The 72,089-nt window shown below is 39.9% G+C and overlaps 1 protein-coding gene across 4 annotated transcripts; it reads left to right on the top strand.

Annotated features, from left to right (window-relative positions):
- The first annotated feature begins 43,034 nt into the window (after nucleotides 1-43,034).
- Nucleotides 43,035-53,045, top strand: IRX4 (iroquois homeobox 4). Of its 4 annotated transcripts, none has more exons than XM_084508327.1 (7): nucleotides 43,035-43,439; nucleotides 43,926-44,033; nucleotides 48,715-48,873; nucleotides 49,788-50,039; nucleotides 50,419-50,525; nucleotides 51,466-51,788; nucleotides 51,973-53,045. In XM_084508327.1, exons 3-7 carry the CDS (start codon nucleotides 48,829-48,831, stop codon nucleotides 52,722-52,724), a joined length of 1,479 nt encoding a protein of 492 aa, XP_084364453.1. In that variant the 5' UTR covers nucleotides 43,035-43,439; nucleotides 43,926-44,033; nucleotides 48,715-48,828; the 3' UTR covers nucleotides 52,725-53,045. The 4 variants fall into 4 exon arrangements, with proteins under 4 accessions (XP_084364453.1, XP_084364454.1, XP_084364455.1 ...); XM_084508328.1 differs by lacking the exon at nucleotides 43,035-43,439 and adding an exon at nucleotides 43,450-43,839; XM_084508329.1 differs by lacking the exon at nucleotides 43,035-43,439 and having other exon boundaries at nucleotides 43,450-44,033; nucleotides 48,808-48,873.
- The last annotated feature ends 19,044 nt before the right edge of the window (nucleotides 53,046-72,089 follow it).

Below are 72,089 nucleotides of genomic sequence, written 5' to 3'. Positions count from 1 at the left end.
AAACAATATAAAATTTTATTCATACAAGAAAAGTCTTTTTATGTTCTAGTGCAGTACACTGCAGTTTCTCAATTTTCTTTTTAATTCCAAAAGTGCAGGTTTTATTTTTTTTATTTTTCTCTCAACCTGGCTCTCAGTAAGGCTACACTCTCTGTCTGCAGGGAGGGAGAATGAGGTTTTAGTGTGACAGATGAGTCTGGTTGATACTTTTGTGAAATAATAAAAATAAATATGTCAGCTTGTCATTAAAAGAAATAGGTTGTCATTCTTTGTTTATTAGTCCTGCCTACAACCCAGGGTTGCCTACTGTGTATAAATAGGTTTGCTAGATAACTTGATTTCCTGTTTCTTTTTAAAAAATTTGGAACAATAGGCTCATATATAACACTTGTTAGGTTGATTTTGTGTGTGTGTGTTGTTTTCCTTAAAAACATAAATATAATAAAGGGGAATCTATTCTAGTTCTGACTTATCCTATTATTGTCTATGCTAATAGTAAGAAGAGTGTATGGCAATAGATGAAGTATCTAATGAACTTCATAGAAGAACCAGAAAGAGTCTGAATGAGCACATACAAAACAAACAAACAAACAAAAACACATTAGCAAAACCAGAGAAGGGCTTGTGGTAACAAGAGCCACAGAACTGCTGGATACACTGTGGGCTCTATTGAAGCTGAATACAAATGTGTCTATTACAACATACACCTTACAGTGACACTGGTCCCTTTGTTCCTAAATACAGCCTCGTGTAAAGATGGAACACTATAATTAAAGGAAATAACCAAAGTAAATTACTATTTACAGCAAATTGAAGTAATTCAGTGCTTATTTTTCAAAATGTGTCTGGCTTGGGCAGCTTCATTTAATCCTGCTTTCAAATATTTCTGTCATAGGCACCTATAGGTTAGGTCTGCTAGTAAGAGGTGTTTTGAGGGCTGACTCCCTGGCTTTGCTCATGGCAGCCTGGGAATGTTATAAAAGATAGGGCATTCTAAGTTAAAATTCTCACTTTCTCCTGAACATGGCAAGATACCCTGCCCAATTTCCAGAGCCAAGACAAAAGGAGGAAAGACAACAAATCCCCATAATGAAAGCACTGAAAGGTGTTTATTTTTGGATACTGCGTTCCAACCCTGGGACTCTCTCCCTGATGAGATCACTGTGTGAAAAGGCACAGTGCAGCTTTCAGTCCACATCCGTACCTTCTGGTGTGTGAGAAGAAGGTACATTTTGATGCCTCAGTGACCAGATCTCCTTCCAAGTAGTTTGCTAAATTCCCACTGGCTAGGAACAGCAAAGCTGGAAGTGCACTAGATGGAAACCAGGGGCCACGATAATTGTACCAAGGCCTGCTGAGATTTTCCTAACTGCTTCCAGTAAAATAAAAAAGTCCCCTAGTAACAGTGGTAAGTCCCACAAGAAGGAACAGTACACTATGTTCACTCATATATGAATAACACTTATTTTATCACATGAAGTTATGGATCCAGGTGCCCTAATGGAAAGAGGGATTCAACAAATATATCACTGGGTTAAAAAAATTGCCATTTTTCCTCAGATATGACTTAACATGCAGTGCTCTCTTATTTTAGCAGAAGATGTTTTTTGTGAGTAATTAAAACCAGGAATATTTTTGATTTGATATCATAGCCTATATAAAGAAGATTCTACGAATTCTATCCTTTTTGTTTACATAATCTGGAAAGAAAAGGAAATCAGTTTAAAGGGCAAAGTGATTGACTGTTAAAGGTAGGATATTATATTGGTATGACAGAACATTCTAAGAAAACCTGAGGGACCAGATTCTGATCTTCCTTATGCTGTTCTAGACTTGTTTAATTACTACAAGCTCAGTTATAATGCTGAATATAAAGCGGTTAATCCTGCCAATTATAAGAAGGTTAAATCTTTCTGATCTTTTTTTACAACTTTCATTTTTAAAGGCTATGGAATATTCTACTAGTATGAAATGATATAAAATCCCATTGATCAGTATCTGACATCATACACATTTCTACTGCAGGAATCTGAAAGTCCAGGAGTACAGAAAAAGAATGCGGCTTGAACTGAAGAGAAAAGCTAGGAAAATGTCTCTGTAAGGACTCAAGGTAAAATGCTGTGTAACCAGGAAGTGCCATAAGAATGAATTGTCTTGATGCTTACAAAGTGCCACATTTTGAGACCACTGAATGTTAGAAAAAAAAAAAAAAAAAAAAAAAAAAACAGAACTGCAGCTACCAAGCTAGTCTGTGCTTACTTACAGTGTCACTCTAAGATGAAATGTTTAAGAAGTATCTTCAAAATGCCTTGTGACATTTCACACAGGCAGTGGGAAAAAGAAAGTGGAAAAGACAGAAAACTCACCATTCTTGAACCTGTTGTTCAAGCACCCTTGTGTCAGTGGAAGAAAAGAAAAACAGTGATGATATAGTTTCTGAGGCAATAAACCTGCACTTGGATCAGACCAAAGAATCATATATTCTAGCATCTCATTTCTGACAGTAGCTGCCTGAGCAATTTTGGCCATGTAAGAAAGGCCAAGGTACAGAATGGGGACATAAAGAGAAACCATGTTAAATCAGACTGCAGGTCCTACCAGTAACCCAATACGTGGCCTCTAGCATTGGTTAGTTATTGTCAGGGATGCAGTGAGGCTTCCCCTGAATACCCTCTGGCCACTGATGATTTTGCTTTTAGCCAGAAGCATCTTTTCATTCAACAGATGTCAAGCTGGTGGGGTTTTGTTTAACCTGAGTATGTCTGGTCATTTTCTGAACCCATCTAAAATGATTGTTTCTTCTTTAAAAACCTCCGAGCTTCTGTTAACCTTGATTTTTTATTTTTATTTTGTAAATCATTATTTTTAATCTTCATTTTTACATACAAAGCCTTTATTTTTTTTTTTTTTGTCTACTGCTGCTAAAAGTCAACTCCATAGGTGAAACTTACTCTTCTCTCTCCATTTACAAAAACTGTTCTCCTAAAATACATTAGCTTTCCCTAATTCAGAGTGAAATTCACTCTAAGGTGTGCAGTTTTGCCTACCCTCAGACATGGAAGGACCCTGCACTTTTGCACAGCTACAAGTAAACACGCTATTCACTACTGGAGAGAAAGGTGCCATGAAACCCACCTGAATCATAGTGTGACTGGAGTAGATCAATGGTGACATCGTAGTGGTAAGTGTAAGTGTAGAGAGATAATCCCATTGAGATTTTAAATCTGTTCAGTAGGAGCATGTGTCTTTAAAGTAATATCTAATATGGAAATCTGAAGTTTTGTCAGAGTTAGATGAGTGGCTGACAGAGATTATGAGCAAACTTGGCTAACAGCAGAACTGCTTTCTCATCCCTGAAAAGCACCAGATCAAGAGGAATAAAGTGGTGAGTGGATGAAGGGGAGGGACAATAGGTTGGTAGAGCTCAGAAATAAAAGGTCTTGCTAGCTGTGCAAAGAACAAATGTGATATGCAAAACTTCATCTACATGAAACATGAAACAACTTATTTTGACCTTGAATAGAGATGCTTTGAATTGAGTAGATATCTTGGAGGGAATGGTCAATTTAAAAACTAGGAAAAACAATCTTCTAATGCCTTTCTTGTCTGTAGGCTACATGGAAGAAATTAGAGATGCTAATCAAAATTCTAGAAAAAAAAAAAAAAAAGTTTTGGTAATCATTTATTTTTGGAATAATGTTCCTGGCACAGCGGGAAGTCATTGCATATAAGGCCTCCAGGATCCAAGATCACTAATTACTGGCACAGTCCTCCAGAATCTTTCAGCATTACTCTTCTTGAAGTCACTTAAAATACTGCATTTGAAATACAATACTAGCAAAGAAAAAGCTGTAAAGTATAATTATTTTAGGGATAATTATTTTTGACTCTATTTCATGATCCTAACCTTTCATTGATCTGGATCCTCTGCTCTTAGACTACTATATCTTTATATATTTATGCCTTTTTTATTATTCAAAGGCATATGGACCATGAAAGGAACTTTGGAAAAAATAAAAAGAAAAAACAAAAATAACACATAAATTGTTTCCTATGGCTACTAAGACAATATCAAATGATTATAAAGTTATAGTGCTGTTACAAAGCCAGTGAAAACTAATTTTAAACTTGTAAGGTATTGCTCATTAATGTAGCATATTTGAGTTTGTGCAATTAGAACCAACAGAATCAACCTTTAAAATTACTTGTTCTAAAGACTTTTCATTGAAAATATTTTCTATCTTTGTTTAAGAACTCTGGAATTACTGTAACTGATAAGGCCTGACTTCACACAAAGCATTTACTGATTGGAAAGTGGATGGAAATAATTTCCTTTCCGAGGGAACTCAGCACACAAGAGTAATAGTTTGATAAAAGTTTTCTGAATATTTCCAAAAAAAAAAAAAAAAAAACACATTTCACAATGAGTTATGTATGCAAAAATAAAAGGTGCGTCTGGAACATCCCAGTTCCCAGTTTCCTTTACTTTCTGAAAAGCTTTGTGTAGACTTTATTTTCCATTATTGCAAGAACTTTGCCATCTCTATCCAAATATGCAAGTATTCTGAAAGTCAGCATGCTAACAGGATAAAAACAATATTCTGCAAGAGAGGGCTAGAGTACTGTACTATAGAAGAAAGGATTACATTTTCTTATAGACTTTTCTCTGGATCTCTTAGAATAAGGTACAAATATCAGAAATGGGATATTAGAATAAAGAAATGCAGCTTAATATTTAACTGACTAAAATGAAATTTTACTTGTTAGTCCACTAAAACTGAAAAATATTCTAAACTGACTGCAGTCATTTTTTTTTTCATAGTTTTTCTTTTATTTTACTTCCATGGAAAATGGATTTATTTATTTGTTTTTGTTTTTGTTACAGAATTAAATGTTTCAATAGAGACTGTTTTCTGTCAGAAAATCATTTCAGTGGAAAACTTCACAACTCTATTTTGCTGTAGCAAAACTCAAAACTCAGAAGCATGCTCAAGAAACTTCAATATCTAATGTGCTGTGAGGCAGAATACTAGCTGACTACTACCTTGTGCTGAAAGCATTTTTACAAATTGTCATATGATAAACTGAAGTATCTGCTTTTGAGCTTTTGTTAGTTTTTGAGGAAAAACATTTATTTGTTTGTTTTGTTTTGTTTTGTTTTCAGTTGTAAATAAAAATCATTCAGACTGAAAGCACATTTTGGTATTTCAGTACTGAAAGTATATAATCAGTAATGTAAAACAGTGTTTAAAATGCTCTGATTTAAATAAAGCATGAATATTAATGTCACATTTTACTTTAAAAAGTAGAAGGGTGGTGAAGGACAGGGACAACAGCAATGAATCTCTATAAGAAAAAAATAATAATAGAGGAAAATAAGAAGTAGCAAGAATTGACTGCTAGCAAATAGGGTTGTAGTAAGAAGTCATCTTCAGCTGGACTTCTCCGTGACAGGCAAGATGATTGAAAGATGTGTCCAAAAGGCAGCAAAAGCCAGGTGGGAGCAAAAGAGAGGTGTTACAGTAATGACAAAAGGACAAAAAGTGAAAGTGGTGACTACTGGAGAGCCCAGAAGATGACAACGAGCAGAGATGGTACAGGAAGGTGTATGGCTGATGATAAATGAAACAAAAAGCAAACAAGAAAAAAGAGCGAGTGCACATACTGGATGGTCAAAAGCAAATTAATCAACTGTATTTAAAACGTCTAAAACTAATAGTCCAGAGAGCTGAGGAATGACAGCCCAACATGTAGCTACAAGAAGCATTTGATCAAGGAAAGGAGCGACCACTCAGGCATTGAGCAGCAGTGGAAAGGAGGAAGGCAGCAAGGAGCACTTCATGCCCCTGCCTGCCCCTGGCTGTCTGCCATCCCCTGCACCAGGAGGGGACTTTGTGTTATCCAGGGGCGTGTGAGTCAACATGAGCGAGCAGGGGAGGGAAGCAGGTGGGAAGTGACTCCACACTGCAATGGTTGTCACGTAAGATATGCTACCCCATCCCTTCTGGGGGGATTTATTTCTGAAAAGAAGCCAAGGAGCACATTGAGGCTCTCAGTGTAATGGTGCCCAACATTTTGCTTAGGGCTTGAACCTCAGCTATGGCTGAGCCTGAGAGGAGGAAAATGAAAGCATGACGAGAACATGAATTATTAATGTTTCTACATTATTGTACTCGAAAAGCAGGAGCCAGGGAACTGAATGGAAGAGAAAGGGCTTACTATGGGGAAAGTGAGAGGCTACATGCAACCCTCAGAGGGGTGAGTTGTGCAGGTAGCATTTTATTATTAATCTTACATCTCTTAAAAAAAAAAAAAAAAAAAAAAAAAAAAAAGAGCAGTAATCTTGTATCCTCATCAGGAGTAGAAATGTAGAAATAAAGCATTATGGAACTACAAATGGCATTAAGATAGCATAAGAAGCAAGACAGAGACTACTTGGGTCTCTAACATTTTGATATGTGAGAACTCATACCAGCAAAGAACTGGTTTGCCCAGCCTCCTTACACTTTTCTATTTGTGGTTTCATTTTTCTTTGTGTATACTTAATTATAATTTAAATGCCCAGCTATCTCCCTTGCCAGGTTACCAGTTATGCATAGCTAGTGATTTTGAACACAGTTCTGAAACATTTGCAATTCTATGTGCCTCCTTACATACCGATCTATCATCTACCATACTAAGTTAGTTGCATTAAATATCATAGTCTTTCTTCTTTTTCTGAGACTTGCAGACCATGAGTCTTCATATACAAACAAGCAAGCCTTCATATACAAACAAGAATTTTTGAAAAAACATTTGACAAGCCAGCATACTTGCCTGTCTGTCATGTGACATATTAAACATAGGTTGTGGAGAGGGAATGTGCCCTCATGTTCCTCCAGAGAATTTCCGTGGCAGTAGCTTCCTGTGCATCATCACACAGCAACTATTTCACATCAAGAGAAGAAAAAAAATGCAATCTGTAATATATGTTTTCCACAATAAATAGCAATACAATCAATAACTAGCAATATAAATGTTCCACTAGTGTCAAGGAACATTTCATGGTCTCAGCTCCATCAGCTGACATGACTAAGAAATACATGCCATGGTTTCCTTCACAAGACAAACAATATTGCAACTACAAATTCTCTGTGTTTCTTACTGGCTTGTAATCTTTATTTTCTTTCACATTTTATTTCCCAGGTAATAAACATAGACTTTGTGCAATCCTTCAGCACATCTACAAAATTTAACTGAATATTTTAATTTATATCTCTGCTGGACCACCCCAAGCTCACTAATAAAGCTTCAGGAATGCCGTTTAAAGGATATATTTAAATACATCTGTGAGCATTCTGTAAATCTAAGGCCTCTTTGGCTATCAGGGTCTAGCATTAAGAGCCTCAAGTAAGAGCTTTTAGATCTCTCATATTTAAAATCAAAGTTCTGTTGATTCAACCACATTACAGCTGATGCCAGTTATTCCTGCGTAAAATGGGATGGCCTCACAGGCAATCAGTGCCTAGACAACATGGATTACCATATAGAAGAGACCAGAATTAGTACAGGAAATGAACAAGGGGGCATGTGATCACCAGACAGGTTGGGTAATGTTTCTTTTAAAATATTCTGCCTATTGTTTCCATGTCAGTTCAAGCACAGGTTGTAGAGACAAAGGTCTGGAAGGTACCTCAAGAGGTCATCTTGTCCAGCCTTATTTCCTAAAACAAAATCAACTACATTTATGCATTCTTGACATTCTTTGCCATTTTCATCATCGGAGGTCTTTGCATATAATCTCCTCATCCAATTTATACCTCTGCCTTTACCACAAGGAAGATTATCTTAACATTCTCCTATACAGTTCTTTATGAGTTCTTTATGAAATAACCCATTATTTCCTGAGCAAACCACCATCAATTAAACATTAATAAATAAAAAATCAATGTTTCTTTTGTTTCTGCAGAAGGCTTTCAGATATTTAAAGCCTGCTACGTGGCACCCACCCCTCATCTTCTCTACTTATGAGAGACAGTCATTCTGAACTCCTAGGCTGGTAAATGCTGTAAATTGTGCATTTGGTTCATTCCTAGCTATCCACATTGTGGGCCTGGATAAAACATCAAGGACCACTGCCAGCCTGCATGCCTGTTCTCCTTTCCTAGGAACTGGGTGGATAAGGGTTGACAGAAGGGTAGTGAAGGATGTGAGCTGCCCACAGAGATGAGAAATGGCTAAGGTTGGCAACCAGACCCTAGAGGGAGGAAGCACTTTCTGACTCCTACTGTGTCCAGTTCTAACCTGCAAAAGCACAGTCCAAGGACAACATGGCACAAATTGCTCTGCCAAGGTCTTAATTTTAAGTGACAAATGTTACTGCTAGGCATTATTCAGTAAAAATAATGAAGAGTGTTTTAGTTTTTCAGAGCAGTGCTCACGCAACAAAAGTGTTAGCTCCACTGTTTCCTTAATCCACAACAGTGTCATAATCATTACAACTACACACAAACCAGCCTGCCTCACCAGCCTGGTTTAAAAAAAATAAAAATAAAATAAAATAAAAAATCTACATCAAATCTATTATCTTTTTTTTTCCCCGTTTTTGTTTGTTTGTTTGTTTGTTCGTTCATTTCTTTTGTTTTTCTTATTTCCGTCACCACAACAGATATAAGGAGCATAGAAGGGTTCCCAGAGTGAGGAAGGGACCTGCTCCTTGCCCTGCTGGTAGGATCTTGAATCAGCTTCAGGAGCAAGCTGTGACATGTGACATACTCTTCCCCTATTCAATGTAAAGAGCATAAATATCACATCTCACATCTCCTAGCATACAATTCTACATAACGTCCCTTCTCAAGTCAGGAACTTATTGTTGCGTGTCCTATCCAAGATCTTAAATGAACAGAACTCCTTTTGTTAGCCTGAATCTGGAGTCACAAAAGCAGTTGGAGTACAACTGGCCTCAAGTCCTCCCTGTTTATTATGCACTGCAAGCTTTTTAGTACATTTCATATGTTTGTAGGACAAGGTACCTACTTGGACAGTAGCTTGGGTTTATATGGCAAGTGTTTGGTACCGGGGAGCTGCAGAATCGGCCTCTGTGGGCAGAGCCCAGCAGCTGCCCCATGTCAGATCAGGGCCAACTCCAGCAGGTTCCAAAAGGGACCTGCTGCTAGCCAGAGTCAAGACAGTGACAGATGTTGGTTGAGCTTCTGGAAGAACAGATTTAAGGAAGGGGAAAAACTGCTGGGCAACAGCACCTGGGAGAGAGAGGACTGAGAAGCAGTCCTGCAGACCCTCAGGTAAGTGCAGTAGGAGGGCAGGAGGTGCTCCAGGCAGGCAGCAGCAGTTCCCCTGTGGCCTGTGGAAATGCCCCTGGTGGGGCAGGCTGTCCCCCTGCAGCCCATGGGTCCCACATGGAGCAGATCTCCATGCTGCAGCCGCCCCATGGGTGGAGGAGCCCCCGGTGGAGCAGGTGGATGTGGCCTGGAGGAGGCTGAGGCCCATGGAGAGCCCCCGCGGGAGCAGGCCCCGGGCCGGAGCTGCAGCCCGTGGAGAGGAGCCCCCGCAGGAGCAGGGGGTCTGGGGGGAGCTGCCGCCCAGCTGTGGGGGACCCGTGCTGGAGCAGTTTGCTCCTGGAGGATGGACGGATGGACCCCGTGGGATGGAGCCGTGTGGGAGCAGTTCCTGATGAGTTGCTGCCTGTGGGCAGCCCCTGCAGGCTCAGTTCGGGAAGGACGGCATCCCATGGGAGGGACCCCGAGTGGAGCAGGGCAGTGAGTGACCATGAGGGAGCGGTGGAGACAAAGCATCAGGGACTGACCGCAGCCCACCGTTAACTGCACTGCTCAAGAGGAGAACATAGAAGAGGGTGTATGGGGCAGAAGGTGCTTTTGGTTTGCTTTTTAGTTTCTCACTTCTCTAGTTTGCTAGTGATCAGCAAGAAGTTATATAAATCTCCCTATACTGAGTCCATCTTGCCCATGACAGTAATCAGTGAGCCATCTCCCTGTCCTTAACTCAACCCTTGAGCCCTTTCCATCATATTTTCTCCCTCTTTTCCTTTTGGGAGGGGGTGTGAGAAAATAGCTATGAGCTCAGCTGTCTAGCAGGGCAAATCCACCACATAGCCTTGTGCTGATAAGTAAAGAAGAAACTGAAATTTGATATACATAGAAAAGAAAAAAAAAAAGAAGAAGAAAAAAAAAAAAAAAAAAAGAAAAAAAAAAAAAAACTAGCTGATTATCTGGTAAAACTAAGACCAAACCCATACTAAGAGATTCAAGGATCCCCTGCCTGAATAACAAATGATGGGTGAGATCACCTGAGATAGTTGTAAGCATCTTTTAGTGCTGTGAGAGGAACGTATAAAAATATTTCCCAGGAGGATAAGCATTATGGAAAATGAATGGACTGAAAGGAAATCAGAGTTCTGTCATCTTTTCCAGGGTGCTTTAGATTCTGGGTCAAAAATATAAATAAAAATATGCAGATGTGAAAGCCAAAACAGGATACAAAGGACAAACATTATTGACAGTGTTTAGTGTAAATGTTGTTATTGTTACACAGCTTTTTCAATACAACCATGTGCAACTGATAGAAATCACATACATGTATGACTACCTGTTTCTGTAACTCATTTCACTCTTTTCTGTTTCATGAATGTCCAAATGTGGGTAGAAGTTAATTTCTTTAATAAGTGCTGTACTCTCACTAAATAAATAATAAACTAATAAATAAAACAAGTACAGCTACCTTTTTATGTGCTTGCAACTTTTGAGAACCCTCAGAGTCCACATGCAGAACAAGGCTCTGGAGGTATCCAAATGCATACACCAGTCATTAATTATATGCATGTTGTTGTTATTATAAGACAAGGTATGATACAGCAAAGATAAAGGTCAGCTAAGAAATAGTGAAAAAGTCACCAAAAACTAGGCATTATTAAGCATGAGAAGACATCAAAAAATGCCTGAGAAAATCCCACAATATTACATGTACCTGTACATACACATATAGCATTACAACAATAAACAGTAATTTTTGATAACAAACAAGTCCAACATATTTGTGTAGAGTCTAGTTTTACCCACAGCATTCTGAAAACTTTCCAAAACTCCTAAGCCCTTTATCATCATTTAAAATACAATAGAAAAAGATGTAGCAATTGAGACAAAATACTGCCCTCACTTAGGAGGGAGAGAATGATTTCAAAAGAAATAGAAGTAAAAAAAAAAAAAAAAAAAAAAAAAAAAAAAAAATCTTTAAAGCTCTCAGATAATCAAAGAAAAATTCTGTCTTCCAAGCAGGTTCCTCAGTACCTGCTCAGAAACAGTTATTGTTTTGTTTTATTTTGTTTTGTTTTTGCCAAAGGTGATTTTGAAACAAACTGGCAAAGGGTTCTGGAAATAACTCAAGGTTGAATTTCTCTTGATGCTTGCTTGCAAGGTCAATTTTGGCTGCTCCATAGCTCTGATTGGCATATCCTTCCTCCTGGGAACTTATGCTTACTATGTGCTTGTGCTCTTTTATTTTAATTCAATAAAAACTCCATTTAAAATAGCTGTCTAGATCTATCCACATATAAATGAATCTGACTCAGCTCTTATGTTTACAGTAATGCTTAAGAAAGCTAAAAGACTTAGTACAAAACTGTCTTACATTTGCTGTTGTCAATGTAGGAAAAGCATCAAAAGTACACACTACTGTACCATAATGATGTGTAACTTAGTGGAGGGGAACTCAAAATGTTACCCAAAAGCCCCACCAGCATTGCTCACACACAGCCCCAGGGAATAAAAATTTAAGAATAAGGAAATATTTGCCCCTGCAGAACTTCATGAGAAACTGCTATGCTCAATGATGTCTCACCATTGACAGCTACCTGTGTTACCTGTCAGCTAGCTAGATTTTAATCTATTTAACATGTTTTATTGACATGGCATAGCAATAGAGTATTTGTGTGTGTGTTGTTTTTGGTTTTGTTTTTGTTTTGTTTTGTTTGTGTGTGTTGTTTTTTTTGTTATTGTTGGTTGGTTTTGTTTTTTTGTTGCTGTTTGGTTGGTTGTTTTTTTTTAGAACTGCATGTTGTATACACTCAAATACATTTCAAATGACTAAGCATGTCACATCTACTAATTCATCATATCAACCAAATTTATCATTATCAAAGAGTAAAAACAAGCTTGTTTAACAGAGATCTATTTTTTATATTGGTCAGTATTAATTTTAGTTGGAAATTTTTGTTTCCTTATGAACAAGTTCCTCCACTAGGTGTTCTTTTAATGTACCATGGCAAGAAATACAACTTATCATTTCCCAGTCATTTTCACAAGCATTCTCAGAGTTTCAGTGTAACATGAGTGGCACGTTTTTGTCCTGGATTTTCCCTTAATTTTCTAAGATTTACTGAAAACAAATACGGTTGAGAGCATAGAATTTCTTTGCTCATTCTTTCAGGATACTTGCAAGCAGATCTTGGGCATCTGATGATTTTGGGGATTATTTTATTATTTTTGTCATTGGTAGGGAAATTTTAGCCTTCTTGTTTGTAGATTGCAACTTTTACCACAGTACATTGGTATTTATACTCTGGCCTACCTAAACATCTAGGCCAGTTCTGTTAGCAAAATCGATTTAGTCTAGCAAATTATGAGGGATATTTTTATTTTTTTAATGACAGAAGTATTTCTATATGTAAGGTCGTCTGCCCTGGAATCTGATGAAGGAAAAAATAAAATATACCCTCCCAGTACACGCTCCATAGATCTAATACACCAAGGAACAAAGCAGAACAGGTGATTACAGGATGTGTTCTCTTTAACTCTGGGAAAATGAAGCAGTGCAACATTATTTAATCTGTTCCTGCCATAAACTATTATATGTATATATGTAAATATGTATATATATATTAAGGGTATGTAAGGGTGTATGTGTATATATATATATACAGGAACAGATATATATAAGGTGTATATATATATATACATATAAGGTGTTATATATAAGGTGTATATATATATATATATATATACACACACACACACATATATATTGAGGGCATATATATATATCCATATATATATATATATCCATAGGAAAAATTAAAGCTAAAAAAGAAATGATGATTTACTTTCAGATTATTTCTCTTTCCTGCATTCTACATCAACTTTACATAGTTCCTGAATTGAAAAGGTCTCTAGTCACATAAGTTTAACTACAACATCATGGCCAGACTGCTAAAACTTTTGAAAGAAAAGAGTTCATAGAATCATAGAATCATAGAATATCCTGAGTTGGAAGGGACCCTGAAGGATCATCAAGTCCAACTCTTGACACCGCACAGGTCTACCCAAAAGTTCAGACCATGTGACTAAGTGCACAGTCCAATCTCTTCTTAAATTCAGACAGGCTCGGTGCAGTGACCACTTCCCTGGGGAGCCTGTTCCAGTGTGCAACCACCCTCTCTGTGAAGAACCCCCTCCAGTACAGTTAAATATGTGCTCAACTGTTTGCAAGATCAATACCACTGTTGTCAGTTACTGACATTATTTTCATTGAGAAAACAAAACAGGAAGGATAATATATATGTTTATTTTATAAGATAAGTTGAAAATGTAGTTTACTGAAGTATTTTTAAACTCTAGGTTAGTTGTCATATTCTGCTGCTCTGGTTTTAATGACCTGAATCTCTCTTTTATTCAGTTTTGACTGTTTTCTAAATGAAAACAGTTTCAACATGGATAGCAAAGATTATCTGAGAACACTGAATTAAACATTTCATTTTTTATATAAATATTTTTTTGTTAATAAAAAGTATTCCTTGCATTAGACTTGAAAACTCTTGTACCTTTGATTTCTTCAGAAGGACTATATTTTGGAAAGCACTTGCTCTCTGTTTGTACAGTGCTCAACTCTCTATAGCAACAACTAGGATGAGGGCATTGAAATAGAACCATGATGTATTTTGGGTATAAGTAATAAATTATTATTAACGAGCCATTATAGTAGCTGATATTTTCCACTTAAAATTCTTGCAATACATTATGCATTGTATTTTTGTATTCTAAAACCAGATTCATAGCTAGCCTTTTAGTTAATAAAAAAGAGCTGTCAGAGACTATATTTGGCAACCAACAGTACAGTAAATTTTTGTCTGACTTATTAAGGTGTCAAAAGAAATCTTTTCAAAAGAAACCAAGAAGCTTTCAAAGGCTTGTGTTTCAGTTGGTGCAATTTTGACCATTAAGCGAGCTTCAAAATATGAAGACTGAATATGCAAAATGAATTGCCAATTAATTTCAAAGTTTCATCAGTTTTAGGGAAAATGTATTATTAGCATTAAAAAAAAAAAAAAAAAAAAAAAAAAAAATTAATACCAATACACATTTTCAAGAACTAAAACAAGTGTCAGATTTTACAATACTTTTTCCTATAAAGTACTTTCAGAAAGACACAATGGCCAATTCACTGGCATTTTTTTCTCCCTATGCATAACAAAAGTCGAAACAAATGATGTGAAATTAGTCTAGATACTCTAATAGTTATAAGAGTGTTTTTATTACTGAGTAGGTAGACCTGCATGCATGAAAAGTGGTGAGTCCAGAGACAGAGCTGCACACCTTTTGACAAAGAGCTAATCTGCTGTTTTTGTTATTGTCTTTGAGGTTGCAAAATCACTATTTCATGAATTTCCTATGAATATAATAAGTATTATTATCAGGAAAATTACTTATGTTCTGATACTAAATTTTAAATTGTGTATGTCTTAAAAGCAAATAAAATAAAGCTCTTTTTCTCCTAAGGGGAAAAAAAAAAAAAAGGCTAGAAACATTGTAAACCTTATTGCATTTCCTTGGATTTAATTTTTTCTGATTTCATGGGGGGAAGGAGAGAAGAATCCCACTAGCACTGGTAATTGCATAAATGTTACAGAAAAAAAAAAAAAAGAATGGATGAATAAAATAATTCAAACAGTGTCGTTTACTACCTGGACCAGATTAGTGTGCTGCAGACTTAATTTGCATGAGATAGCATTAAACATAGAGGAAAATGTAACTAATGCCCAGAACAGCTTATAGATACATAGCTCAACTATCAGTAAAAGAGTGTGAATAAGTGAAAATAAGGAAATTATTATTTAAGGTCTTCATATTAAAAAAAAAAAAAAAAAAGTAATTTTGAAGGTGTTACTTTTCATCTTCACTTAATTTCCTTTCCTCCTGTCTTGCATTACTTTTGTAGTGTTGAAGTTTGCCTCCTCCAGCAGATGATCTAAGCAGCTTGTAGACACACATTTTGATCCATTATAAAGCTTCATGCACTTTATTAGAAATTAAAGTGATATTATGAATAATCTCAAAAGCAGTGAAATCTCAACACTTCTAACAGATCAGCCAAGGTGTCCTTCTGATGCACTTATAAGATTACTTATTCATCATGCCTCTATTGAATACAATAAAAAATAAGATGCATTATGTTAGAAAGCATTTTATTGTCTTCTCCTATATCTCATTTTATGCCTAAACCACGAAATGGACTTCTTTCTAATGACATAGCCGTGTTATTATCAAAGTGCACATTGTACTGCCCAAGATGAAAGCAGTATGTTTGGAAATCCAATTACAAATTCTTTCAATCAAAAATACTGTGAATGCATTTGAATATTTTTGACCTAAAAGAATTAAAACTACAGGTATGCTGTGTATTTAACATGTAGCTGCTTTTTCAATTTTTCATTTATTTCTAGGTTCACCTGAAAAAGAAAAAAAAAATAAAAAAGAAAAAAAAACAGCTAAGTCAAATTCAAGTAACTTTGGCAGTTCTGAACATAACATTACTTTTCCACAACAGGAAAAACTATTCACATTTTTCATATGGTGCCCATGAATAAAACACTTGAGACATTAACTGTTCAGCCCAGAATTTGAAATTTATCTGTCACTGTCAGGAATAGCAATTCTGTATTGCACAAATCAAAGGAGAGAAAGAAGAAAAGAAGGAAGGAATGAAGGAAGTTTGCTTTTCTTCAAATGCCAACATACTAAATTAAAGCTGGAAAGAACACCTATTTTAAGAAAAAAATGTGTAAAAATAACAAGTTGAATTACTTAAGTTTCAGCTTCAAGTGACTGCCATATCAGCATTTTCAGTCTTAGAGAAAAAAGTACAGCTTTCAACCTGCCAGCCTTGCCAAATTCAAACTCAATAGATACACAGGCCACACTCTTCTTTTCTGACTGGTAGCAATGTTCCTTCGAGCCAACTTAGCTCCTCTATTACATTTCTTCAGCTTCCTACATTGTTTTCTATTTAGACCCATACAAAAGGAAAGAAACCTTTTGTCTTGGTTTTGAAGATTGTAGCAGACTGTCCAGTCACTTTTCCCTTCATATTCCTTTCACACTCAAACTGAGTATAAAAAAGGCTTTTTAAGGTCATGCATGATTCACATGATCTACTTTAGATGAAATTTTTAACAGAGCATGATCTGATCTGATCTCCTGGAGATGCACATTTCTCTCCTTTATTAGGAGAGAAACATGAGGAATCTTTCAATGACTCGCCAGCAATGCCTCCCCAGGCTCCTCAGAAAAACTGTTTGCCATTATTACATGGCCGTTTCAGCTGAAGTCCCTTCATGGGGCAAGCACATGAGGAGGATGTAGTAGAAGCAATGAGGAAGGAAAATACAAGCTTCTCTTTCACAAGCACAAGGTTGGCTTTCTGGAAAATAAATATAAAGTAAAATAAAATAAAATAAAATAAAATAAAATAAAATAAAATAAAATAAAATAAAATAAAATAAAATAAAATAAAATAAAGTAAAGTAAAGTAAAGTAAAGTAAAGTAAAGTAAAGTAAAGTAAAGTAAAGTAAAGTAAAGTAAAGTAAAATAAAGGAGAGATCTAGATCACAGGGTCCTATATCCTCTGAAAGTGGACACTACTTTGGGTGGTCTAAAAACCATCTAAAGATGGATGGTCTTTTTTCTACCTTACAAACAAAATATAATATAAAGTAACAAATTATAACATAACATAAATAAATAAATAAATAAATAAATAAATAAATAAATAAATAAATAAATAAATAGGGCCTCTTTTAAAAATCATAAATACTTACATTTAGGACAGGTTTCCAAACTGCAAATCTTTTGTGAAATATCTGTCACTTTTGGTGGCACTGTGTAAACCACAAAGAAGCCAGAAGGCCCTCCCATGTTTTCTGCCTTCAGCATCCACCTCCTTAGATATTTCCTCTTCACTTCAGGGGAATTGTTTTTAACTGCTCCCATTTAGATTTTTTCCACTTTTAGGATCCAGTACTACATTTCCTTGCCTGATCTGAAAGGAAAATAATGAAATAACCAGGGTATAAGAGTCCTCTAATTACTCCCAGTGTGGTTTACCTCAGTTTCCTCAACAAATCTACACCTCACAGTTTCTCCAGTTTTTCATAATCATTCTTGATAGCAGTTAATCCAAATAACAGTCTGCTATGAATTTTGTCATCCTACTATTTGCCAACCTCTCTGGTATATTAACAAATTTGTTACAACACTGACCATTGTACTCAATGCTTGGCAATTCCTTGTTAACCTTTTGCCATCATGAAAATGTGCTATTTTTACTAGTCAGCCTAACTGATGTCCAACACTAGTAATGTTGTTTTCATAGAAGTAGTTTGTCTCTTTACCAACACACAAGGAGCCTCTCAAATTTTAAGGGAAAAATAACTGCTGCTGTGAAAACCAAACAAATCAAAAAAAAAAAAAAAAAAAAAAAAAAAGAGGTTGGGGTGGGGAGGGCATGCAATGCATGCAAGGTAAATTAATACTTGCACTTTACACTCTCCAAGAGCACTATCTCTAATCTTTCCATCTCCTTTTCCACCCCCAATGGAGCCTACCAGGAAGTCAACCTCACCAACCTCTGATTAATGCAAAAAGAGTTATTACATTGCATACATCTCAAAGATTTTTCTCTCAATGTCTGCTTTCTTTAGAATGTAAAAACCAGTTACATGGTTGAGGGAAAATACTGTTTGGATGGACCACTCATCTCCTGAACTTCTCTACTTCAACATTCTCTCAAAAGCTGCTGCACCTGGCACAACTGTGGGGCTAAGGCTGGTCATCAAGGAGCGGGATGGGAGTCACATGTGTAATACAATATCAAGGTTCTCTGATGTAGCATACACAGCAACAACACATTCTTCATTTTGTCCAGTTCTATCTCAGACAATAGCTGAGGAAAAGACTTGACAAATATAATTGGATGCTCAGGAGCAATCTTGTATTCTTCTTGAACAGTCCGTGAAGACCATCCAAAAATCAAACTCTGCTGAGGGCAATGATACGTGTGAGTTATAAAAATTACATTCCAGTGCCTTTTGTAAATTATTTTTATTTTAGTATTTCACACACAAAACATTCCTCATATGCTGCTTGATTGTAATACCATTCTTGCATGAGCTGTATTTTTGAGTCAACAGGTTTAAGTATTTCTACTATTTTTCAGTATCTGAGCAACATAACCAGTAAAGCATCATTGGCTCCACTAGAGAGAGCTCTTGTGCTAACATAATTATATTAATAAACATAATTACTTATTTGAAATCAGTGAAACTATCTATGGAGGAAGATGTTTTACGCACAAGAAGGGGTAGCAGAATATGGAGCGGGATGACCAATGTTTCTATGACTTAACTAATACATGCTGCAAGATGTTCCCTTTGTGCTCACTTTTGGAAAGTGTTTACACAGAATGTTTTCTATTTGCATGAAGACCTTTTCAAATTACCCTAGCTGTGGAAAGAAAAAATAAAATAATAAAGAGAAAGAACAGTAAAATCACAGACTGTAGCCTGAAACCAAATTATGCCCTAGTAATGAACATTTGCAGCTTTCTAGACTCAAAGGCCAGTGCTCAGCATAAATTCAGCTATTTCAAGCTAAAGTAAATATAATCCTACTGTAATTCCAGTGAGAATAAGCAACTATATGAGGGTATAATTCAGTTCAATGTGCTAAGGTGGGTTCTCTAGAGTACTTGATGCACATAGAGCTATGGCAGACAGGAGCTGGAGCCCTGTGCTGGGGGTATTTCAAGGGAAAACACACAAAATATTACCAGCAAAGGAGTAGGAAGAGATTAAAAAAGTTTTGACCTAATCCCAATGGAGTTCAGATTTTAGCTCTAATCATACATCTGTCTTAATCCTATAAAGTGGCTTAACAGAGAAGAAAGGAAAGAGAACCACTGAAGCATGCACAAAAGGTACAGGGAGGACTATTGATTGAAGGGACAAAGCTTTCTTTTCTACTCTGTTTACCACTGCAATTGTTGTATCTAGTTTTATGTTTTCTAATTTCAGTTTCTTTGTTTAAAATGTGAAGATTGGTATTGCTGTTTTTTTGGATATTTTGGAAAGAAGAAAAAATCAAACATATCCTTACTTACCTGAAGGATCCTGAATTCAGTAATACTTTGGTAGAGTACTAGATTTAAGATCTAAGACTGCACATACATGGTCTAAAAAGAAAAGAAAAAAGAAAAAAAAAAGCATGCTTTCTTGCATAAAGTACACCAAAATTCCATCTAAGTGTCTCCAATAAATCTGTAACTTTGTGATCAATACCTGGGCAGTGTTCTATCAACAGAAGCATTAAATTTCCAATGCACTTTATTTCTCCCTCCTTGCTGTCTTCATCATTGCTTCCCCAGCTCTTACTTGCTGAATATCTCTGAGATGAAAGGCAGTTTAACCCATCCCAACCCATTCCATTCAAGCTGTTAGTTGTTCAGCTCCTACTAACCTAAACGAAGACTTTAGGGAGTCATCATATCACAAGCCTGTCTTCAAACTTAGATACACCAGTGCTTTGGGTATCTTATTTCCAATCGAATCTACTGTGTTCCCCTAATAGGTACAATCACTGTAAAACAAGCTCTCTTACATTTTAACTGAGTCATTAGAGATTTCTTCAGTGCATCGACACAAAATACAAATTTATTTGGCAGATTGCATCTGCTCCTATTTCCTCTTTTAAGAAACGTTAGCAACCCAAATCACATATATCAGTCCAGTACTTTTAAAGTTATCTTTTTACAATTTGGTATGCAAAATTATAACATTTTTCTTGGCTCTGCATACATAGAGTAACGCAATAATCAATTACATACATCGAATCGTTCAGTAAAAAAATCAGCAGTCACTAACATCTTTAGTTTGCACTGTGAGGACTTTTCATCAAGTATCTGCTGATATTCAACATTCATTTATATTCCTGAAGTATATATCCAAGGGTCTTTCATTTAGGTACCTGTTATTCTGATGAGTACTTCTAACCTACAGATCAGAAAAGAAAATCCATGCTCCTTTTTTATCTGTTTCTACTATGCACTAAGCTGCATAATCTTGTTGCCATGTGAAACTAGCAGTAAAGATCTTTATGCAAAACAACCCCTGACACATACTGTGCATGAGTTACATTAAGACAGCTACCTAATCACAGAAATGCAGGTCAGATATCTGCAGCTGTTATACATAGCTAAGATGTGTGGATAATTTCTCTCTCCTTCACAGGGTTTCTTTGCTGATGGTTGTTACGCAGATAAAATTTGCAACTTAGTTATTTAGTATAGGAGTTTTTCACCTGAATATCTTTAAGTTCCAAGCAAGTTACATTAAACAGTACAGTCAAATGCAACTTGATGGAGAACTTCAGGTAGATTGTTATCCACCAGAATCAAGTGTGTGAAGTACAGGTTTATAATTCATCCTTCATTTTCCAGTCCTAAGTAATTGTTCTGGGTAATTGCAGACTTAAAGAAATTCAACCTGGGCAGTCATTCAGTACTTGGAAATGTGAAATACTGCCAAAGAAGGCAACCCAATTAGAAAACACACTCAAAGGCAGCTATCCTTTATTTTATACAGACTAAAATCCTTATTTTGTGTGTGTTAACACACAAAACTTAACTCTCCTTAGAGCTCCCTCAAAGTTCACTGCAAGAATCAAAATGATGGTACAGAACAACCAGTCAACTCTCTTCCAAAGAGACCATATAGCAGTTAACATTGTTCCAAAACCACTGAAGAAAAATGCTGATACCATATTTGATAAACGTGACAGTACTCGACCTGTTCCAGAAGTTTGTAACACTGTCATCCTTTATTGAAGATAACGGCAGGAGCAACGCACAATACAGAATATTAACAACATGTCAATTCTTTCTGTTTCAGACAATAAAACATTGTTTTCAGGCTTGAGTTTTTTGTTTTGTTTTTACATTGTGAATTACAGTTGATCTTGGTTTTGTCATCTTTTTAAACAGCAGTTTTATGAACAGCTGCTAAGGCTGAGAAGCAAGCCAGGCTTTTTCTGATAATGCTGTTTTAGAGTGGCTGTTCCTGAGTTAGGGAAAAGGATTTAGTCCTAACACAGAATAGTTAATTGATTTCATTGTGTGTAAGGTAAATTGTAAAATAAATCAAATCACATTTCAGTGAAACGTATTTGGACTTTTGAAATAAACAAATGAGTTACGGTTTCACTGCTGGGTTTTTATTTTGTTTTATTTAGTCATTTGTTTTTGTTTGTTTGTTTGTTTTCAAAGCAGGTTTCAAAATCTTAGTAAAACTTACTTTTCCCATGAAAACTACTGGCAATGTAAGATCATTTGACATAAGCTTAGCACTTAATGAGCTCTGAGACGCACACATTTTGATATTGAAAATATCAGAATATTTTAAAGTTAAAATTGTGTGCTATGTATTTATAATGTGAACTAGATACAAAACAGAAAATGTATTGGAAAGATTTGCTGAACCATTTCTGTATTTAAATGTTCATCAAACTGTTAAAAATAATCTTCATTTCTTTTGAGTGTGAGTACTCTGAGCATGCCATGTCATCTCTAATGGAAAAGTCAGGTCTTTTACTCAGGTATGATGCACTTGCTACTGAAAAAAACATGATGATTTGTCTCTTTTTATTACATATTATTCAGATAAGGCTAAATAATTAAGTTATTTAGAATCTAGAAACTTGTGACATTATGAAAGTAAACAGACATGGTAATAGGAAAGGATCTGGAATGTTTTTGCTTAGATTTTTATTATCAGTGAAAATTTCTCAAAAGAAGTTATAAAGACAAATAATTTTCAAAACCGTTAAGATTTCATTTAATTAAACACTGATATTCTATCATGATGTTCTAAGAGCATTATAACAGAAAAGCCAGTATAATCACAGATCAGAATTAATTTCCAGTTCCTTTATTTCTGAGGTTACTTCATTCTGTTGTTTATAGTTTATAGATGACTTTATTATTTAACCACAGCCATTACCTTATCATAGAGATAACAGATAAAGTAAAGTAAAGTAAAGTAAAGTAAAGTAAAGTAAAGTAAAGTAAAGTAAAGTAAAGTAAAGTAAAGTAAAGTAAAATAAAATAAAATAAAATAAAATAAAATAAAATAAAATAAAATAAAATAAAATAAAATAAAATACAGAACTAGGGAAGGATTTGACTCTGGATCCTGTAGCGTAACTTCCAGTGTTTATGGTAAGTGTTTACATGAGTCAGGGGACTGGAAGATGCTCAATTCCCTCTGAAGTCAATGGAGATTCAGCCCACACAGACAACCATATCTGGAGCCACAAGGCAGGTTCCTACTGATTCATTCTGCCTGGCCACCAGCTGCTGCTCCAGAGGGTAATGAGTCTTCCCTACAACCTGTGCTAGATCTGCCAGATCTTTTGGATAAAGATAATGCCCACAGCAACTCTTATGACACTTGATGCCTACAGTTAGGCAACTGAATCAAGTCTGAGAGCCCCACTGCCTCTGACAGGAGTTTAGATATTAGCTCATATGTGAGCATCTTGGCTATCAATAGATACTTTTTTTGTTACCTAAATCTAAACATGAATCCCAGCCACAGCCTGGTCCAGCACATCTGCTTTCTTTAAGAGGAATCTAACTGTTAAGGACTCTCCTAACTTAAATTCTTAATTGTAACTGGCCCAGCAGAAGCCATTTGCTAAAATGCCTCACAACCTAAAGTCTTGACACTACAATATTTCTTTACACATTAATTTTATTCTCACTTTCTTTTTACTATTCTCTGTTGAACCTTCTTAAACCAACATGAATTTCCTGAAATTAAAAAACCTTCAGCCACTGTATACTGCTAACATAATGTACTCTTTCTTATCACCTTTCCTCTGCAGTCACTTCTTGATGAAGCAATGCATGTCTCACTTTTGTACTTCTTCCCCATAAACCAATTTTGTCTCCCATTTTTTCCATCTAGATTATTTTTGCTGTTTGCTAAATTTCTCCCAGGGTCTTTTTAGTAATATGAAATTCGGAACTGAAACAATATCAGCTGCTACCAACAAAGCTGTGTAAATTGTTGTTTATACCTGGGAAGACTTCCAGGGCAGAAAACAAAATGCAGGAATTAGAAGTGACAAAAAGCTGGTAGTAACTGATGTGCCAACTATATTACAACCATCTGTGCTCTGAATCTTTGTCTTTCCAAACTGGTAGTGTCTGTAAGAAAGACAATTTAATTCCTAAGAGGAATAAATTGCCTTAAAAGTAACTTGTATCTACTGTCTGTGGGAAATCCACTAATTAATCTTTATTCTATTCAGAGAGAATTTTCCCATTTTCCCTCAGTTTCACTTACTCCCATAAACTGGAATTATCTGGAGTGGCAAAAAAGACTATATTCATTCACTACCTCGTGATCTACCAAAGGGTCCAAGTAAAATTTCTAAATCTTGTAAAGAATTTATAAATCAAAGCTTCATGTTCAAAAATTGGTATGACTACCATTATTTGGACACAGAAACAGGTAAACAGATGCCTAGTGAATTTTTAAAACTTGCCTAATTTCTTTGGGAACAAAGTCTCCAGCTTTTGAAAATCCCAGTAAGCACTAATAGCCCCATGAGATAATGTACAATACCACCATTTGAATCAAAATGTTGCTATTTCCAAAATAGGCATTCTCTGCTATTTGGTTATGTAAAAGAAGCTACTGTAACTGGACTCTTTTTCTAGCTATATTTGGCTAAGATGTACCCATCTTAACTCTGAAGGGAAGATCAACATACTTCCTTGGTATTTCTAGATCTGAATATTGCAATGAAATCTATCTGAAGCCATATTTTTCTCAGACTGAAAACTAATATACATATCAGGCATTCTTTTGTTTTGGATGCACTCCCTGCTCCTGTCAATAGGCTATAAGATCTACTCCTAGGTGTATTTTTAAGACACTGCTTTTCATCTGCGCAGACCTAATTTGTCTTTTCTCTCTGAGACATAATATCTCAGACACCTGAAATACATTCCTGTATTTGGGGCCTGTGGACACCTTTGCTCTCAAACAGAAGAGCTACAATCATAATTTTCTCCTGACAGACAACTTTGGAGTTAATATCCTCCATTGGCCCAGAATAACTAGGGCCTATGACTTCCTTCTCTTTAAGGTGAACCTAGAGTAACAAATTACCTTTAAATCTGCCTAGCAATAAGTTCTGATTTCAGAAATACCAGCTGATGTTTCTTTGTATATGCAATGACACAGGAAACAGGTTACCACTTTGGCTCTGTCACTATTTTGTACTGTTCTCCTCATGTAAACAATAGAGCTACTATTGGAGCTATTTTTAAAAAGAAAAATGATTAATGAATACATCTATTAATTATTTGGAAAAAGGTGACATATGTCCAAGGTGACATATTCACAGATGTCAAAATAATTTAGGTTACTAAAAACCTGACAAATTTGTGTGGAATTCCAGAGGCACTTAAAAATATATACAACTGCACAGTCTGGCTGCAGTTAAAACTCCATGTTAACAAAGGCATGCTAATGTACAGTGGAAGGTAAAACATTCAGCATGATCTGAGCTGCTGGTACACCTTCATGAGCTCTAAGTGAACTGTAATCATTTGGGATTCAAGCATAGGAGACAATGAGCTATTGTTGGTTACTGACATATTAACATATTTTTTAAGTATTTGTGGATCTGGGAAACTAAATTTTAAAATACATTTAAATTTTTGGATTAAAATAATACCTTAAAATGAAACAATGCTATAATCAATTTGATTAATTGACTTTGTGTTGTTCATAAACCATTTTATTTCCTGGCACATTTTTCTTCTATCATTTCTATAATTTATACACCTTTTTTAATGTCTGTTTTCAAATCTGTTTGTAAGATCTTCCAGGCAAGAGTTCTGTATTTGTGCAGCATGCAGCCCAAAGGAATCTTACACAGCCTAAAGGCTTGGGATACCAACAAACAACAAGTTAACACATTACTAAGGACCAGTTTTGTGCTTTCATTTGAAAGTTGTGCGAACGTAACATAAATGCAGATATAATAACAGATTTTTGTGAAAATAAAGCTTTTAAAGATCAGGATTATTTCTGTTGGAGAGGAAACATAAGCAATAAATAAAATAATGCATGCTAAGCAAGAACACGTAGTGAACCCCATTTCCTCACTGAAAAAAAAAAAAAAAAAAAAAAAAAAAAAAAGCCAATAAAATTAAAGGAAAATTAATAAACAGCCAGTAAAATTAAGGGGAAATTAATGACCTAGAAAAGGAATTTCATCCTTTCCTTGTGTGAAGGGAAGCAGAAGAACTCAATGTGATGGCATACAATTAAGCTCAACAGCTCAAAAATGAACAGGATGGAAGGGTGGCATTCAGTTGCCTCAGTATGGCACACAGAGGCATTTAACATGCTGTAAAGTATCCTAAGAGATCTGTGTGGCATATATGATGCAAAACCTACAGGAGATTTGCACTGTTTTGAAAGCAGGTGGAGACCAATTGAGACACTAATGACATCTCCATGGAATGAAACATCCTTAAGAATAGAAACTTTTATTTCTTCAGTGTACAAACCAACAAATGGCTGACAAAAAATAGAATAAATAATTACTTTCAAAGATTATTCTTACAGATATGCATGTGATTGGTAGATAGTGATCAGTGTTATAAACAGACTGCTCTTGTAATAGCACAGAACCCTTTTACACGATTTCTTGGGTTTTCCCTAGAACCCTATAGAGGTTGCTCTAAACTGACATTTATTGCTTACTTACAGCATGATATGATTGTGCCTGATTTGTTGACTGCAAGTTGGATAGTTATTTTTTCGAAAGGAAAGTTATCTTAATGTTGACATCAAGGATTTGGGAACAGATCTCTTTTCAATATGCTCAGCAGAGTGAAACATTATCCTACGTCACTACCAGGAAAATAATCTTAAGTTCTAGCTACAGCAGAGGCTTAAAAATTGAGTGAGAGATCTCTGTCACAGCTAGCAAAGTATTTCTCATGGTATTATTTGCTGTTTATAAAAAATTATGGACTTGAAGTCATAGATGGTGCATACATCTATTTCTTGGAGGATGGTGTCTCAAATTCTTAGTTCACAGGTGGGTTGAATATCAGAAGCACGTATCTTTCCCTGCAGACTTTACACAGTCAGAAGCCTGGTCAGAATTTATCATGACTATCAAGGTGCCCATAATAACAGGGAAACATGGAGTAAAGTACTGTAAATACAGCTTCTTCTGTGGTTGCATTATCAGACAGTAAAATATGAGGCAATTTTAAGCCTGAGGACTTTTCCCCTCAATTCACCATTCCAAGTGGCAAGAAGATAGTGGAAAATTATATAGCCAACCCAACCTGTATTTGTGAACTTAAAACCTCTTTTATTTTTTTACACCTGAGGTCTATCTTTAACCCAAATTTGACATTGTCTTCAAAGGAGAGGGAAAATTCTTTCAGAAACGGATCTAGGGGAAGTCACTGGGGAGTACTCTGACAGAAAGAGGAATGACATTTTCTGTCTTCTGGGTAGTGGCAGCTTCTGGCCTTTCTTTTAACATGACCTCAATCTGGCCTATCTTGTATTGACAGAAAATATATTATCATCCTGATTTTTCCTAATACAGTAGCCTCAATTCTTTTGTTATTAGACATTAAGTGTAGTTTTCTGATGAGTGCCAGAAACATGTGGCAAGCTCAGAACAAGTGAAAAATAATACTTCATACTGTGCATGTACAAACGTTGGAACTTCTTGCTGCAGAATGCTGCAAATGCTAAAATTCAAAGCAACTCAAAGAGGAATCATAAAGACTTATGCAGAAAGAAAAAGAAAAAAAAAATCAAAGGCTACTAAGTACAAAGATATTACCTTTATCATAGGTCCTGATCTGAGAATGGGTGGAACCTAGGAGAACATCATTTTATTCTTGCCTCATCACTATATTTTAGCATAAGGATCCTCTGTGAACCTCTCAGAAACAAGCTGTAGATGGACCTTTGATCTCTTGTTACAGAGGGTTTTTTTATATTTATTTAAAAAATAATATTTTTCAAAGCTTCTCAGAATTTAGAAAGTGAGAACAAGTTTCAGGCAAAAGAGTTGAAAGTATATTTTTCAAATAAAAGTGTTTCATAAAACCATTTTACCAGGTGTGTTCTCTGTTCCCTCTGTTTCGCTTTTGTGATCAACACTTGCCCTTTTTTCTTTCTTTGTCCATATCCTTTTACACTTTGATTTGTAATTGATCTCTTCCTGAAAACACATATTACTCACATTGTAAATCTTTCATTGTTTGTACAAGCCACGTGTGCAGTCAGGCCTTGACTCTCTGAAGTCCTGTAGGTATCTCAATTTGCATAGCAAATGATTGATGGCGACAAAATGTGATATCATATTGGCTTTCTTTTTCAAACTGTGAAGTGTTTATGCAAGAGCTTTGAGGAAAAATATTTGGGTTGAAAACAAAAAAATCAGTCTTTTAATAACTACCTCAGTGCTTCAGCACTGCTGTTATTATTTGGTAACAGAATCCCTGAATTTATGGAGAGGTGATAAGTACTGCTTACAACAAGAAAGTGCAGTGTCTTTGCCCAGCAAAGTCTTGTGAAAGGAGAATCCATCTTGATATCTTTATAGGAAGGGCAGATAAGGTCTTACAGATACTCTGTGAAGACTTCAAAAACTGGAAAGCCTGATGTTCTCAGAGTTTGGGCACAACCTCTCAAACAAATATATTTTTTTATTAAAAATTGCATCAATTTCTATAAAAGACTTGTACATGATTTAGACCCCAGGGAAGAAAACTATTTTTGCCTAGTTTTGTTGTTGTTGTTGTTGTTGTTTTGTTTTGTTCTTTTGAACTACAAACTTAAAACCTTGATTATGAAAGAGTTTCAAGAAATAATATATATATATAAAACTTGTTACATCACTGTATAAATCTAAATTGAACCTATATGCTGAATTCTGTGCACAAGTCTGACCTCAGAAGGATGGAAAATGTAAAGAGAGGAGTAAGAATCATTGCAAAGATTTTACATTAGATATAATGGAGAAGAGAGAACTGAAAGTATGACATATCCATAAAATAGTTGAGGGTCGTGGAGAAGGTAAAGAGCGTAAAACTGGTCACTGTCTCTCAGTAGAAAAACTGGGAGATGTCAGCTGAAGTGGGCAGCTCTCAACTTCAAAATTCTCTAAAGAAAATGAATCACAGATTATATTTGACCTCTGGATCTCCCTGCCATGGCTGCCATGAAAGCTAAGGGACTACTCCAAAAAAGGTACAACTTTCCAAGGATAAAATCAGAGAAAATATTAATCCAAACCAACATCAGATTTAAGGAAGCAGTGAGGACTGGGGGCCCCCTGAGAGCCCAGAGCTCCCCAGGTCCAGTAAGTCAGGGCCTCACCATCCAGGGACAGTCCCACCACCTCTAGCCAGGGGTACAGTAGCAGGAGACAACTGCAGCCCTGGGCATTGGGCATCTCCCTGGGAACAGGTCAAGAGCAAGAAGGACATCAGCTCACAGGTGAAGCTCAGGATCAGCCCCAGTGACTGTAACCAGGACCTTGTCATCCTGGACTTAGAAAGTCCTTGAACCACACATGATGGAGTTTGAAAGATTATTCTGGAGAAAAATCTCTGTGTCCTCCTCCTGTTCATACTCCCTCGGCAGTCAAAGTCTGCCACTGTCATAGTCAGGGACACTCCAGGACAGCCATCCTTACACTGTATTCTTACAAGAAAAAAAAGTCAGATATGGGACAGAAATTGAAAGCATGACTCATTCCTTTGATTGAGAACAGCATCAACAGAACTACACATCAGAGGGAGCGGCCAGAATCATCTAAACAAGACTGTTTTCCAGATGGAAAAGACTGCCTTTATCTGACACTGGTGCAGTGAAATGTTAATTTTGCATACTTTTAGTGCTGAAGTAGTCAGTTGGCTTAACCAGGGTGAGGTGATTAACTAGAGTGTGAAAAGGTACAAGAAAGGGAAGAGGGCTTCTTTAGTTGCGTAATGAAGTTATCCATCACATTGCCACATAGGACAGCTCTTTTACACTTCAGTATAAAAATCGGCTGGCGGTAGAGATATGATTTTACCTGAAGGTAAACAAATTAGTAACTCACTGAGATGACTGTAAGTCCTTTTCTGTGGGAAGAATTATTTATTGCTAATTCAGTCTGTCATAATCTCCTACACCTCCTTTCCAAAGTCCATCTGTAAACAGCTACTGCTTACTTCTCACATTGGTTAAATAACAGTGCCATGGTCTGGAGGGAGTACAAATGATTCTCAAGTATCAAGGTCTATCCTGAACAATTCTACAACCACCTTCTTCAGACTAGAATGTCCAAACCCAAAAGAAGGGAGTGTGGATGTAGATTAGGAAACAGAAGGTAATTACCACAAGAAGACGATTAACAAGCACCTTTGCTTTCAAAAATTTCTTACTTTTTTATCTCAGAAAAAAATAAAATGTCTCCTCCACCCCAAAGCAGACATCAGAATAAACTAAAAAATAAAAAATAACAACAACAAAAAACTTCCTCACATTAAGCTAGTATATCAATAATTAGCAAGGGAGGCATATCTAAAGCCACTATCTCCATTACGTAATTAGAAAATGAATTACCTGTACTGTTCAAACATTTGCTTGAGTACAAAGCCTGAAATAAAATGTGTATATTTATACATATTTTAGCAGCCACTTCTTGAAAGGCTTCACAAAACTTATCCCTGAGAGAGAGAAGAAATTCCCCCCAAATATTCTGAAGCAACCATGAAGAAATAATTCTTTTTCTCCAGAACTGCTCCTAGGGAAAGTGAATCAAGGGCAATTCCTAAGAATATTTCTCCCAACTTTTTCATAACCTAAAAGGAAGAAATCTTCATTTAAAAGGAGAATGGTGTGCTCTGAATCTAACCTAATCCTGACACCTTCAGTCTGAATAAACACATGTTGTCAGAACACATCTTGGAACTTCTCCATAGAAGAAAAACTTCATTCTTTGTTATTGAGGGTTTGCTGGTCTAAAGTGCATCAACACTTTTGCATCATCTGCTATGAAGCAAAACAGAGGCAACACCTCTGTGTTTCCAAGTTGATAATTACACTGTTTAAATTGGGTAAACATGCTAATGCTTAAAAAAAAAAAAAAAAAAAAAAAAAAAAAAAGCACTTTGAGAAGCTCAGTGAGGAGGCCCAAATGCTAGGAAACAGTTTCCAGAGTAATCTTTTCAAATTATGGTAAGGACAAGGACCAAGCAATTAATGAGTTTTCCAGAGAAAGATATTTTCTGAACAGGAAGGGGGTGGTAAACAAGAGGTTAGTTTGATGGTTCTTCAGGACTATACGAAATCTAAAGACCCTGATGAAAAGGAATCCTTTACTACAAAGTCTAATCTGATTGTCAAAGTAGGCACGTATACAGACAAATACCCTTTAACATTTAACAAATATCCTAATATATTTCATCCACAGGGCATGAAATGTATTGTTACATATTATTCCTATCAAAATGGAAAGGGCAGTTTTGAGAAGCGTTTATATCACGTGATGAACAGTGAATTAGTAACCACAATTCTGTGGTTAGCTTGCCAAAGTCTTTCTGCTTTTGGTAGTAACAAGGCTGGACAAGATAATAAGACATATTCCATTAATGAATTGAATACACTCTTGACCAGAAAGAACCAGGTATCTGGCTCACATTTCACCAAGATTTTTAAGAGTCAAACAATCTTGGTGCTGAAATGTGGACTTTCAAAAGTGGCACTTGAATAACATTCTAAAGCTGAAAATATAGATATCATGTAACATTAGGTATTCTTAATGAAATCTTATGAAGACCAATTATTCACATTTTGATTGATTTAAAGCAACCCAAGCCCTATTCTTCTTTCTTGCAATTTTAAAGTACGATATAATCTTGCTTTTTGCATAATCAGTTTAACATAGCTATGCTATGTTAAATATGCTAATATGCATACGCATAAATATGCTAAAGGTGAACTAGCATCATGAAAATTACCTGTGCTCTAACATAATAGATAAACTCAGAATATACTTGTTTATACAACAAGGAAATTAAAGAAACTTCCCTGGAAATCAGAATTTCTGTATCTAGAGAAACTGGAATATCTAAAATGGTATTGCTGTGTCTAGACAAAATAAGGTCTAATATTCAGGGACTGCATAACCAACTGACTTATGACAATGTCTTTGTCAGCTGGTGAAGGTAAGCCTCTATCTATCATATTTATACAAAACCTGAGTTAGCAAATACAAGTGGAAGTTAAAGTAGTCAGAAGTCTCCACTACCTGGTCTATTTACCAGGTTTGTATGGCTTATAAAAACAACCTAAAATGCAGTAAACATTCAAGAGATTTTCTTAACTTCTCTTCTAGGAGTTTTTTGTTATCTCTAAAGTGGGCAAATAGATCTCCCTAAAGTATTGAATTCAGATTAACAACAAAGATTTAGACAGTTTAAATGTAAAAACATCAAGCATTAAGAGACAAGAATCCAATTTCCACTTTTTGGTCATCTAGTTAAGTACATATCGTTGACCTCATCTGATTTATTTCCACTCCCAGGACCTCCCAGTTACTACTCCCAGTAGTAACCAGTACCAGTGTCATCCATTATTAGCTTAAAGGTTTTAAAGGGAAGTGTTTTTCGTTTTGTTTCCTATCTTGCTTCTTTAAAGGAGAAATTTTCACCACAAGCTGATCTAATTTAATGCATCAAGAAACATGTTGCAAGAGCCTTTTACTTCTAAACCTAGCATCTTAGTCACAAGTTAGAAACAATTCTTACTTTATTTCTGTAACAACTGTTAAATGTCTAAATGAAATTTCCTTCCTAAACGTGACTTTATGCATCCCTTTCTGCAAACATTGGCATGAGGAAATGATTTCCATCCCTTGATATATAAAAGAGTTAAAAGCTTTCTCCAAAAAGTGATCTAGCCAAAGAGATGCTGAGCATCAGCTATTACTGGCCAGAGCAGAAGCTGGTGATGCTCAGAAACTCTGACAAATTTATTTAGGTTCTTAAATACATATTTTGACTCCTGGTTTGTCTCAACAGCTAAAGAAAGAATTAAGACTGACAGACTCCCAAAGAGATATTGCTGCCAGAAGGACAATTTCCTCTAAACTGGTTAACAGAAGTCCAGATAAATCTGTCTTTAATGAAAGTTTTAAAAACAAGACCATGACTGGCGTGTTGGGGTAAATAGCCTTGATAATCTTGGCAGTCAAAAGAGAAGAAAGAAACACCAAATCTGGAAGAAATCTGGGAATGGCTATTCTGAAACAGAACTACAGGCTATCTATCAAGTATTCTAGTTCCAAGATTGCCCAGTACCATCTGCTGCAGAGAAAGACTAAAAAGCCCTCTCTAAAGGCAGCTCAATTGGTTTAGCACTTGGTTTATACCCTAAGACATGGTGATTTATGGCTTTACAAATTTTGGAAGAAGATAAAGTGAGAGGAACGATTCTGGCCATTTTATTCTCTCATAAAATTACCATTATACTCTAGAATCCTGCTAAATTAAGCTCCTAAATTCTCTAGGCATCAAAGATGAACTGCTATTTACATGTTTAAAATTGGTTTGGGATAGGCAGCTTTACCGCATCATTTTACTCATTTTGTCCACAGCACACACTGTTTACAAAGTTAGAGCCTAGTAGAGGAAACAAAATCAAATTGCTTATGTACACAAACCACTTCCACGGGTTTATATTACCAGTATAAACATTTTGTCCAAAGGAAAGACAGATATGACAATTACATAAGACTGTCATTGGGATTCAGCTGCACTAGGTCATGCTTCTGCAACGCACATGCTAAAGTGGAAAAAGTTAGTATTTGGTGTGATTGACCTAGGCCTTCACCACTCTTGCTGTTTTTCACCATAAGCTTTTTTTTTTCTTTTTTTTTTTTTACCAGTCATCTCTTGAGAAACTCCAACCAAGTTTGATTTCAATCAGACTTCTGCATTGGGCTGTTTTAAGATTAGTTCCACTTAGCATTTGTTCTATAGTGTGATAACTACTTGGGAATGCTGTCATTTGCTTAAAGGTAAGTTCTTTGAATTTGATTTTGAAGATAAACAATATTCTTCTCATTCAACTTTCTAGAGCATTTCAAATTACCTTCTGGATATGAAGCAATGAACAATTACTATCCTTAGTGAAATTCAATAATTGCATGATTCACACATAACATAAGATTCAGTCCTCATTTGTATTGCTACAACTGACTTTAGTTCTCCTAGTTCTATCTATAAAATTTTTAATTGTAAATTATACTATTGAACAAGTTTACCTTGGCATACACATTTCCATGGGAATAAGAAAACTACAAAAGTAAAAGTGGCAATCAAAATGATGAAAAATGTTTTTGTCCTTATCTCATTTCTCAGTCAGAATGTCATGTGTGTTTTTGGTGTTGTTTGGTTGGTTGGTTTTTTTTGTTTGTTTGTTTGGTTGTTTTGTTTTGTTTTGTTTGTATGTCTGGTTTTTTTTGTTTGGTTGGTTGGTTTTTGTTGTTTTGTTTTGTTTTGTCTTTTTTTAATGCAACTAAGGCAAAACAAGGGTAAACTCATATAACCCTCACGGAAAGAGAGAAATAAAATGAAGAGGGAATAGGGACTGGGCTTCCAAACTGCAGTTTTAATTACTGCACTTTTATAAATTTATAAAGATCCTCTTCCCTGCCTGTCCCTTTTGGTAATTCTGAAGTGCCTTCACAAAGCTGGTCTGAGTGATTTTAAGCACTCTAAACTGCAGGTGAGCAGCGCTGGTTAGTTTAACAACCAAGCCACAACACTTTGTAATGGCAGGAAAAGAAAATAACAGAAAAATAAATAAATAAATAAATAAATAAACAGGTTAAAGAACCTTATAAATTTAAGAGTGATTACTGAAACACATATTAAGCTAGATTTCTTGAAAGCAAATATTTTGCATTAAGTAGGAGGGGGGAATGTTGTTTTTTTCTTCTCTCACAGGAAGGTCAACCATTAGAGTCAAATGAATCACAATTTGCCCCCCCCAAAAATCTATCTAGGATCACATACCACAACAAGGACTGGTATGACACGAGGTGAACAAGCTGCCCTCTGACTTGCTGTGACCCTCTCTGCTTTCAAGAGTGATTGCAGTACCCACAACTGCCTTTTTCAGCAGTATAAATCAAATAAAATATTTTAATTTGGAAAACTTCAGAGTTGTAAGTCTTACTTACATTTGTGGAGTCTTCTGTAGATGTCTATTGCTTTTGATTTTTCAGATCACCTTGGGTTTTCTGCTTCAAATCTTTAAGTTTCATGAAGAAGTAGACAGCCAACATCACTGCTTCCAACAAATGTCTTCCTTCCAAATGCTCAGAGAGACAAGAAAACACTGTTTGAGGCCCACTAGCTACCAGGGCCAGGAGATCTTTCTTTACATGTGTTAGGGGGCTAACTATCTTCTGGTAATAAAATTTGATGCACAGCTTTGAGACCACAGTTCCACAGAGAATCACAAAATATATTTGACAGCTCAAGGTTTTAATTATTGGTTAAAGCTGGAAGAGACAGTGGGAACAAAAAAAAAAAAAAAAAGTAAGTTTCCAGCTGAGCTTCTGCTATAGTGTCTGAAGAAGCTGAGGGGCTGCCTGCACTTTGGTAATGCTCAAAAGATCGAAAGAAACAGATTTTCTCACACTTGTCCCACTCAGACTTCATTATTTGGTTTACTATGTGCCCATGACCACCCAGCTTGGGTGAGAGCTGGAGAATTCTGGAAACAGCTGTTGTGCAAACCTTTCATCTCTATCAAGTCGTTTCAGCCGAAATTTTCTCTAAGTTATGACAGTCAGCCTCAGCTATCAGCTTCACCGACATTGCCGCTGGCTCCGTTGCATCCCTAGCCACTCTGGATTTGAGCATGGTGGTGACATTTTCTTGGTTCCTGGATAAACTGTCCTTGTTCTGTTCTGCTCCACAACCATCTGAAACACAGGCTGGCCTGGGAACCTTGTGAAAAGCTTGAAATATCAGACAGTACTTGCTCTCTGTAGCACGTGTAGATGCAAGGTTTTGCCCTTTATCTTTTACCTCACAAAATTGTCCCTGGATATGAGCAAAGATAAGAAATGGGATTATCTTCCCAAGGAAGTCCTTTCCTTCAAGATTAACAAGGGTTTGGTAAAAATCTCTGTGTCCATAGACACTGTCTTTGTCCTTAGGACTGATAGCTCTCCCTGGTATGAAATTGGATGCTGGAGAGAGGAGGAGGAGTGTTAACTGGAAAATATAGAGCAGATGAAACAGCTTCTGATGACAAACATGACTACATTTCATATCTTGATTGCTCTGACTTTTGCAAACCTAAAAATTTCACATAAATTTTACATTTTCCTTTGTTAATCATATTTAACCATGCCTGACATGTATTTTCAATGAAATGATTTGACTTTGCAGACAAGTTATCCCAGGTCTACACAGCTTTAATCTGAAGCCAATATTCTGGCTTGTTATATATTTCAGCTCTTCTATACTACTCCAGTTCAACCATTTCACTACAGGTAAAGAAATTAGAGAGAGAGAGAGAGAGAGAGAGAGAGAGAGACTTTTAATTCAAAGATTTATTGATTTTCTAAAAAATAAAAAAATAAAAATAAAAATAAAAATAAAAAAAAAATAAAAATAAAAATAAAAATAAAAATAAAAATAAAAAAAATAAAAATAAAAATAAAAATAAAAATAAAAATAAAAATAAAAATAAAAATAAAAATAAAAATAAAAATAAAAATAAAAATAAAAATAAAAATAAAAATAAAAATAAAAATAAAGGAGGGAAAAGGGGGGGAATACAGGAATGTCCTACGGTTTCTCAGAATTTATAGAGATACTATGTAATCATAAATCTATGAGTTCCTTTATTAGACACACAGCCCTTCTGAAATAAACAACCTAGCTAGTCAGGAAAAAAAAAAAATCTTTTGACTGCAAAGTCCTTGGAAGATAAAAGCTTTTAAATGCTTGTGAATGGTGGCTTAGAGTAATTGGTGGAACAAATATTTAATAGAAAGTTCAGGCTTTTTTATACGGAATTGATTTGAATCTGGCTGCAGGTCACAGGTGGTAATTTGGTAGATGTGAGTCTGTTCTGAACATTATGGGTATTTGCCCATCAAACTGTCTTCTACAGTGTACAGTCTCTGATTAGAACTGTCATAGTTAGACTTGCCCTTCTTCAACACAGACAAATCCTGGGTCTTATTGATGTTTTTAGCCTTATATGATATATTATATTATACATTAAATGTATTTTTTAAATATCTATCATATAATACATGTATTTTTAGTGATTTTATTCTTGCAGCTGTAATCTACTGTGGATCTTTCTGCTTTTCAGTGACCATCTCACCTTCAGGGTACATAACTACTGTGTGGGGCTATAAAATATTATTACATTTTTATGATATAACATCAATATTAAATGCTCGATTTTTTTTTTGATGTTTATGAATTTGAATGACCAAGGAAAAGAGTAGAAAGGATACAGATGCATTTATCTCTGTAGTATTATTGTCATTTTTTACCATCTCAGGTTAACACATTTTAAACAGAGAAAAAAATTTTAAGTCACTCTTAATTAAATAAACTTTAAGAAAATGATCAGTGAGTACTGAAACTAGGTAGTTGTTGGAAAACTGAGCAATTAGCCTTCTATAGCATATTTTTAGTTTTCTCTTAGAATACAGTCTCTTCATACAGAGCAGACAATTCTCTGCATCCTTCCCTGTGTATGTGTGTACACAGATAAGAATGTACATGTACATGTGTGCCTAATTCTAGTTCAACTATTTCTAAACTTTCTGCACTGAGGTATAGAGTGTATAGAGTTAAATAATTTCTCATCAGTGAATATTTATAACAAGCAGCCATTTTGCAAAGCTTAGAAGTTAACCCTTATATCTATATTATGATGACTATGGATCTACAATCTGCCTGAGTGCAATTACAAGCATGGATATAGATTGCAAAAGGAAGGGAAGCTCAGAACAGACCAGCACTGCTAAAAAAAAAAAAAAAAAAAAAAAAAAAAAAAAAAAAAAAACGTAGTGACATTTTAGCTTCCCCGTATTTCTTAACACTTTCCTGCTGTTGAATCATGCTGATTTATTAAATCACCTAGCAAATCAGAAAATTGTGATGGTTTAAACACTTGTCTTTTAAAACAGTCTTTGCTGCTCATATACCACAGGTCAAATGCCAAGATATTTATTCACAGAGTGGGATCCTACTGAGCGTTATCTTGCATACCACCTCAGACTACTGCCCACAAAAGCTGAAGGCATGCTGTGGTTGTTTGAGATGCTCAGCACCTTGTAAAGTCATGCATGTTCAAGTCAGCATGGTAAGTTCAAAAAGAGTAGGGGGGGTAGAAGGAGAGAAAGACAGAAAGACAAGAAAGACAGAAAGACAAGAAAGACAGAAAGAAAGACAGAAAGAAAGACAGAAAGAAAGACAGAAAGAAAGAAAGAAAGACAGAAAGAAAGAAAGAAAGAAAGACAGAAAGAAAGAAAGAAAGAAAGAAAGAAAGAAAGAAAGAAAGAAAGAAAGAAAGAAAGAAAGAAAGAAAGAAAGAAAGAGAGAGGGAGGAAAGAAAGAGAGAGAGGGAGGAAAGAAGAGAGAGAGAGAGGGAGGAAAGAAAGAAAGAGAGAGAGAAAGAGAGAGAGAGAGAGAGAAAGAAAAGAAAGAAAGAAAGAAAGAAAGAAAGAAAGAAAGAAAGAAAGAAAGAAAGAAAGAAAGAAAGAAAGAGAAAGAGAGAAAGGAAAGAAAGAAGGAGAAAGAGAGAAAGGAAAGAAAGAAAGAGAGAGAGAGGAAAGAAAGAGAGAGGGAGGAAAGAAGAGAGAGAGAGGGAGGAAAGAAAGAAAGAGAGAGAGAGAGAGAGAGAAAGAAAAGAAAGAAAGAAAGAAAGAAAGAAAGAAAGAAAGAAAGAAAGAAAGAAAGAAAGAAAGAAAGAGAGAAAGAGAGAAAGAGAGAGAGAGAGAGAGAGAGAGAGAGAGAGAGAGAGAGAAAGAGAGAAAGAGAGAAAGAGAGAAAGAGAGAAAGAGAGAAAGAGAGAAAGAGAGAAAGAGAGAAAGAGAGAGAAAGAAAGAAAGAAAGAAAGAAAGAAAGAAAGAAAGAAAGAAAGAAAGAAAGAAAGAAAGAAAGAAAGAAAGAAAGAAAGAAAGGAAAGAAAGAAAGAAAGAGAGAGAGAGAGAGAATCACAGATTTGGCCCATAATAAGATAGGTTGGACAGGTATGCAATTAAGTAAGTTAAGTAAAACATTGCAGTGCAAAATTCATGTTCTATTTATTCCATTAAAGTCAATAAAAAAAATGCTTACTGGCTTTAACACAGATAGATTTAATCCCAAAACCTGAACTATTTACACAAACCAGTTAAATTTCAGTATAATATGTCTAAATGTATGTTTTATCAAGACACTTTTATGTTTTGCTGGCCCCTTTATCTTGTGTCAACCAAAAATTCATAATACCAATTTTGACTGAAGGCTGGCTTTAATTACAATTTCTTTTACAGGTCTCAACTGCTTTTTGTATCCTGGGAAATGAGAGCAGTTCTTTCTACCATAGTCGAAAGAAAATGAAAAGGTTGGTAAATGTATAAGTAATTTTAACTGATTCATTGATCTGAATACTTTTAAAGTAATACAGTAAGTATTTCTGTCACACTTTGAAGTTAAGCTTAGAGCTCAGTTACATCCCTTAGGGTTATTTTATAGCCATTAAGAATGTGTACCTTTTATCTGGTGCCTTCAATTAATTGAATTTCAAAAATATTCTCAAATGTTTTTAGAAAATCATTTAGTTCCTGGAGGACATTCCTGTGTGATTTATTGTTACAGTAATTAAAAGCAGTGAGTATTACACTGGTCACTGTTGGAACTCCTGTCTGCCTTTGGCTATATTTTGGTTTAAGTTAAAGCATATAGTGTACTTGAGAGACTTGTGAAGGAAGGCAAGAAAAAAAAATTAATTCTTTTCAGATTGCTTCAGAATTTTGGCACACTCAGAAATAACCTCTTAAAGTGATCACAGTGATATTTACATGATAATTATATGCAAGCACAATTAAGCTTCTATATTAAACAATTAAATAATGCTTTTCCTGCTATGGTAAATTATTCCTGACTACCCATATTAGTATTCTGTAGTTCTAATCGTTGCCATAAATAATTTTCAGTTTTACACATTCTGCTCTGAAGCAATTATTAAGAGCTCTCAGGAAGAGTTAAAACAGCTAATGAAAATAATTAGCAGGAAAAAAAAAAAATGTTGGTTCATCCTGCATGGAAAGATAACCCTAAGCACAAACTACAAATGCTTCTTTAATTGCATCATTGTTTTCTGAGGCGTACACAGTTCTTGTCTGTAATCCCTTCTGTGCAAGGAGTGATCGCCCGCAAGTAACATCTTATGGCACTACTTGTGCATGGGAAGATCTCTGGGATCAGACCCACAGCCCGCTTCTCTTTAGTTGTGTAACATGGAGGAAGGACCCAGCTCCTGCCCTGCTTCCCTGGAGCTCCACCTCAGCTGTGCTGCTCACCTGAGTGAGGGCTGCAGGCTCCCTCCCTGCTCAGTGTAAGGAGAACTTGGTCCTACTGACTTACCCAATATCTTCTGCCTTTTGGGGGTGTCCCTTGTCCCTTGGGGACCAGTGTCCCTTGGTGTAGCTCAGCTTTTAAAATACGAAAACTAAGCTCCTCTCCTACTAAAAGATAATCCTCTCCAGCCATATATTGAGTACACTAAGACAGCCTTAACTACTTCTCTAACCACACTGACATTTTTTTTCTACCACAGAATAGCTGTTTTCTCAAAGTCATGAGTTCAAAAGTAGAATTATTGTAACACTTGCTTAGAAAATTTTTGAAAAAGAAGCATATATATTTATAGCCTACAAAAAAGTCAGATGACCAGACAAGTCTGAAAATAGATGCCTTTTATCAGCATGAGTGCATATTTACAAATAAAAGTGTAGTTGTACAGATTCTGACCACTGCAGGTCAGTGCCAGATAAACATTTCACATATAAATGTACTGCCGTCATTGTTCACAGTAATAACCTCCCCTTTTAATAATCCATCCCTTTTACACGGAAGTGCCTAAAGGTTTTCTAATGTGTATCAGTCTTTTGAACATCATATAATCAATTTAATGCAAGAAAAGGAAAAGAAATGTACCTGTACAGATCCTTGCACATTAAGATAAACCTTGCTCTGCTGAGGGAAGCAAAATCAGATGAGGACAAAAACAGTTTCAAAGAAAATATGATTTTTCTCCATGTATTTACTACATTCTAAATTGCATTGGATTTTGTGTGTGTGTGTGTGTGAAATTGTTCTAGTTATGTAGAGTATCTGAGAGGTTTCATGATTAAGCTAATGTTTTTCTAAGACTTTCATGAGTTATGAAACAAGCAGTAGTATATTATTCCTTGACTGGGTGTGATTTAATAACCTCAACAGTAAAATAAAGGCCAAAAAAAAAAAAAAAAAAAAAAAAAAAGTAAGAGATCAAGCTAGTGTTTTCTCTTATCTGATCTCTTAGAAAGTAGGCCTTCAAAGAACAGCCACTGTGCTGCCGGAATTGACACTTGCAATTAAATTATATTCCTTTTCTGAATGGAAGTACATGGTGCTATCACCAGTGCTGTTTGTCTAATGACATGGAAAATTAAGGTTTTTAACCACTTGCTATCGTTTAGTGATGGCCTTTTCACAACAGAGAGGGCATTGATCTAGCTACAGAAATTGAAAAGAATGCCAGGATACACAATCCCAGCTCCATTTAGACTATGAAAAGAGCACCTTTTAACAGTTTAAACATTAAAACGATTGGAAACTCAGCATTAAAAAGAAAGGGAGAAAGAGAAGCTGTATTAACATCATGAACAACATAAAAAAATCAACAAATGCCCGTTGAGCCACCAGCCCTTCTCTGTGATTTTTTGACTGTTCCCCTAAAGCTTTTGCTTTGATTGCAAGCACCTTCTGTGATTTATTGGTAGCCAGTGTCTCCTCAGTAGATGTGTCCTTCAGGTCACTATGGTTGACTTACATGAACATCCAGTGGGAACTCAGCTCTACTTGGCTGGGTCACCCTCCTCCTACCCGGGTAGGCCAGTCTTTCTCAGAGAGCAATCCTGCCTTGTGGTGCAAGGTGGAATGGATCGAGGTGGAAATGAGCAGTAATTTCTGAGGTGTGCAGGTCGACATAAGCAAAATGGAAAAGACAGTGTGTGCTCACTTCCTCTCACCATCACTGGCACAGTAAAAAGGTTGCACCCGTGCAACTGAGGTTGATGTATTCCATAAAACACCTGTTAGCTCACTGCTACGAGTGGTAGGTGCTAATGAGATGAATGGCTTTCTGAACATTGCCTCCTGCCCTTGAACACCTTCAGAGGGGCAGTGGGAAGGGGCAGCACCCAACAGCCACAGATGTCCCCCCAGTCCCACTGCTCTGCACCCGTGGGGCACCCCTGACCCCGGTACCACTCCCGGCGGTGTCATCATTCTGGGGGATGTCACCATTTTGGGGGATGTCACCACGGGCTCGGGCGGGAGGGCGGCTGGAAGGGGTCCCGCGGAGAGGGGCAGAGGAGCCCGGGGCAGCCCCGACGGACGGGCGTCCAGCGGGGGAGGAAGGGATGCCCCGGATCCGCTAGAGACGGCGCCTGCAACTCCTGGGCTGCCGGCTGGTCTGGAGAGGGCTGGAAGGTCCCAGAGGCCGGCCGGGAAGCGGAGCGGTGCCCCGTCCCCCTGATCCTCCCCGTCTCGGCTGGCCCCGGGCGGGCAACCCCGGCGTCCCCGCCGCCGCGGGTTAGCTCCCTGCTTTAACATGCAAAGGTCCGCTACGTGATTGGCTTTCTGCTTGCGAGCGCGGATGGGGGAGAAGGCGCACGTTGTCTTTCTCCGTGTGGTTTCCCCGCCTTGGAAGCCGCAAGGGCAATCCGAGGAGGGAGAAAGGGGAAAGAGAATAGGGTTTCCCACTCTCAACATCCATCAGATTTCCCCTGTCATTGCACTACAAGGTGCAACGTGTGTCGAACATTACGAGCATGGGGCCATGCAAATGACACGGGCATGAAAGAGCCCTGGCAAGAATAAATCTGTCGATGTACAGATGTTCCCTATTAACGTTATTGTTCAGCCTTGGTGGTTACGGTGGGAAGGCACCGGCTCAAAAATCCCCGCTGCCACCCCACCTCTCCCGAGCCTTTCTCCCCACACCTCTTTGTCTTCGCTTAATTAGCTAGGGCTATAATATTCTCCTTTTCTCCTCCTCCGTCTTATTGAGACGTCTGCCCGGGCTTATGCCTTTAAAGAGAAACGATATCGATCCCTCCTCCCCCTTCTGTCAATCCCGATTTGTCCCTTTTCGCGCTGCACAAACAATTAAGCCAAGAAAGTCGCGGCCGCGCCGCAAAACTTAGCGCAAGACCGGCCCCCGGAGGGGGCTGCACGGGGGGGCAGCAGCGGACACCGGGGAGGGCTGGGGGAGTTCTCAGCCCGGGTCCGGAGAACTCTGCAGCAGAGAGGGTCGGCAGCCGGACGGACCGACGGACGGACCGACGGACGGCCGGAGAGCAGCAGCGGGAGCAAGCGCTCCTGCTCCCGACCCGCCTGCGGCTGTCGCCCCCCCGGGGGAAGCCCCCGGTGGCCAGGCAGCCCCCTCTGGCTGCCCCCGGGCCGGGGGGCGACGGCGGGGCCGGCCCCCGGGGCTGCGGGAACGCTGCGGGACGCGGGTCCCCGGAGCCGGGGGGGCCGCGCTGCGACGCCCCCCTCCGCCCCGCGCCCCCTCCGTCCAGCACAGCCCCGGCAAGCGCGGCGGAGCCTGGGTCCGTCGCGCCGAGCCCCGGCTATGCCCAAAAGTAAGGCCAATAGGTGGCCAGGTGCGGGGACGCGGAGGCTGGCGCCTGCGTCCGAGCCCACCTCCGGCAACGGGAGGGAGACAAAGACGGCGGGAGAGGCAGAGTTGCCCGTAAGTTTAGCGCCAGCGCAGCCTTGAGCCGCGGAGATAAATGGGAGCTCGGAGGTGCGCGCACTTAATCACGGCGCCGGCTGCCTTCCAGCGTGTGCAACCCGCCGATCATTAGGTTAAATGGAGGACATTCGTGTCCTTCCCGAATCAATGCAATTATTGTTGGCAACGAGGACAGCAATTGGAGTGGCAGCGCTAATTTTACTAACCTGCTATTAATTATGGTGTCCCCCACGCCCCAGACGGCGTTTATAACCCGAGGAGGCAAGCAGTGCTGGCTGCTGCTGTTTTAAAAGGAAAAGTTGGAACCCGAGCGCCTGGTCGTGTTGGAAAGTGTTAATCAGCAGGAAAGAGTGTGATCAGTGGAGCTATTCACTTGAACGTCACTCTAGTACAGGGGGTTAGTGAAGTGATTGTGGCGCCTGGGGACCGAAGGCACTGTGCCACTCCAGTCAGGTATTATACACTGAGAAATGTCTACATTAGTTCTCCGTAGCTCCCTGCAAAGTGAGCCAGCGCAGACAAGAGGAGAGAAGCCCTGCCATGGCACAGCTCTCGCTACGAGGTTTTAGCCGAAGCCTGGTGTGACCGCAGGTAAAAAAAAAAAAAAAAAAAAAAAAAAAAAAAAAAAATCTCCTTGTTTTGGTGGTGATGCTTGTGTGTGTCTGTCTGTCTCTACGGAAGCGGGGAGGAGGGGGGCGGTGGGGTTTATTTTTTTCCCCCCTTCGGAGCCTGCTCTAGCAGCAAGGCAGCTGAAAACGAACTGCTGGAGGGAAGAGAAACTATCTGTGATGAATCATTTGGCTTTGTGCAATCTTTACCTAGGAGAGAGGGCAAATGTAATTTAACATATGTGTTATTTCTTGGGAAGGGGGTGTGGATATGATATTCAGCGAGCGCTAAGGTAAGGTACCGAGTCAAACTTTCTGGATTTTAAGACGAACTTTAAAGGGAATAAGATTTGACCTTGCACGTAGGAAAGTTTTCTCTTCGCACAGAAGTACGCTCAAGCTGTCTGCTGCCAGGCAGCTCGAAGGCGGTGGCGTTTGAATGCCTACGAGTCTGCGGCGCTTGGGGTGCAGGAGCTGGAAAGGGAAACCTCGAATAATCTCTGCTTGGCTAGGGACAGCGTAGTTGTATGCTCTGCACCGGGCAGGTAAACTTGGATGTGCGGCAGGGTCCATCTAGCCCCACAGCGGCTGCCCAGGTCGCAGCATTTGCTTATTCTCTTGCTGAAAAGTTTTGGGGGGTGAGAGTGAGCGCGTGTGTGCGTGTTGGCTCTAGTCCTTCAGTGTGAAAAGTTTAATAAATACAAAGAACAGAGTGAGCATGTGAGGCCTTTCTGCTTTAATCTAGATTGTTTGCCAAGAGGATTGAAGACTACAAAATGAAAGCATTCAAACGGATAGCTTGGAACAACCGCTTTTACACGTAGTTGTAATCTGCGTGAATTAATTAGCGGCGCCTTCTTATGCAACGGTTGTGTTTGTCATCATAGTTGTGCTGATCACAAGCCATTATGTGGGCTGGTGCAGGTAGGCACCACCGACTCGCTGCCCCCCGATTTGCAGTGCAGTGTAGGCAATCACACCTCAGGTGGGCTCTAAAAACACCTCGCGCCTACTGGCGATACCGCCTTCCTGGGAGCTAATCTACTTTAAAATGTTGCAGGCTGCCCTCGGTTCCATGTCAGATCCCAAATGGGCAACGTGTAGAGCTTCACGGCGTTTGTCAGGCGGTGTCAAGGTTGCTTTAAATCTTTAACGTGAAAACAAAGCAAACTCGACTGAAAGCGCCTGCTGAAGTCTGTTTAGCCCATAAGCAAATTCCGTCGCTGAAATATTTCCAGGAGTGGCAATAACCCCTCGGAACGAGGAGGTGATGAAAATGCAGATAGCAAAACTGTAGCTACATTAACTGCCTCTAGATCATGTCCCTGAAGACGTCCATCAAAGCGTTAGTCCTGACGCGGTTCTCTGTTTTACCTGCTGTGGCCTGTTCCAGTATCACAGCGTTTCCTTCTAGTTTCGTGTTTTTATGATAAAACTTGCATGAACGTTGGCTCCAGCTTCCCGGGGAAGAAGCACGTAACCCTGGAAGATGTACTTAGTTTGGCTTTGGTGCGAAAATATCCGCTCTTCTGGGTGCTCAGGCTGACTCTTAAGAGAGGGAAACCCTGCAGCGCTCCGTATCGATTGCCATGGCTTTTACTTTCTCAAACTTCGGAGAAAGCACGGCGTGTTTATTTTTCTGGTGTGCTGTTGACTCGTTTGCACGGGAAAGGGGCTTTGACAAGGAACAATTTTTATTGCACAGCAAAGGCTTGCATTTTCCAAGTGCTTAAGGATATAGCCCACAGCATTAAGCGTCTTTACTTGGATTTGAACAGTGTTACGTTGTTTATGTGCAAGAACCACAAAGGTTATTTTAAATCATTGTGGGGCTTATTGCATGTTTGTGCTCTGGCACCAAAAATTCAAGATGAAATATAACTCTGTTGGGTTTCTTATCAACAAAGGGCCATTATTTGTAGATTGCAAGTGAAACAAGATGTGAACGCCTTAGGAAGATGTAATGTCAGTGTTTAAATATTAAGGGGGGTTGTTGGTGGTGGTTTGTTTTTTGTTGTTAGTGGTGGTGGTGGGTTTTTGTTTTGTGTTTTAATGACTACTTCCTAGGGAATACAGATTGGAAGTGGCACAATGCTGACCGGGTGTAAAGTATTAAAGCAGGCAAAGCTGAAAATTACAATGACAAATAATTATCATTATTAATCCAGGAAAGTTCGGTTCAAAAACGGGCACCAGAGTATTTGCATGGGGCAGGGCAATGAAAGACAACTGTGATATATAAATAGACAAGGACTGTAAATATTGAATTTTACCTTGTATTTTAAAGTTTAATAGACTCATCTAAATATCAAAACCCATAGTGTTCTGCGGGCCACTGCAGAGTTGACATCTGCAGTAGTATCAAAAGAAGGTGGGGGGGGAGGAGGAAACACAACGGGACATTTCCCAAACTGCAGCCTGGAAAACTGCGAGGACTTCTCAAGGCAGTTCTCTAGCTCTCTCAGCTAATTATAGTGCTTTACCCTGAGCCACTCTTGAGATAAGTGCAACTCTTTTCTTCCCCAGCACCGGTGAGTTATACTCCAGGGCTTAAATAAACAACCCCCAACGTAATCAGCATAGGAGGCAGAGTGAGCAGTACCCAACACTGCAGGCAGACCATTGTGTAAACACTGGGTGTCTTTTCTTCCAAAACAATGCAACAGCCCGGCAGCACGATGCACAGAAGGAAGCTGCTTGTAAATAGTAACTTAAACTACCATTATATTCTGGCAGCACCGGGTCGCAGAAGGAATAAAGAAGCGTTTCTGTAACAGAAACCCAATGGCTAAGTTATTAATATTCCCGGGAAGAAGAAATTAGCAGTTCAGGTGAGAAAAGGATAAGCACTTTTCCCCCCCCCGCCCGAAATCAATACGGAATTCAAACTCGATTATTAATGTCATTTGATTCCCGTTCTTCATACGTTTCTCCAGGCTACAGATAGCAAGCTGTCAGGATAATTTGCATGTACTGTATCTGATATCTTTTATTTGCAAACACTCTGAAGCGCCATAAAGCACCGCTCGCTGTAGTCTAACTCAATCCGAGAACTAGTATTTTCATCTGTAAATTAAAGCAATTAAGCAGCAGATATTATATTATGTGTACTGTGGTCTCCAGATAGTCATCAATCACCCTCAATCGAGCTGTCAGTGTGGGCAGATTCGTTTCTGGGAGGCAGTCTTCCAGCTGGGGAGAAGAAGAGAACATCATCATTAATTAGAGTGTGACCCTGGGGCTATTCACATGTCTGAACCCAGGAATCTCTCTGAGCAAGTCTGCACACCGCGGAGCAGCGCTCAGCCCCGTCCTCCACTTCCTCCGCCCGCCGTCGGCTGCGGCCGTCGGGGGGAGAGGGGCTGCCGGAGCCCCCCGACGGCCGCCTCCGCAGGGCGGCAGCACGGAGCCTGCCCCTCCGGGGGGCTGTGGGGGGCTCTGCCTGCTTAAGGAGGGGGGCACGGCCCCCACAAAAGGCGACTTTGGGGAAAGGAAAGGAAGGGGGCGGCGGCGCAGGAGAGGCGCCCGCCCCATCGGCTCTGCTGAGAGGTCCCGCTGCGCCCCGAGGGTGCTACCCCGGACCCCACCGCCAAAGGGTCCCGAGGGAAGCTCCGCTCTGCCGGGAACCACCGGCAGAGAGATGTTTGCTCCCCTGTGGGAAGCAGCACTCGGCACGTCGGGGCATTGCCCCCCCCCGCTATAACACCCCCCTTTCAGCCGTGTCCACTTGGGAGCACGCAGGCAGGCTGGATGCGGCCCTCAGCGAAGGGCTGGCTTTTCCAGCGGAGGTTTGCGACGGCACCCGAGTGGTTTTAACGTGAAAAGTCATGTCCTTCAATCACTCCCCGGAATACGCTCGTAGGGTTTTCTACCTGTAATCACACGCCGGGAATAAAAGCTGGAAAAGAAACGCAGGGTTGCATGTCATGTGCTTTATTGTCAGCATTAGCTCTAATTTTAACTGTTGATTAAATCTTAAATGAAGACTCAGTCGTGTGTCCCTTCATATGTCTTGTTTGTAATTGAGACTAATTATTACTGTGGGGTGGGAAGAAGCAGCTGCTCATTAATTAATTTCTAATTAAAAGTGCTTACCATCCCTTCAGTGACGAAGGAGGTCGGGGGGAAAAAAATCTTAGCTGATAGGACGTTGATTCTTCAGGTTGAAACCATTCATTTCCTTCCCAAACAAATTAATATAGATATGTTGCGAACAGGCATAGCTGGTGCTGGAGCGCTTTCCAAACTTTCGCTCCTGTTAGGCAGCCTGAGAGAGATGCTAGAGAGTCTGTTTTCCACGCCAGCTCAAAGACTCCCGAAAATGAATGTTAAACTTCCAGGCAAGGTAATTTGAATAGGTTTTACGTGACGTCAGAGGCTCGGCTCCTGTAAAACAACGTGGTTCTGACGTGATGTGCTTGTTCTACTTTTCGGTCCCCCTTTTTTCTCCTCCTTTCCCTTTCCGTGGGTGCAAAATATGTGTTTCTGCCGTCACGTTTGCCAGCCTCGCAGCCCTCACGTAACAACTATTTCTGTGTCGCAGCTGTAGAGGCGAACTTGCTAAAATTACTATACGTCTTTTTTTTTTTTCTTTAGTTAAAAAAAAAAAAAGTTCAAAAAGCATGTAAATAAATTAAATGTGGTTTTCTGCTTCGTCCTATAAGCATCTAGGGACCTGTGGTTACCAATCAATTGGTACAATAGAGCAGAGCAAGGCTGCAATAGCGTGCAGATCAGACGTCTCGCCTTGTTTCTAGATAACTGGGAGCCTCTGTACCATGTCATATCCTCAGTTTGGCTACCCTTACTCCTCTGCACCCCAGGTAAGACTTTTGCCTACAAACGTTAATTGATTGAATTTCAGTCATTATTGATCACTTCCGTTCAGTGCTAAAAGCTGCAGCGATCCTTTCTAGCATGCGAGAGCGTGAAATCGGTTACTCACTCAGCATGCCTGGATGATGCCTAAGTTATATCTTGTGCCCGTGTTTTGAAACGGGGAGGCACACTCGGGATTTAGGGTCTTTCGGGGTGATAACGATGCGTGGGGGACGATTACAGAGACGAGCGAGGTGAGAAAAGGACCAAGAGATCCCCCAGCCCCCACCCGCTCTCTCCCCCGAGCGCTTTTTTTTTTTTTTTTTTTTTTTTTAATCTTTCCCGATTAAATCTACAGTTTACCAATTAAACACGAAAGTACTGAGGGCTGAACTGCAGAAACATAATGGGCTATTCTAAAACAGCAGGTTAATAACAGATGCGTGTATGGCCGCTACAAATCTGCAGTCAAAATAAATATGCATGAGTGATATAGAGGGAAAAAGAAGAAGAAAAAAAAAAAAGGTTTAAAAATGCAGATGGGAAGCATTGTGCCGCAAGAGGGGAAAAGCGGTGTAAACCCCGTCTTGTCAAAGCACACCGGGAAAGTTGGGCTTTAAACGCAAAGGGCTGGAGCAATGCGTTGCGGCGGATTAAACGCCTACAGGCACGGGGTGTTTGGTGGTGGTGGTTTTTATTATTATTATTATTGTTTTTTGTTTTAACTGATAAAGTACTGGCACCTCTGTTTTAACGTTTTAACCCCCAAAGCAAAACACGCGAGGGGAGGAGGAGTAGGGGGGGGGAGGAGGGAAGTGGGGGGGCGACACCCCAAAGCCGCAACCGTGGCGATCAAAGTTAGTTTCAAGTGCCGAAGTTTCCCTCCCCGCCCTGAGCGCTCCTCTCTCTCCCCCCCCAGTTCCTGATGAGCACCAACTCCCTGACGACCTGCTGCGAGTCCGGCGGCCGGACACTGGCCGAGACGGGGGCGGCCGCCTCGGCGCAGACCCCGGTCTATTGTCCTGTGTACGAGAGCCGCCTGCTCGCCACCGCCCGCCACGAGCTCAACTCCGCCGCCGCCCTGGGGGTCTACGGCGGCCCCTACGCCGGCCCCCAGGGCTATGGAAACTACGTGACCTACGGCACCGAGGCTCCCGCTTTCTACTCCCTGGTAAGCCCCCTTCCACCGCCCCCCTCCCCGGTTCCGCTGCTTCCCGCCCGCTTCCCGCCCGCATCCCCCCCGCATCCCCGGTTCCGCCGCCGCCCCCCGGGCCCGGCGATGCCGAGGGTGAGGAGCCGGCCAGGACGATGGCTGCGGGTCCCCCCCTCGCTGGTAGTCACCGGGGCGCTCTTCCCAGCCAGCCCTTGCGCCCCCCTCCCCTCTTATTCCTCCTCCCTCTCCCCGCATCGCAGCACCGTCCTGAGTTCACGTCCCTACGGACCCCGCCGCGCCAGGGGGGGCCCCGGGCCGGGTCGGGGGGGGATGTCCCCCTCCCCACGAGCCGGGGGTCGGCGGGGGCTGAGGGCGGCGGCGCGGTGTCTCTTTGCAGAACAGTTTGGAGGCGAAGGACGGCAGCGGCTCTGCGCATGCGGGCATCGCCCCGGCGGCTGCCTACTACCCCTATGATCACACCCTCAGCCAGTACCAGTACGACAGGTAAGGGCAGCCCCGGCCCCCCTCGGGGACCCTCTTTCCCCCCTCAGCATCCCATGCCCGGACCTTAGCCTCGGCCAGCGACCGCTCCCCGACGGTCCCCGCCGGGTCCCCGCCGGCTGCCCCCTTCCCCGCCGCTCAGCCTCCGCACGTGGTCCTGTGGCGGGGGGGCTGCGGACCCCTCCGACGCCCCCTCCTTCAGTTTGTTCCCGCACGGAGTCAGGAGTAGGCGGCCGGCCTGCCCTGCTGCCTTTATCAGCTTTAACAGGGCGCAGAAGGCGCTCAGACGCCGGTGCAACCTTTGAGGCCCATTGGGCGCCGGTGACCTTTGCTGGAGGATGCGCATTAAATATTCAGTTGCAGTCCAGTGTCATCTGCTTTAGGTTTATATATATATATATATATATATATATATTTATTTATTTATTTATTTACAATTTCAGGAACAAAAGGGTAGGGAGGATTGCTAATAAAAGGAGTAAGAGGAAATGTATTTCTATTAGCAGTTACACCCTGGGGTCACCCAGACGTATTCTGTTTGGGAAGCACTGAGCAAAAAAACAGGAAAGCAGGATTTCTGGCCATTTGCGAGCCGCTAGGATTTTACTGCTGCCCGAAAGGTTGACATTGACTTTGCCGTGAATAAAGACAGGAGTTTTCTTCCCTCTTTCCCCGCAAACGCCGCGGTGCAGCGGAGCTTTACACCGCCCGGTGCTGGCTGAACGAGCCCACCGTCCTCCTCCTTCCTCGGCCGGGCCTCCCCTGGAAGCTGAGCTGCCCTCGCCCTCTTGTCCCCTCCGTGGTCCTGCCGTCCCCACCCACGGGGGGTGCCGCGTGTCAGAGCCGGGACCCGGGGAGCCCCCGCCCCAAAGGGGGGCATCAGGCGGGTCGTCGGGGGGCGAGGGCGGCGGGTCACGGTGGGGGTGCTCGGCTGTGCCCGCAGGTACGGCGGGATGGACGGCGGGACGCGGCGGAAAAACGCCACCCGGGAGACCACCAGCACGCTGAAGGCCTGGCTGCAGGAGCACCGCAAGAACCCCTACCCCACCAAGGGCGAGAAGATCATGCTGGCCATCATCACCAAGATGACCCTCACCCAGGTCTCCACCTGGTTCGCCAACGCCCGCCGGCGGCTCAAGAAGGAGAACAAGATGACCTGGCCTCCGCGGAACAAGTGCTCGGACGAGAAGCGGCCCTACGAGGAAGAGGAGGAGGAGGAGGAGGGCTCGCAGGAAGACGCGATGATGAAGAACGAGAAAGCCGAGGGTACCCTGCTAGGAAGGGGCACTTAGCGGCGCGGCCGCGGGGGGTCGGCCGCCAGCTGGCCCCGGGGGGGGCCTCGCCCCCTTGGCCTCGGGCTTCGCTGGCGGGGGCGCCCGCGGGGCAGCGCGGCGCCTCCAGTGACCGCGTGTCTTGTTTTTGCCGTCCCTTCCCCCCACCCCTCCCGCAGAGCCCACGGGCAAGGAGGAGAAGGAGCTGGAGCTCAGCGACCTGGAGGACTTGGACGCCGCCGAGTCGGAGAGCTCCGAGTGCGAGATGAGGCGGCCCTTCCCGCACCCGCTGCCGCACCCGCACCCGCTGCCGGGCGGCGGCCCCCCGCCCCGCGCCGCCGAGCCCCCCGCCAAGCTGCCGCTGCCGGCCGCCGTCGACGAGGAGGAGGAGGAGGAGGCGGAGAGGGCCCGCAGCTGCCTGAAGCCGGCGGCCGAGGAGTGCGAGGCGGCCCTGCTCGGGGCCCGGCCCCGCGGCTGCGAGCCCAAAATGTGCTTCCCGCAGGGACAGCAGCTGCTGGAGGCGAAGCCCCGGATTTGGTCCCTGGCGCACACCGCCACCTCCCTCAACCAGGCCGAGTACCCCTCATGCATGCTGAAGCGGCAGGGGGGCTCGGCCGCCACCGCCGCCTCCACCCCGGTCAATGTCATCGACAGGCACCAGGATTCACCGGTCACCAACCTCAGGAACTGGGTGGACGGGGTGTTTCACGACCCCCTGTTCAGGCACAGTACTTTGAACCAAGCCTTGAGCAACACCACGGTGTCCTGGGCTACCACCAAAGGAGCCATTCTGGAAACGGGCGCCTTGGGACGCTCGGTGGGCAACGGCGCCAACGTGCTCAAGGGGCAGCTGTCAAACCTGGCCCACCACGACTCGAGCAAGGAGTTTATCGCGTTTCCCAAAGCAGGAAGCAAAATGTTTTGCTCTTAACGGCCCCGCTGAGGGGCAAAGAACTTCCCTGCACTGGAAGAGTCAGCTACACTGAAAAGAGACTTGTGAGAGTTTAAATATAAAACTTTTTTTTTTTTTTTTTTTTTTTTTTCCTTTTTAACAACAGAAACGAGGATTTAAAGTTCAGTTTGCTCAGTTCAAAGGACAGACGACTCACTGCTCTTCTGAAGAATTAATTTCTCCTGGCTGCGACTTTAAGGGATCAATGTCGTGACAGTTATTTAATTCCATGTCCAAAAGCACGTACTATAGCATAGACCTACTTACAAAGTTTACATCCAAAAGTTTACAAATGAGAAATTTTAATTCAGATTTAATTTAAGGCATGCCGATATTAGTTATAAAGACTTTTTGAGAGTTTTTCCTCCTAATTTCCTTGTTAGCATATACTTCACAAACAGCACTTCTACTAAGTTTACACCTACTGCACAAATTTATCTTGACAGAAAAGAGAAATATGTTAAAAGGTATGTTCACTCCAATAAATTGTCTGTTTCAGAGGTAACACGCGTGGTGGCCTTTTGCATTGCACAAACATATTCCAGGTTTCCAAATTCCCTCTCCGGCTCGTTTTAAGGGCCGCCACCGGGCTGCCGTGAGTGGGAATGGGCTCGGCCGCTCCCCGTGGCCTCCGAGAGCCTCCCACACCCGCAGACCCTTCCCCGCTGCCCAGGAGGCTCGGGGCGGTGTGTTTGGCGAGTGCGGCAGTGGGCACCCGGACAGTATCGAAGGGGCCGGAGGCGCCGGCTGGGCCGCAGGTGTCCCCGCGGCTGCCATCGCCCGCTCCGGCTGCGGGCGGGGGCTCCCCCAAAGCGGCCCGGCTCTGCCGCGGCGCCTCCTCCTCGGTGCGCGGAGCCATTGATTCACGTGGAAAATTTGATCTTTTAAACAACCGCTTTAGCTTTCCAGCTCTTCTGCCAGGATGGGGAATCGCTGCTCCGCCATGAATATTTCAGCACTTCAGGACAGATGCTTTACCGTTTTGACATTAAATAGAGTGCAGCCAACAAAAAGAGAGAGAGAGAGAGAGAGAGAGAGCGCTCTCGACGTGTGATTCAGGAGCACTCGCAGCCAATTTACCATTTAGATAACAGGCGTTTAAAAGATTTCCCTTACCCTTCCCCGGAACGGGAACAAACTTTTCCTGATCCCTGGACCGGGAGAGGGGGGAGAACTGCCGAAAAAGAAGCTGCCAGGCTGTAACAGCCCCCGGTTTACCCAGACCGGGCCAGATCCCTGGGCTCCCGCGCCTGGCGCTGCGGGGGGAAAACGAAAGTGCCCGAAGGACCGAGCTGACACCGGACAAGCAGAAGAGCCTTTCTGTCCTCACCCACCCCCCTTCTGTCTGAAATAAATGATAAATGAGAATGCAACCTGGGGGATATGCACATATGTATTAAAGGCGACGATGAATGTAACCAAGGCAGTACCCAGCCAAAATATAACATCCTCCAGCCAGCAAAGTTTCTAGCGAGACCTGTTAGTGCAAGGACTGAATAAAGGAATCCGGGTGCGGAGATCAGATCAAGCCCTTCCCCTCTCTGCGAGCAGCCGTAATTGGATTGTATCCAGTCATATTCCCTGTCATTGTATTGACTTTCGCTCTCTTGGATGATATTATCGAGATCACTGAACCCCTCTGCTGATCTGGCTGTCAAAAGGCTCAGACAGGAGCCCCCGGCCTGGAAAACGTGCATCAGCCAAGATAATTTGAAGTGAAATTTTCATTTTGACAGTAAACCCCTCAATTTCTAAAGGCTCTGCACCCGGAGAGCTCGGTGGCAGGGGGAGGCTTTACAGAAAGCCACGTCTTAAACTGAAAAGGGCAAAAGAACTCGAATTAGTTGTAATAGATAAAAGGGCAAAAATAAAGAGTCAAGGGTACTTGACAGTAATAGCGAAAGTGGAGTCTCCGGGGAGCCGCGATCTCAGCTCAAGGCTGGGCCGGCAGGAATTTTAATGCAGTCGGGGCGGCCGGCGAGCTTTGCCTCTGAAACCCTTTAGACAAAGCAAATTATTTTCAGCCCAACTAAGGAGGTGGGGATGAAGGAGGTGAGGAAGAGGAAAGGGAGGAAAAGCGAGTAGTCAGGCTGCCCTCAAGCCTTTGGTGGAGACAAGCGGGACGGGGGTTAAAGGCTGCGTGCTGTGTTGGGGGGGGGGGGATTCAAAGCCGAGAAACTCAGGGAGATTTACGTGGATGCAAGAAACGGGTGGGGTTACACCGGGTTTCCCGGTGGGTTTCAACGCGGCAAGTGCAGCAAGTAGAGAGAGATGAATGGCGAGGGCTCCAAAGGTCGGGGGCAGGTGGAGCCGCCGCACGGAGCTGAGGGAGGCGCTGCCCCTTCCCGGGGCGAGGAGGGGGCTGCTCCGCTGCGGAGCCAAAGAGCTCGGCCCGAAAAGTGCCGGAATTTGAGGAGTACTGAGCAGGGCACGCAGCCCGTAGGCTGGCATTTTACAAGTGATTCATACCTGTAACACACTAGCGGTTTTAAGTCACTACCGAGCGGCGTCGGCGTGGTCAGTAATGAGATTTGGTCAGCTTGTGATTTGGGAGGCAACGCCTCCTCCCCAGGACTCAAAATGAAGATGACAAAACTGTGGGCAACGCACAGGCACACTGAAATATCAGAAACCAAGACAAAATCGGACCAAAGCTCCATCTCTTCATTTTCTTATCACTATCATTATAAAACAAGTCTGATTTAGTTTTTTGTCTATTATATAACAAGACCAGATCCCTGTGGACTACGGGACCGGCCGAGTATTAAATCTAGTAGATAGGGGTGTGCGTGTATGCATGAACTCATACACACCGAAACGTTACTTATGTGAGAGGAGTCTGTAGAAATCGTGGGGGAGGGAAGACAGTTTCTTGCTTTGGTACAGGAACCTTTTCTATAGATCAGCCATCAAATACAGTGATCTCTCAAAATGTTTTTAAAAGTATGAACAAAGGAGTATGAGAAATTAATTTTGCCATTTGACTCAGTAGCACAAGTCAAAGATCAGGTTCAGCTGCCTTAGAGGAGGCTACAGGGCTGAAAGGGAAAGACACGCAGCTCGTATGGCTGTACAAAGAAGAAATAAAAAGGCAGGCTGAGAAAGAAAGAGAGGAAAAAAAAAAAACGTAGAGAAACGGCTTGAAACTGAGAGACTCTAAATCATTCAGCCATGGCAAATTCAAACACACAAAGGAGGGGATGCTAAATTAACAGTGCTTTTTACATAGAGCCCAAATAAAACTGTAATCAGCGACGCGTTACTTTTCATTAAGCGAGTTTGACAGCAGCATATTCAGCCTCGACAAGGGAACAGGAGCGAAGAAATATACGGCTCTCCCAGCCCGAGTCATAAGATAATTCCTTAAGCTCCATTAACAACTCTTAGCCGCAGGAAATGGGCTCCCTGAAAACATCTCCAAATCTAAAAGCTTTATCGACCTCTCAAACCTCTGCTGATGGTTCTATTTTTTAAAAAAAAAAAAAAAAAAACTTAGAGGCGAGACGTCCAGCAAGGTAATAGACTTTGACACAACACCTTCTTAACTAGAGAGAGAGAGGCAGGGAAAACGAGACCTTAAATGATATTTAAAAGGCAGCCAATTAAGATTTAAAATGATTGTCTCCTGAGATTATGCATGCGATTTATGTCATCTACTTTTTTTCCCAGGCATGCATGCAAAATTGCAATGGGGCATGCTGCCTGTTCCTTAAATAAATAAATAAATAAATAATAATAATAGTAGTAGTAGTAGCAATTATCAATCTGTAACTATCTCACATAATTGTAAATGCTAATTTAGGAAAAGGCTTGTGTTTAAGTTCTACCTGATTATAGAACACCTTGCAACAGCCAACTTGTGTATAGGTACCTAATTAAAAGGCAGCTAAGGTGACGTCCATTTTCTATTACTGTTTAGGAAGACTTTTCTTTTTATCCTGAGTTTATATCGGACTGTTAATTTTGTGTGATCAATTCACCATTACACAACCCAGTGTAACAGCTCCTTCCCATCAGCTACATAAAGAGAGAGTACAAGAAGACTTCATCTTGGCAAGAGTTTGAACATTATGCATTTTAAAGATATAACAGTTCAGAAGGAGACTCTGACTTAGTACAGTCTTTTTGATATACATTTACCTTTTCCATTTAAATCTGACCTTCAAATAATGTGTGTGAGAAAGTGTATTCAGTTAAATGCCAAGAAAAGAGTTAATGCTCACGTTGTTTCATTTCATGCAGAAAACTTGGCAAATGTGAGAAAGGACTATAAGTCATTGATTTTGTGAAGGATCAGAAACTGTTTCAGTGAGTTTGACTTGTGGATGAATGGGCAGAAAAATAGTATTTCAACCATCACTCAGTTTAGGCCAGAGTTTAGGCCCTCCCTTAGATGAAGTTAGTACAATGTGATGAGCTTGAATCTGAGTACTCTGTCTCTTGAGGTTTGTGTGTAACTTCGCACATGAAAAAGTGAAGAATGGAGGGACGTTAATAATGAAATTACAAATTTCAATGTGTCTTATAAAAAGTGTAATACTTGTACCTCCTTTTCAAGAGGAATCTATATTTTTATGGAATAGCTATGGTGAAAACACACATCCTGGAAGTGTGACATCTGGTATTAATTCCTTCTTTGTGTGAGGATGTTTTAAGTCACATTTAGTGTCAAAGAAGCTGTGAAGTGCTTAGGACTTGTGGGAAGGATTCCCTTCGTGCTCCTTGTGAGGTTGCATCACTGCAGAAAATAATTCCAGATTTGTATTCCCCCAAGATACAGTTTTAATATATTCATCCATTACGTAGGTCTGGGGGTATTTTGATAACACAAGGAGGCCATTTTCCATACCATATAGCTATCTAGCAAATTCTTCACTTGGCTGAGATCTTGAAGAGAGTGTACAAGAAGGCTATGTTCCACATAGCCTGAGGAAGAAAAAGAAGAGGAAACACCTGGGGGAGATTCAAAACCAAAAGATGAAAATTGTTTCCCAGTGTACCCCCACCCTATTGAGAAATGGATTGGGGCTGGGGAGTAAAGAAATAAGCCTCCATGCAACCTAGAGAGTTTGTGTATGGTAGCGAGCCCCACTGGTATTCTTTGTTCCACAGTGGGGAACATAATCTGGGAATGAAAACTGCATTTGACCTACTTACAAGGCTCAAGAGTTATTTTATGTCCATCCCAGTTTAGGGAAAGAATGAAAATGAAGGAACTATCTTGAAGGAAATAATTCTCTTAACATTAATTTTTCCTCATATAAATACTTTAAAAATATTTTTTGTACTGATTTGGCTGGACATGAATGAGAACATAAAATCCTTCCTCAGTTTTACCTCTGTTGTCTTTCTCCAAATCAGTATATCATTATTTACATTGTGAAACAGATACATTTTAGTTGCAGTTGGCAAGTATTTTGTCACTGGTTTCCATGGAATAATGATCAGACCATTTCTTAAAGAATATCTCAGAATTCAGTTCTGAAATACCACCAAGAATGATGGAAATGGAACTGAGGAAATACCTCCCACCAACATTACTTCTTTAATTCATTAGATATCTATGGAATGTAAAAGTCATTTTTTTTTTTTTATTTTATTTTTTTTTAAAGAAAAGAAAAAAGGAAAAAGAAACCTTGAGATTTCATCAAATCATTTCCCCCATGTATTTTATTATGAAAAAGTATTAATTCCTGTGAACATAAAACTCTTGCTAGAAAATAAAACAAAGCTGAATAATAAAATCAATGCTTAAGCTCTGTTCTTATGACTGTAGATCTGCTATGTCAAAGACTGGTAAAATCTTCTAAAGCTTTGTTCTATACCACAGTATCTCTTGACACTGGGATTCAGGTACTTGTATTATTCTGGCAAGTTATTCAAAGTGAGTCACATTGCCCTCAGTCTGAAGATGTTCAGCTAACCAACTGGGTTCACTACATTAGTACTTTTGTAGTACTTTTGCCAGAGAGAAAATTGATAGAAAGACAGGATAGTGCCCAGGGAAAATCTGAAGGGGAACACTCCCAAGGTACCAGAAGTGGGAAAAAAAAAGGGGTGGTGGTGGTGGGGGGCAGAGAGGGAGGGAGGAGTGCTTGGGAATCCATTGTAAGTGGGATTCTTCTTCCTCCCCTCCTGGAAATGGGAATGATGATTAAGGGTGTATAAGCCACAACATAATGTTTTTCATTCTGGACTAGTTAGGTCACAGCACACAAACAAGTATGCTGTATATGACAGTGATGACATAGAAGCCAGACCTGATGACATCAGTTTTTGGTAGCCATGTGAATGCAACATTTTAATTTTGAGGCTTCATGCCTTTGGGTTACCCTCATTCTGAACATTCTATCATCTTCTCACTTATGTTGTGATGCAAATGACTGACAGCATATTGAGCATGGGAAGTAGAAGCTATTTCCATTGCTGTTGTTTCAAGGAAAGGTGGCAGATACTTTTAGCCCAAAGTCACATCTGTGATCAAGTATAGAATAAATGTTTTGTTGTTGTTGTTGTTTTTGTTTATTTGCCTAATTTACCACAAAATCACAAGCAGTGAAACATTTGGTTTCAGACTTCAAAGCCTTCACCAATAAACAAGTGAGAACCTTCTCACTCAGAGGAGTAATCTCATAATCTTACAGAAAAATATAAGCTATATCTGAACCAACCTGGACAGATATATAACTAGTTTACTACAAGTCTGGCATACTGCAGCTGAAATAAATAATAACTAAAATAATCCATGCTGATTTTACTGGCTCTATGCCAGGTGGGGAAGTCCCATCATGACAGAAGAAAAAAAAAAAAAGGAGCAGGGGTAGGCAGGTTTTTGTGACAGGAAATCAAGCTCTATTGACTCCACTTGTAGGACCAGTACCGATTTCTGCCTTCATTTACACTGGATTCAGTCAGCTATAACTCAGGTTAGCTTCATTAGAACAATCCCTGTGCATGAAGCTGACTGAAGTAAAATCCCTGCCAACACAGTTGCTTCACATAAACCTGGGGGTCTGCAGCAATCAAAAAATACTTAAAGGAATCTCATACTATGTAAGTGTTTTCACTTAAGTATTTTAGGCCCATAAATGGCACACCTTATTAAAATAGGCCAGTTCAAGTTATGTTACTTCTATATTAAATTGAAGCAAGTGGAATCAACAAATGTGAAGGCCAAAAGTCAGATTCTCAAACTTATTATTGGATTTACCTTCAAACATTTCTGCTAAGCCTCTCTTTTTGCATAGTAATACAGGAGAGAGAAATATCAAGGATAGTTTTCTTTTCATTCTTTCATGTAGAGGAATGCAAGGCATCTGTTGGTTGACAGATCTGTGAAGGATAGGACATTTTCTATTTTCCAATCCACTGTCACACAACCTAGTCAGTAGAAAGTCTTCAGGAAACAAGTCTTTGCTATGCATGAATCTTTGCTGCTGCTCTTCCTTGGCCTGAATTTCTTCTTTGCCAGAAGGAGTGATGATAGAGAAAGAAAAGCCATGTAAGAAGAAATGTCCTTCACCTAAACCAAGAACCACAAATGCAAGCCCAGGCCTACCACCATAGACTGGAGGCATTGTCATTACTGGGCTGAATTCTGTAATTGTAGCAACTGCGTAATAGAAAGGTAGCCTGGGAACAACCAGAACACCTCCATTATACTCATTTTGCAACATAAAGCATTGTAAAAGACCTTAGAATAAAACTTTCTAAATAAAATGAAGGACCTAAGGAACTTAAATTATAATACACTAGAAAAATAAATAAATAAATAAACAAACCCCAAAAGATAGATAGGGACAGTTTTGCATTGGAGAATAAGGAACTCATCATAAGGAAATACTAATGTGATTCTGAGAAATGAGTTAAGCCTGTTCTATAGTAATAGTAAAAGCCAAACAAAAGCAGATGAACACCAAATCATAACCTCAAATTATGCAGCTGGTTTATACTGAATGCATGAGCAAGACGCACAAACCAAACCTGAATTTTCCCCTAGTACGCAATGTCTCATCTTTTCCTGTTCCAAATCTCTGTTACAAAAGAGAGGAGGAAAGGAGAGGGGAGTGGAAGGATAGGGAGGGGCGGGGATAAGTGGAGAGGGTTGGGAAGAGGGGTGGGGGGTGGGGGGTGGAAATCCAGGTAAATTGTATTAAAATATCAGTCCAGAAACCTGAGTCACAAATCATGGAGAAATCAGTGCCTTCACTCACTTTCCTTTCAGTTCAGCCTCTCACGAGGATTGTTTGAGATGAATTTGAGTGTGGTATTCTGTCCTCCATAGTTGATCTCTCAGCTGACTACACCTAAGTCAATATCCCAACTCTTCACAAACAAATACCACTAAACTCTTCAGAACCTAACTTCAGGCCTAGATCTTGATGACCAGAAAGTCTTGGTACACCTGAGTGTGAGGTATTCATTGGGAGGCGACAATGCAGTGTGGTTTGAAGTCTTCTCAGTGTGGCTCCCAAGGCTGCTAGAGAAGGGATATGGTCCACTCTTGAACAGCTGTAAGTAGCTCCTGAAGTCTTTCTCCCTCTAATCCCAGCAGAAGCATAGATAATGTCAGAGTGGACTGGGGATGTTTTCTTTTATGAGGCATCAGTCACAGGAGAGTGGAGAAATGCAATGTTCTGTTCCTGAGGAACATGTTCTCAAATTTGATACAAAATCTGCTGAGTACAGGAAGAAATTCTGCAGATCAGGAAATAACAGCAGCTTGTTATTTCCCAGTGAGTGGCTGCTGTCTCAAGCTATGTATATGACAGAGCCACATAGGTACAGATGAAGAAGGATTCCTACAAAGATAGCTGCACAGATTTGTCTTTTGGGGCATACCTCATTTCAGCTTTTATGCCCCTTGGGTTGTTAGTTTTAAGCAGTTGGGACTTTAGATGGCCAGGAGAATATGCTGGGAAGTATCGTTACAAGACCCTGATGTCTGCTGTCACAGAGGTAGCTGACTGGTAGACTGATAACTACAAATAGGACAATGTTAAGAAGAGGATGTAAGAAAGTGTTTTATTTTCATTCCATTGCTTTTAACTACCATAAATTCTTCAGGCACAATGATGTAAGGAGACAAGGTTCTCAGCCTTCATCATCACTTATCCTGATTAATGCTCTGCCAGAAGGAAGTAATATATTAATTGTTAGTGATCTGGAAAAGGATAAGTCCCTGACTTTGCATATGTTACCAAACTCAGTCAGTTAACGCTGTGTTAAAAGCATGCTTTGGCACAGCTGACACAAGTGAGATTTCCTGAACTAAAGTAGGATGTGTGGCCATAAATTTTGCACCCAGCTTCAAATAGAGGATACCTTCTTCAAAGCTGGAGCAAACAAGAGTGAATCCACTTCACATGTAGATTCAAGGTTTGGAAAAAAATGGAAGATACTTTAGATATTTTAGATATTTTAGATAACTTAAGAAATAGAGACTGAATATGGTTAGTGACTGCACTCTGCACAGAGACAATATATATTCTTTATCAGTAACACATTTTCTAATAGCTTCAATAGCAATGACAGTCTACCACATGTTTTGTGGGTTTGAATTAAAGGCTAAGCAATTCTCTGAGAAATGGCCCATTTTGCTGCCTTCACTTTAGAGCCATACCTACTGCAAATTTTACTGCTACTGCTACACTCTTAAGTGGTTAAGCAGGTTTTTACACCTCTAGATCTGGGTCTTACCACTTGAATAAATAGTACTGTGTAAAACCTTTGTTCAGGCTAGAGTAGGGCATCTCTTTCCTCTGTTCCTCTGTGAGGTCCTTTCAAGGATATGCCATCACCCAATTTAAAAAATAATAACCGTGTTAGGCCACAAACTCAGTTTTTCTTTAAAAACTTGAAGATTTTGATTCAAGCCATTGGCAATTATGTAAAACTGTACCTATATTAAATTTGCTTTAAAGTCCCAGAAGTTCAACACTTTACTTCTCTTAAATGCCATTTTTCTCTCTATGTTGTTCCTGTTCACCAGACTTTGGCCCTGCCTTTTTGCAGAGCACAGGAAAAAGTGAAGATCACAGAAGCTTCTTTCTTTCAAGAAGAACCCATCATATAAGTAATTTACTTTGAATAGCATGGAAACTGGACTAGGCTAACATGCATAGAAAATTGCACTGTTGTGATCTATATTGCTTGGTACAGTTTGTCAGTATCAAGTCTACAGGCTAGGAAAAGAAGGGAGCTAGTGATTCAGTATGGGATAGTTGTTCTCTGGCAAAGCTTCATGACTGATTAATCATACACACTACTTTATATAACCTGATCTAGCTTTAGCAATGTCAAGTTCTTGGTTACCAGAATTGTTTATATTGGTTATATGAGGAAAACAAACAAACACACAACCCACCAGCACCAGATTCTCAGTTATTTATATATACACACATCTGTAAGTAGAAGTAAAGCTGTTTCTGCTGGATATACTAAAACTTCAGATTTTTTTCAGCCTCATTCTATTAATATAAATATTTGAGCCTCGTCCCTAACATGTACATGTCAGCAAAAAACAAATGAATAACAACTAGTTAAACTGCACATTTTAGCTGTGATAAAATTCAGTACATTTCATTTATTTTTAATAAATTTAAGTATGACATAAGATAAAAACTATCTGTATACTTTAATACATATGGACAGACACATACATTTACAAAGCTTGCTTAAGTAGTCTTCTCATCTCCTTTCAAAGTCCCTAAAGGATTCAAATGACATATGGCAAGAATTCTCTTAAGGTAATCATATAAGGGAAACTAAGCAGACAGAAATACATGGCTGTTGACTGTAAGATCAAAGGTCCCCAGTGAGTCTGTTGTGAACACCCAGTCCATGCTGAAATGGGTTTTTATTCCTTCTAATCTGTTTTCTCTGTTTTGTACAGGATGTATGCTTTCCATATTAAAATAAATATGAAGAATGTGAACAGAGATTATTCAATGTACCAAGATTAGTCATTTTGGAAACAGTGTTACAGTGAAAATTCCTACTTCCACACTTAGGATCAAGTATTTTAAAATAATAATCATTCTTCTATTAGCAGCTCCCAAAACTGTAACTGGAATACAATTTTTATTCAGTCACAATAGTCCCATCTAAGGCAAAGACATCAGCTACTTCAGCTTCAAGTTGGAGCTCTCACTTTTCACAGTTGATGGCCTTGCTTCCTTTTTCAGCTTTCATTGGGGATATAATACAATAGAAGAGTGAATGGGCTTTTATGCTGCTGTTTCTAGTCAATTTTAATTCTTTACTGCTCATATTCTTATAATTAGCACAATTCAGATGTAGTGATGTTTTTAATGCCTTCAGGACAGAGTGTATTTACACTAAAGAAGTTTCATATATTTCAATTACAATGCAATTAATCAAGAAACCATTAAAAATCATATCACTCTTGCAGAAAAGCAATAATTAGATTTTTACTGTGGGCTTTTTGTAATACCAGCAGTATTTATGGAATTGATAATGTAACTCTGTTACAAAAATACCTAAAGATAATTTACTCATTATATATTTTCACACTTACAAGTGATTCATAGGTAGTCTATTTGTCAGAATAAGTTTGATTTTCAGAATTGGCCACTCAATAATTGCCTGCAGTTTCATTAGCAGTTTTTGTTGAGCCCCAAACCCTCGTGATGGTGCAGTCATAGGTAGTCACATCACTTTTTTGAGTCCATAGAATAAAAATCCTCACTATCAGATTTCTTTGAGTCCTGGCCCATATATTTAAAAGTACAGCTTGATAAGCTGGACTACAGCAGTGTGGGAACCCAAGGAACACGGACATCCAAAGAAATTCAGACATCACAGAAATTAGCTAAATACTTATATATTGTTGATTTTCCATTACATATGTTGTTGGTATTTGACAGTTACACACTGTACATAATTAATTTAGTTCTTTTCCCCTTAATGTACATGACCTGATTGTAATTTTCCCAAATTAGATCATTTTTCATAATTATTCATTATATCATTTATGTGAACATATGTCAGACTGTGATTTGTCTACAAATGCAGAGCTGCATCTTCTGTTATGTATGGCTGACCACGCATATCAGCTCCTCCCTGCCCCCTTGCCTGGATACCGTTATGTTTATAAACATGAGCAAAGCCAAAAAGAAAGAAAAGAAGAAAAAAAAAACTCTAAGTCTTTGACATTTTAAGGAAAAGAAGAGAGCCTTTTAAACAGAAAAAGGCAGCAAGCACAGGAAATTTAAGACAGATTATAGTTTTCCTGTTATTATTCGCAAAAGTAAAAGGATTGTTTGATTACACTCATAGAAAACAGATTAACAAATAGTTTAGTTTCTTCCTGACACTTTGAAGTCAGTGGAAACACCTGATTTTAAGCATTTCATTAAACTCAAGCTGCTTTGCAGTTACTAAAATGGCAGTGTAAGTATCTCATAGCAATCCAAAGGAAGTATGTGGCTTATTAGCTGAACCTAGATTCTTATTTTTAAAATTTCAGCTTTTTCATTGTGTTCTACAGAGAATTTGTTCCTGCACATTGAGAAGACTGGTGAACCCCTCTGTCAATGAATAAAATAAAAAAATAATAATAAGGTGTTTAATCTAAACAACTTGTACTCTCTCTATAGCCAGTGAAAATATATATTTCCTATGGCAGTTCCTCTGACCTTTAGTATTCTTGACAGGCTAGACAAATACTCCTCAGAAACTTGCTGTGAATGTACTTTTCAGGGCTTTCCTCCTCATCATCTACTCATTGGCAGTTGGTTCATTTGAACACATTTGTCATGGTTTCAGACACAACAGAAGGCAGGTCTGATTATTTTGACTCTTTTTAATAATGTCCTGAACAAAGATCCAGAAGCTGGTTTGCAAAGAAGCAGGGAACCTTACCAGGAATTTTTGGCACTGAAGCTTTCTCTGACCTGAAGAACAGGCTTGTGCCTTCACCTTCACAGTCCAAGTCTCTTGACTGCCCACAGCAGGGGGTTGCTGCAATAGGTCATGTGTCCCTGCTTTCTTGTTCACGTTTCCTTCAAGTGTAGAACAGAGTGCACAGAAGAGAGGAGGATTACTTGGGACTTGTCTTAAACATTCAGGCAAGAGTGGCTAATGTAGTACCTTAATTTGGGGGTTGGGACACACCACCAATGAGTAACTCAACCTGGCTGGTGTTTCTCAGCACTTCCAACAGGACTAACAGACTTGCCTAATCCAGAGTCATCACCATTGCTTCAGATAAAATGTCTGAGAATGAAACAACCTGGACACACCACAGCCTTTTCTCTATCTTTCTCCAAACAGTACTCTCTGTTGAGCTGGTTTGTGAAATCAGGGAACAGTATTAATATTCATAAATAAAGCAGAGAAATAAATATTCCACATACCCATTGGAATAGGGGAGGCAATGCTGGCATGTGTCTCCATCCTGCATGGGTTGCTATTACCAGCATCCAAAACTAAAAGGCATGATGCTATCTCTTTTCCTTTCCTATTAGCTTGCAGCTCTAATAGGTGCTCAGGCTGCATGAAACAGTCTTGGCTTTGATACAGCATGAAAGTCTTTGACGTGGAGTAAATCATATTATTTTCTCTCTGTATCCTCTTATATCTAAAGAAACTTCCCTGCTTCAAACTCATTTCCAACTGTTTTTTTTGTTTGGTTGGTTGGTTGGTTGGTTTGTTTTGTTTTGTTTTCCCAAGTTCCATTCTGTCATAACAGTAGTAGCTTTAAATATCTTCCAAAAGCTACATGTGTCTTGTCAGATGTGGCCATTTCCTAAAGTGGCCTTGCAATGAGAAAGAAAAAAATGTATGATATATATATATACACACATATAAATTATATGTGTATGTTCTGCTCACCACCTAAGGAAAAAGGTTACTTCAAACCTGGTATGAGGACAGATGAAGAAGAGCAGTGATAATGAGGAAAACCTGCTACCAGCTCCCACCTGGACACATTCTCTTGTGATAAAACTTCATGCCTTCACTCCTGTGGACTGTAAGAATTGCTGTCTGCTGCTGTTTATTGTCTACAGTCTGCATTCACCCCACACAGATCTGTGCATCATGGGTTTGGGAGATTCACTGGAGCTTGCTGCAGAATCTCAGAAAATAAGATCACTTTATTGATCTCTGAGATCTACACAGTTCTTAAGGTGAAGAGTCTTTGTGTGTCAACCCCTTTATGACTCCTTCTTGAAATACAGGGTTTCTTTGAGAGAACAGTTCAAAAGGAACACTAATTGTCTGGATTCTGTGTACTGATGAACAAAAGCAGAGGGCTAGCAATAGGTTGTACCAGAGCCAAGCAAGGATAACTACCAAGGATAAAAATCCTATACCAGGTAGTTTTACTTTGAAAATCAGAATGCAAGAGGAACTCTGGAGAAGAAATGGGACTGGAAGACCCCATATATGGATCACTGTATAACAGTGAGTCTTGCAAAGCTGGTAGAAAGATATGCTGGCTGAGAAATCTGAAATTGCATCACAATGGCCATTGATGAAAACAGCTCTATGAGCTGTTTATGTGAATGCCCTGGGCCTGATGCCCCTCAGCACTTCCCCCTATCACTTCTACAGGTCTGTTTAAGCAGTAGAGCCATTATTCTGAATGGCTGATAGCAGGGAAATCATACATCCAAGCACAGTTAAGAATTTTACTCAAAATAACGGCTGAGTGAATCATCATCCTTCAGATGCAACAGAAGGAGCAACCAAACTTTGGCTAGGCAATGAAAGGATGAGAAGATGGGAGTGCACCACCCCAGCCTCTTGTCGTGGTTGTATAGGGAGATAGAAGTGTGTTGCCTTAACTCTTTCTGTGAGTTAAAATGCAGAGACAAAGGGTGCTCTTCCATGAGCCAGTGTTGCTCACAAAAAAGGCAGAAACATAATTCATGAATAAAAATAGGTGAATAGTTTTTTGCTATCTTAGTGGGCTGATGCAAATTACAAGAGGAACCTAGAAGTGCAAGACAAGGCAGAGGTCTACAGCTGGGAGCAGAGACAGGGAGGAAGGAGCAGGAGAAGGGAGAAGGGAAGCAAGAATGGGGTGTATGAGATTTCCTCCTTTTGTTCATGCTAAGGCATTAGGGATTCAACTTGCGAAACTGCAGCGTAGGGGTGAAGCTATACATACATGTCAGGCTGATAGGATTGTTCACTGCTGTCGGAAGAAGGAAGTCCTCCCAGCCCCAAGGCCCCACTGTCTTTTCTGGGTCTTGTCACACAGTTCCTTGTAACCCTTGTAACCTCCTCTTTTCCTGCAGGTTTTCTTCTGAGACACTCTTTTTTGGAACTCAAGTTAGAATTAATTTAATAATTTAAGATAACTTCAGAAAAGGGTTTCTGTGGAGAGAGTAAATTTTTGCACCCACCATTAATACTGGCATCTTCTGACTTGTTTACTTTGCAAAGAATAGACAAACTGACAGAAGATTCCCAGTAAGGGAATGCATAGAAGAGTCAGAAGGAAACAGGAAACTATTGCTGATGAGAATAAAATAAGAGGCAGTGGTTTTCTAATTTAAATAGAGACCTTCACAGTGGCGGTACAAGGTGAAAATCATGGAAACATCATCAAGTTCCTTAGGATATCTTTTTGCTTGTCTTCTAGTCTATGTCTATTTTTATTATTTTTTTTTTTTTTCAATTTGGATATCTGTCTGTGCTTCAGTGCTTTGTGAAGGTCTCCATGGTATAAGCCTGAAAAGCAAAGAAGCATCAAAAACATGTGTCCTGCTATTGCGAGATGCAGTCCATGTCTGTGTGCTTGTTCCTGGTACTGGGCCAGAATCCCTGATGTTGCAAAGTTCCCAGGGCAGACAGGGAGCTGGTTATATTTTCCTGGTTATCTGAGTCAGCTGCTGCAATGTATATATACCAGATGACAATCATCCCACAGGGACTGTTCCCCCAGCTAAGAATAGCTGAAGCAGTGAAAAGAGGGGACAATAAGGGAGGAAAGCTGTCCCAGCGTCTGCACTGAATGGACGAGGCTCCAGCTTGTACAGCTTTATCATAATTAATAACAAAAGTGATAGGGCCGACAGGCCTGTAATCTTGGCAGCTCTTCAGCATCTGATCAGCCTCATTCAGTATCTTTAAGTAACTCAGATCTAAAGCACTAGAGCAATCAGACTCCTGTCAGAGGTAAAAGAGGGTGTTTTTGAGTCTGATCAGATTAAAAAGCTTAGCCCTTGGAATAATGTCAGTAAGACCACCACCTTCCAAGTATGAAGAGCCCACCGCACCCTCAGAACAGGCGCAGATTGTTCCACTGAAACCCTTGGAAGAAACTTCTCATTCCCAAGACATGGAGGGCAGAGCATTGGACTTCTGCCTTTGTGGGCCATTTTCTTACTCTCTACTCTCACCAGCACTTGCAATACCTTCTCCTTCTCCAGCAAAGGGGCATAGTGCTCAGCTAGCCTCCATCAGTCCATGGTGCTTGGAAATATACACTCCTGCTGTCACTGAATCTGGATCTTTAGCTTTTTCTCTGCTTCAGTGTCAGGAGTAGCTATTAAAAAGTTTGAACACTGAAATACTTGAAGCCAAGGCACATTTACATTCAAGTAGCTCGTTGATAAGGCTCTTATATTTCTTCTTTTTCTCTTCTCCTGTGTAATTTAGCTCATTAGAACAACATGAACCATATTCAATTCTTTGAATCATACAAGTAAAAGCTTCTATACACAGTATACCTTAGATAATATACATGGTAACTGTCTACAATGGCAATTGCCATTTGAGAATCTAGGCAAAGCAAAGCAATCAAACTGTTGTAAAGCATTTGTTAGAAATGGTAAGCCTGCACCTTCTAATTTTTCACTCACTAACATAGATTTGTGTGGACGCAGTCTACTCTGAGTTCTATTTTCATTATGTAATTGTTGTGTGATACATAATTGCTCATTTTCTTCTTTACCATTCCCAAGTTATTGTATATATAAATACTTCATAAATGTATAGCAAGGCCATCTCTTTCACTCCTCTTTTTTTCCTAGGTGGCAAAGCCGTGAAGTTTCATACTGAGATGTAGTCGAAGTACAACTGTGGTAGGATTTCTTCTTTTCACTTTTTTCACTTCCACTTTTAATTTATTGTGTTATACCAGTACTATTTAGCTATAGACTAATTTTGAATAAAATTATACATATTCTATGCTGTCCAAAGTTACAGTAGCAATTATGAAGGAATTTATGCCTTTGTATAATATATTCTTACATAATTATTTGTGAAACACATATTGTGGCTTTGCAATACTTGAGGAATAAGCATTTTATAGCACAGATTCTCACTAAAGTGGAGTTGTTCTGTACAAAATGCACAAGAGAAAAGCTTAAATAAAGGCAGTGGTGAATTAGATGGAAAAAAAAAAAAAAAAAAGAAAAAAAGAAAAAAAAAAGTAAGGTCTCCTTTGAAAAACAGAAACCTTTAGCTCTGAGTGTAAATTCAAGCCTCTGGCCATTTGTAAGCCATTGCAGACTAGAGGCAAGAGTTATAGCTTGGGTTATGAAGCCAGTCAGACCAGAAAGCTGGAAGGACCTTCTGGCACTGAAGCCTAAAAATGTAAGTAAATATGTCCCTGTATATGTATTTGAAGTCAGAAATCTGTTTTTCTTCATGTATCATGAAGTGACTGATTTCTGTCCAAAAGCAGTAACAGATAATCTGGATTTATGGAAGCATAATGACTCATTTCTTTGTAAATGTATGCTATACGCCTGTTTTATTAAATATCTTCAGAAATGTAGGCATGAAAAAATGTACATTCTGTTCCTCTGAAATAGCTGATTATGTGTATTTTTCAAAAATTATCCTGATTCACAAGAAAAAGTCTTATTTTCTTATTTTTAGAAATCAGCTAGACTGCTTGATTTGTATCTACTTGGCAAAGTTAACAGTTGTGCCCTGAATAATCATTGGAGTGTCATATGAATAGGCTGTCACGTCCTCTCCCCAGAAAAGCACAAAGACTGTGGGGAACATCTGCCAAACTACTGCTCCTTCTGAAAGTGGAATTCTTCATTAGTTGATGGAGTTTTCACAAGAGATCACCTATACTTATGTTTAAGAATGCCTGGCACACATGTTTAACATCATTTTTACTTGACTTCTCTCATAATTTAGACTCCCATATTCTTTTCAACAGATCATTCTATATTCCTTTCTTTTTTCTTATCATGTTTGGTCTGCTTTTCACAGATTTTCAATTTTGTCATGTTCTAAGAGTGAAGTAAATATAAGTACTTGCTTGGCCTGCCTTGGAGTTGCTCAGATCACTCATTAAGATGGGAACATACTCATTTTCCTAGGGAAAAGAAGACCACATTTTCTTTTTGATGTTTCCAGTGTAAAAATCTCAAAATGTCATTAATGGTTCTTCCAAGTCCACAAGCAAGAACTGTTAACAAAATCTTGACATTTCTGCATTTTCTTTTGACAACTTCCTGGTTAATTGATCATTAAGGCAAAGATCACACTCATGCTCTGTCCCTGTCCCTCACAGATACAGATTTCTTTGTGGCACCAACCCCCCTCAAGACACACACACACATACACACATGCACTCTCTCTCTCTCTTTCTCTTTAAGGCTCCTTGACCCCCACAAAGACCCATTTACTGTACATGGTATTGCTCCAGCTCCCTTTGCTGGCATCAGAGATGTGGGGATGCAGTAGGGTGGCCCTGAGCCTTCAGATCCTTCACCTAGGTGGCCCTGAGCCTATCACCTTCAGATCCTTCTCCTGTGGGCCATGAGGGAGAACCTTGTCAAGGCAAGTGCAACATTAATATGGGTAAGACTGGGTTCAGTCCTGGAAGGTTTGAAAAATCCCAGTTTGGGACTATAAGGAAGTCAGGGCAGATTCTGGACCCTTGGGTACCATGGCCCATGGTTACCAGGAGAGATTTTCAGTGGATGGAGAAAGCTACCAATAATTTGGTGGCTAAAGTACCCTCAGCTGGTGGGGGAGGTGGGGGCTGAGGGCTGAGCCTCTACCTCTGCTGCTGACCAAACCACCAGCCCTGGTGGTGGGAAGGCATGGGACCTCGAAGTGGGACCTATTGCATTTGGCAGGGGAGAGCCAGCCCCAGCCAGGTCCACTTGGGTGCTCCAGCTGTGTGGGGGATGAGCTGGATGATGCACTCCATGGGTCTGACAGGAAAAACACTTAAACAAGCTCTGAAGCAAGAGCTTGGATCCCAGCCTATTATAGTGTCAGTCCTTTTTTTGTACCTGGACTATAATTTTTAGACTGTTTTCCTTGAATATGGATAAAATTTTTACTGTGTCTTTGCCCATCTGAAACAAAGCTCAATGATTAACATCACAAAAA

The sequence above is a fragment of the Aythya ferina genome (assembly GCF_964211825.1).
Source record: "Aythya ferina genome assembly, chromosome: 2".
NCBI lineage: Eukaryota > Metazoa > Chordata > Aves > Anseriformes > Anatidae > Aythya > Aythya ferina.
This window is presented reverse-complemented; position numbering and strand designations above follow the sequence as displayed.

Bases quoted from the DNA above. Each gene is read 5' to 3' on its own strand.
- IRX4 (XM_084508327.1), top strand. From the start codon at position 48,829: ATGTCATATCCTCAGTTTGGCTACCCTTACTCCTCTGCACCCCAG. The intron at 48,874-49,787 runs GTAAGACTTTTG...CTCCCCCCCCAG, and splicing joins CTTACTCCTCTGCACCCCAG to TTCCTGATGAGCACCAACTC. The intron at 51,789-51,972 runs GTACCCTGCTAG...CCCCTCCCGCAG, and splicing joins GAAGAACGAGAAAGCCGAGG to AGCCCACGGGCAAGGAGGAG.